Below are 72,089 nucleotides of genomic sequence, written 5' to 3'. Positions count from 1 at the left end.
TATTCCATGCAAATGTTTATAACATATTCCATATTACATTGCAACGTTAAGAAAAGGTTCGAATATTGTCCGAAATAGGTAACGGCATTTATGATAATACCAAAGGTTACTGCAAACGAATGTGGAACGTATTATAGTAAGAGTATACTGGGCAGTCATTCTCTTCCGGGGAGTTACTAAATGTATTGGAGGCAGAGGCGTAGCCAGCTTTGTTGGTCGGGGTGGGGGAACATAACAATTTCGGGGGCATGTAGGAATATAACAATTTCGGGGGCAAAGACGAACACAAATTCCCGGTTGAATCATTGTGACTCGTATTATTAGTGGGATACATACATGTACATATACTATATCTTTAGAGAATTGTGGTTTTTATCTCAAAATCAGATCTTTCGACATATTCCAGGGTTTATAGGAAAGGGACACCCATTTAGTATTTAAAACACAATACTTCGCTATGTGATAAAAAAATATCTTCTCAAAGACCAGTTGCTTGGCAACTAACATCCCATAATTTCTTAGCCAATCCGTCGTCATCAGCCAATTTGTTCCCCTTAGCGACACGACAATTGTCAAAATAACACCCTGAAAGGTGCGTTATAGACTCCTCAAGAGCGCAGTAAATGGTCGTTTGTGCTCCGGCTCTCTCATCACTTCCCATAAGCCTGCAAAATGAAAAGAGTAAAATACGTGTATTTGTCAGCTGTTGTTTGTTTTTTATTTGCTTTGGCCCTCCTTTATATGTGGCTTCAGCATGTTACGAGATTAAAACAAAAGCTCGATATCACTCATTCAAGTTTTCAATCAATATAACTATTTAGACTAAACAATGTATGCTCAAGGATTGGCAGTCTGTAAATCAAGCTCGTCTTGTTGCTAAAACAATTACAAAAACATAGAAGACCTGATATATCAATTCATGTATTTTGTTGTCTCAAGTTGATATCAGATTATAAAGTTCACCTATACTTACCAAAAGAAGACTATGATAAACCAATACATTGGTAGGGACATCTGGGTAGTCTCCTTTATCGTGTCAATAATACTAGTCCTTATAGCACCTGGATGTAACGAATATGTAGTGACACCAGATCCTTCAAGTTGCCGCGCAAGTTCTTTGGTAAATAAGACGTTAGCTAGTTTACTTCTGTCGTACTCTCGTAGACCGGGATATATTCGACCTGCCATAATAGGGTGAAAAAATATGATCTTATTATTCCAAAGTATTGATTGGTTTATTAGTATGCCCATGTTGAAAAGTAGATGCAATATACGACAATGCATAACGATAGTGAAAGTGCAATAAAATGGTCCTTGGGGAAATAATTATTTAAACGTTTGCGTTGCATCATCAAAATCATGGTTCTGAGTCGATGCGTTGGATATACTCTTAAAGTATGAATGAATCTGCTAACATCGCTTCTCTGTGATCCGCGTGATAGGTCTAGAGTAAGCTTTCAGGTCGCTGATTTAATTTCGCACAATAGTGCATACCAACATTCACTCTCACAAATTTACTCGCAATAGTGCTTTGGCAGACTGTATAAAAATCGCATTATTGTTCTTATCTAGAAAGCCGGTGATTTTGATATAATAGAGAGATTGCGATTTTTACGTGAAACCGGAACGGCAACCGCATGTTACAATAGTCCAAAATCAGTTAGTATGCCCCTCTAGAGGGTGATATACATTGTGAATTGGACAATCGTGGAATTCCTGTAAGGCGGTCACGTTGCGGTTGGTAGCAAATCATAACGTTCCAAAATGACAAAAAAAGGCATTGGAAAATGTAGAAAAATCTCCGGTTTATCATGTTCTTAGGCAAGATCGTGTTGTCTTACGGCATAATGCGGTACGAATTGTCTGTTTTGGACAGGCAACAGTAGTTCATGTCACGTCGTTAATCACCATTGCTATTTCGTTGCGTTAAACATCTGTCAAAGTGTTTTGCTTATGGATTCTACCCAGCGAACACCAAAATGTTTTTAGAACATGATAATGCATGTGTTTTGGTTTTAGTTAAAACATTTTGATAACAAATGAGGGGCAAAATTTTTATTCCGATAACACTTTCAAACATGTCAAATTACGCGTCTGGCCCCACGGATCCCAGAAATGTAATGTTTGTGCGTGCACGACCTATCGTTGAAAAGTTATGGGGCAATAAAGGTCACAGGTCGATTTGATTGTTGCGCATGGTCAAAGTCAAAGTTGCTCAAATGTTCGTAAAAGGTGTGGCAAATTGTTCGCCTAGCTAAGAAGTTTCAGAAAAAGAATAGTTTGCACTATCTGCGATGTCTACTTAGCAGTTTACACAGCAAAGATTCCAAATATATGTATAATTTCACAGGATTCAATGGAATTTGTATTTATTTATTTATCTTCTGAACTTGACATCGCAGATAGTAAAAACTATTCTTTTCCTGAATCCCTTGAACATGAGGAACAGTTTGCATCCATTTTTATGAAAATCGGAGCAACTTCAGTTTTTCACCCCTGTATTGACATTGGACCTGTTGGGCCTCATAACTTGGTAACTATATTATGTCCTACGCCCAAATATGTTACATTTTTGTGATCCTTAGACCCAGACAAATAATTTGACATGATTTTAGTGAATTTAGAGCATTTTTATTTTTTGGCCCCTTTGTGGGGTCACGGTTTCAATATAGCTTGGCAGACAAAATTTTTGAATTCAGCATACCCGAATTAACCAATATAATTTGGTTACCAGCTTTTACGCGAACTTGCCGCTTGATGCTTAAATAAGCATTCCAAAATAGAACCAGTCCAATACTCATTTTCCAATAGCCCGCAAAACTCAAAGTATTTGCTAAACTGGAAGCTCCAGCTAGCCGTATTTGCATATCAATACCGAGGAAAGCGGGTTCGATCAGAGAATCTTTGGTTCGATGCACCCAAGGCGAATGAATGGAGCTGAATGGGTAGTTCCTATATCTTTAGATATGTTTGTCAAAGCACCACCATGAACTTTTTGCAGACTTGTTTGGATGTAGTCTCAGGCCAGACTATATGCGGCAATCACAATTATACTAGGAACGACAAGCGTTAGGACCGACATAAACTGTGTAGGAGACTAGTTTGGATGCGAACGACACTATGACGTTCCATCGCACAATGTCGTAATACGTAAACCGCATGGCGTTAGCAGTGAACGCCTCTTCGCAATCTCTCTAGTAAAGGAGCAAACCACATGTCTATTTATACAGTGGCGGCTGAAGCGTTAAAGGTTTTGGAGACAAGCATAATATTTTGTTTTACTAGGACACTGGTTTGCGCGCAAATTCAGGCTACTTTAGCAGTGTTTAGTCCGAAATTTTCCCCACTTTGACCCCAAACACGGTTGTCGGGCTAAAAAGGAAAATGGGCAAAGAGCGCTTATTGCTTTATTTTTTTTCTTCTATTGGGATTTTTAGTGGGCACGTCCCCCATGCATTTTTTGGGAGACCTGTACCTCCCCCTTTCACCGCGCCGTCTATGTATTTGAATGCTCACCTAAAGGCCATATTTATCTTTTTCAGGCTTATTCGGGTCTCACTGCAGCAAACAATGGACCGGTGCAAGGTAACTCAGTGACCAGTCTGGTCAGGGGTAGAGCTCAGGTCATTTTTTTAGTTGACGTCGAGTTCTACGCAGATATGGTCCAGTGTCTTCCTCTCTCCCGACCGCCATATGTCCGTGCACACATTTTAAAGTGATAGATCTCGGGCTTTGCTCTCGCGGGTCCCGTGGATCTGGTAAATCCTGGCCGACATTCTTACCTTCTGCGTCTTTTGGCGTAAAATATAGATCTCCTTCTTTCACTAAAGTATGATTAATGGATGAAACATTAACAATACGACTGGGTGCGCTTTCTTTGAGTCTGTCCATCAATAACATTGTAAGTAGGAAGTGTCCAAAGTGATTCACAGCAAAAACCATATTATAGCCTTCTTTGGTGCGGTGACCCTTGGTTGATTTGCCGATACCTATAAGCGAAAACATTAATATTTTCATTAGAATTCCTAGTTAGACAGTATCGCACGCCTATAGTCAGGGCCGGATTTTACTGGGCCAGGCCAAAATTTGAAGGCCCCAAAGTCACCGTGAGGATGGCATGTGCAGATTGTGCACTCAAGTGGCCATGTTTTGGTTTACGCATACTATCGACAGTGACGGCGGAATTAGATGAAGATGAGCAAATATTGTTCAGATTTTACCATTAACATGCGGGCAGAGCGCGCAAAAAAATCAATTTTAGAATATTTTAACCAAAAATGAACATAAAATTGCTATTATAAAGGGCTAGTACGCGCGAAGCTCGCAAACTTGTGCAATTTTGTCATATTTTGGCCGGGATTTTGGCCCAAAACATGGGTGTTTTTCGGATGCGCAGGGCAAGTTTGGGGGCCCCCAAATTTTGGGGCCCTGGGCCCTGGCCCATCAGGCCCAATAGTAAATCCGGCCCTGCCTACAGTAGCCTCCCACAATCTCCCACAATGAAAATGGAGCAAAATTTATTGCATCTCCAAACTTCACAAAGTAAGTTCCTTTTCTACCACCCGTGTACATTACATATATCGCTATTTTACCTGCATTATTGATTAGATAATCAATTCTTGATTCTTGCTTCAAAATAGTTTCGGCAAATTCGCGTACGGAATCTTGATCGGAGAGTTCTAGTGGAATATATACTACATTGCTGCTTCCAGAGCGTCTTTGAATTACCTGACATCAATAAAAAAGACAAATAAACAAACACAAGAGTAATTATTACAAGACAATGAGAAGAAAGAATAACAGTGTTCAATAACTGTACAATAGTCGAAAAACAATTATTGTTGTGGTTGTAACAGCTCGTAACGGTGTCATTTTTACGTTTGAAAACTTTATTCATATTATTAAGAAAGTACTAAATATCACTTCATAGAACCATAAGCGTAGATCCCGGTGTGTGGGTGGGGTAAATGCTAGCTACAAATCGGCAAATTTACAGCACGTATTTGTTCGAGGAAAGTTATTCTGCACATGGAATTTAATACGCCGCTAGAAGTAATACAACTGAAGACATCACATCTACCAGTGATGCATAATGCCCTTATCAACTTTCATGCCAATCAGCCAAAAACAAGCCTTGATTGTGTTCGTTGGTCTGCAATGCACGTCACACTTTGATTATCCATACCTTGATTGCCTCTGTGGCCTTCTTTGGATTTCTGCAGCCGATAATAACACGTGCTCCACGACGTGCAAAATCAATGGCAGTTTCTTTGCCAATTCCGGCATTTCCACCTGGAAACATAAAATATGCCGGAAGTTTTATTTTTCAATACGTGTACAAAAGAAACAGTATCATCAATATTAGCATATCATTTTCAATTGGAGATAAACACGCTGACATGCTTTACTCCAGGAACATACATACGAGCATATACCCTGTAGTTTTAACCCCGTCCTACGATGGGGGGAAGTACAATCCAAAAGGTCATTCATCTAGAATACTAAGACGCTTGTGTTTAAATCCAAAATGGTTTTTAATAATCATCGATCCATCCTCATTTAGCGATAAAAATTATAACTCACCACCCTACCCAGGGGTATGGCCGTCCATCAAAGTCGAACGAGGGTGAGGTCCACCATGTAGGTTTCTACAGTAAAATCCATGATTTGTATATTGCTCTTGTGAAATTTTACCTGTACTTTGATACATAACTAGACAATCCCATTTCTGCTAGAGTGTGCTCACATTATGAAAATGAAAATCAATATGCACAGAAGCACACACGATAAACCAAACAACTACTGTAGGCAAAAACAGGTAAATCGATGGCCAAAAATGCCAATTACGGACTGAGCCCACAGAAGTGTCAGGAACACAGTACAAAAGTACACTGGAAGTGATGAAGATCACTGTGTACATTTATAAGCAGTTAAATAAACCCAAATAGACAAAAACAGCCGACATTTTGAGCAGATAAACTGCTCTTTAATACTGAACTTATAATTTAAAATTGTAAACCTGTTAACTAAAGCAGGAGACATCATGTAGGAACCAAAATGGCCGCTTATGACGCCTATTGGATACACCATATTAAATTGTGACGTAATTCCAGTCGCCCTTCCCATAATTCAACGTTCCCTGATGAAGAACAGAATCGTATAGAGGAAATAAAGTCTCTTTACGTGTCTCTTCCATTCACGGTAGTCCTAATTAGCCTGTGTTAATATGCACTTTCTGTTTCCCATGCGTTTGAATGGGAATTATTTTGCCTAGTCGCCACAAGTTTAGGTAGCACATTTCTTTAATATTTTGACAAGTTGACATAAAATGTTCTATTCTATATTGTTTGGCAATAATGTATTTTGACAATAGTACATCCAAAGTTGTAAAAGTGTTAAAACCGTTAAGAGTGTATTTTTCATAGATAGACAAAATGGCGTGAGCCAGTTCTTAGGTACGGTATCGTAGGACTGGAGAGCGAGTCTAGTCCTAATCAGAAGCTTAAGGGGGTACTACACCCATTGATTTGTTTTGCATTTTTTTGCATTTTGTGAAGAAATTACACACAAAAAAATTGGACAAAGTGGTATGCAAAATGAAGGGGCAAATCTTCTCGTTTTATTGGTGGCATCGGTATCAATGTAGCTTACATGCTTTAAAAGGTAGAAGCCAAAAGGAGGTACATCACTGATGATTTGAGCTATATTTTGTATTTTTAACTTGCGACATTATTTCACTGAAACTTAATTAAAACTGAAACTTAATTAACAGGTTACCACAACCATACTACAGCAATGTTGAAAAATTGTATTTCTTGTCACCTATACCACCATATTGGGTAGTTTTCCGTAAGCTTAACTTTTGTGATTTTGGTAACTATTTTATATTTATTTGTGAAATCCATCTCAACTAGGCATTCTAAATTGTACTCTTCATTTACATCCCAAGGTATATTAGTATATCCACCTTGCACTTCTCGATATATATCCAGTTAAAGACAGAATATCAAAATTATGCCTCATTATGATATCACAGACTCTCACATGTGTATTCAAAATTGATGCTTAAATATGACCTGAACCAATTGACCTATAACCTGACCTATGACGACCTATAGCCTTTTCTTCTCCTAACAACACATTATAGTATTAAATTGACTAATGACTATGCATCCATTGTGTAAGTGTTTATTTAATTTATTCAGTGTTATATTTTGCATGCACCACTAGATTTTCTATAGAGAGTATAACAAAAGATTTAATGTATTCTATTCATGTATGCTACTTGAACATGTTGAATAGAATAAATTATGGTTTGTTATGAAACACACATCTGAGTTACTAGGATACAGTAAACAAAAAATATATAGGGCTAAAATGACTTACTAAAATGGTTTAAAAGCACTTTGTATGTAGATATATTTTATAAGTTCAGGACATGAGATGATGAACATATTTATGCAAAAAAAAAGAAGAGGGGTACTGATGAAAATCAGGTACGTATTATTCCCCCTTAATGCAATAGATTGCACATGCTTTAATCACCTACCTGTGATAATAGCAGTTTTTCCGTGTAAAGTCGTAGTTATGTGGTCACAATATCGCCGATAAAATCCGCCATTAAAATAGTACCTAGCAAATAAGATATATAGAACAAAAAGGAGCAATAATGCACCTAAGCATGTTAGTATAATGGACCCGAGAGACATTTCAGTGGCTATATAAAATGGTGGTGCTTAGCTGTGTGTGCACTAGCTGACTGATGTCTGTATGTCTTTAGATAACATGACTAATAATAGAAAACCAATATTTGTTTGGTAAACACGAATAATACCTGAACCGTACAGAGAGTAGGGAGTGTCTAAGTGGCGAGTTGTGTATGGCCGAGTTGTACTTTGGCGAGTTGTGGAGCGAGTTGTAGGGCGAGTTGTGGGGCGAGTTGTGAAGCGAGTTGTTGAGCGAGTTGTATCTATTGTACTTGTAAAAAAAACTTCGCCCACTAGTGAGACGAAAAAAAAAATTGCCTCTCTGATGAGTAAAAAAAAATTTTCCCACCCAACTTTGTATAAAGTATATACATTGAAATTGAAAAATAAATACTTCGCCGAAGGCCGCGAAAAAAAAAAAAAGCGGCCTTCGGCGGCGAAAAAAAAGATATTCTGCCTGACCCAAACTCCCATGCCCCCCCCCCCCTGATAATCTAATGGTGCATCCCTAATGATGATGGAGATATCATGGCTATATAGGCTGAGGTAGGGAGTTTTCAAAAACACTTTGGTGGAGCTGGTAAATATAATATGGGGACCAAACAAAATTTTGGAACTTCAAAGAGGGGACAAAAAAGTTTTTGTGTATCAAGGGGGACAAAGGGTTTTCCACTTTTTTTTAAAGGCTAGCCCCTAGCCACATCACCTAGCATTGCAACATTAAGAATATTGACCCATAGGTCTTAAAACAATTACGCCTGTGATTGATCAGATCATTTTAATATGATAGGCCCTATAAAACTATCAACCCATATAAACAAAACAACAAACATGTGGAATTCAACTCAATATATCGCAAGTATACATGTCCTACTCATTATCAAACCAGACTTAAATCATCAGGGACAGTCTGTGTAGCTCAGTGGTTAGAGCCATCGCCCGACAAGCGAAAGGTCTGGGGTTCAAGTCCCCGCACAGGCAGGTATGTCCAGAGGGTTTTTTCTCCGGTTTATCTGCCTATGCATGTTATGTTTTCATTGTAATTTCATATTAAATAATTGTGCTAGTGTGCGATGCTTGGTTCTTCTTTCCCTGTCTATTGATCATTAATTTCATCTCCTTGGCTAGTTGGTGATGTTTGAATGTTTCTATTTGCTAAAAAGTACACAAAATTAAGGCCTGAAAATTACATTTACATTAAATTACATTAGAAGACATAAAAATAATTTTGTCTAACAAATGCTACATCTTGTGAACTGATAGCTACTGTCGACATATTCCGGGTTTATAAGAAAGTGACACACATTTAGCATTTACAATATGTTGCTATGTGATAACAATGTCTTCTCAAAGACCAGTTGCTTGGCAACTAACATCCCATAATTTCTTTGCCAATCCGTCGTCATGAAACAATTTGGACTCCTTTTCTACACGACAATTGTCAAAATAACGCCCTGAAAGGTGCGTTATAGACTCCTCAAGAGCGCAGTAAATGGTCGTTTGTGCTCCGGCTCTCTCATCGCTTCCCACCAAAAAAAAAAAATAAGAGAGCAAAATAAGGGTTCGTTGTCAATTACTCAGTTTCATTATTTGTATTGGCTCTCTTCTAGAAGTGGCTTTCTTGGACTCATTCATAAAAGTTAAGTGGACATAGCAAATGTCACTTCTTTAACACTGTGTGCTCTCTCAGTCATCTGGGAACAGTTTAAATTGTGATTAATTAAATCATATGTCAACCAGATGGGTGGATGAGGTCAATCGGTGAGGAAGTTGCTTGATGACCCGATCCCAACAATATGACATCGATGTTTTTTTTGTTTTTTGTGTGACCCGCTTACCTACCAAAAATTGTTGGTTTTATGGTAGAGGATATCATAAAAATGAAGCAAAATTGTGTTTTGAATGAACCAGGGAGGAAATGAAAAATTCATTTGTACCTTTTAACACATAAAAATAGGAGATTGATTATGGGGTGTGGACCCTGTTATTTCATGACACTGTAAATTCTATACGCTCAAGGACTCGGATACGTTTTCACGTATTTTTGTAGGACCTGAGAGCACGTCAGACATATCGAATTGCATTTTGAATACAATAAATACCAGGAAAGGCATGAAAATCTTTTGGGAAAATGTATATTTTCAATATGAAAAGTCAAAATTTTCAATTGATGGTCGGCTTTTCATCCCAGCTACATACAATTTATGTACATATCATTAAATTTTTAAAGTTTACTTCGAGAACAAAAACTTTAAAAATATCAAATTTTAATAATATATCATTAAACTTGTATTATATCGCGAATTTCAAAATATCAAAAATTATTTGATTTCAGAAGGATATTCCTCGTATTCAGAATGCATTTCGATATACATGTACATGTATGATGTACTCTTATGTCCCACAAAAAATACTGTGCAAACGTTGATATCCGATTCCTTAATATCAGATCGTAAAGTTCACCTATACTTGCCAAAAGAAACCTTTGTAGAACCAGTACTTTATTCGGGAAAGCTGGTTAGTCGCCTTTACCTTCTCAATAATACTAGACTTTATAGCACCTGGATGTAACGAATATGTAGTGACACCAGATCCTTTAAGTTGTCGCGCAAGCTCTTTGGTAAATAATACGTTAGCCAGTTTACTTCTCGCGTATTCTCGTAGACCGGGATATATTCGACCTGCCATAACAGGGTGAAAATATGATCTTGTTATTCCAAATAATTGATAATTTAAACGTTTAAACGTTTAAACAGAATAATTGAAACAGGACAGTGCATTTTGATGTGGGGTCAATTTTAAGATGCTCGTATGAGGTGAAAACTTGACACAAATGGCTACAAGTAGAAAATTGGCACATTTCGAGATTTTGAAGGCTTATTTAGACGCTTGCTTGAAATAGGAGCATTAATTTAAGTATCACAGGTTAAATGCCCTTCTTTCCTGACTTCGTGAAAGAAAACTTAAAAAAATAAATAAAAATTTAATCTATCATTGAATAATTATTATAAATCAAGCAGTTGAATGTGCCACTGAGGTAACTCAGTGACCATTATGGTCAGGGTGGGGCTGAAGTAATTTTTAAGTTGAAGTTAAGTTCTACGAATATAGTTTAGTATCTTCTCTCAATTCAGCCATTTATCCTTGCATGCACACATTTCAAGGTCATAGTTCTCGAGGTTGGATTTGGTAAATCCAGACCGTAGTTCTCGGACTTTACTCCATCATCTGGTCCATCCATGCCGATATTCTTACCTTCTGCGTCTTTTGGCGTAAAATATAGATCTCCTTCTTTCACGAAGGTATAAGCAATGGATGAGACATTAACAATACGACTAGGTGCGCATTTTTTGACTCGGTCCAATAATAACATAGTAAGCAGAAAGTGTCCAAAGTGATTCACAGCAAAAACCATATTATAGCCTTCTTTCGTGCGGTGACCCTTGGCTGATTTGCCGATACCTATAAATAAGCGAAAACATTAATATTTCATTAGAACCCCTCTAAAAGTTAGACAGGATCGCACGCCTAATAGTAGCCTCCCACATTCTCCCTCAGTGAAAATTAAGCAAAGCGTATTGCAATCTTGGTATCTCCAAACTTCACAATTTGAGACCCGTTTTTACCCGCCCGTGTACATTACGTATATCGTTATTTTACCTGCATTATTGATTAGATAATCAATTCGTGATTCTTGTTTCAAAATAGTTTTGGCAAATTCGCGGACGGAATCTTGATCGGAGAGTTCTAGTGGAATATATACTACATTGCTGCTTAAAGAGCGTCTTTGAATTTCCTGGTATCAATAAGAAGACGAATAAACAAACACAAGAGTAATTATTACAAAAAGAAAACAATAGAAAAGAATAACAATGTTTAAGAACAGAACAATAGTCGGAAAACAATTATTGTTGTGGTGTCATTCTTATGTTTGAAACATGTTTGTGCCTTGAAAAAGGATTCGAACATTTTATTCATATTAAAGTAAGTAGTAATATCACTTCGTAAATTCATAAGCGTAGATCGCGGTGGGTGAATGGGGGCAAATGCTTGCTAGCTACAAAGCGGCAAATTTACAGTGGGTATTTGTTCGAAGAAAGTTATTCTGCTCACACGGAATTTATTACGCCACTGGAAGTAATATAATAACCGAAAACATCACATCCACCTGTGATGCAATGCCTTTATCAACTTTCATGTCAATCAGCCAATGACAAGCCTTGATTGTGATCATTTGTCTTCAGTGCACGTCACAATTTGATTCTCCCTACCTTGACTGCCTCTGTGGCCTTCTTTGGATTTCTGCAGCCAATAATAACTCGTGCTCCACGACGTGCAAAATCAATGGCAGTTTCTTTGCCAATTCCAGCATTTCCACCTGGAAGCATTTTTTCCAATACATGCAAAAGAAACCGTATCAAAAGAAACCGTATCATCAACATTAGACTAATAATTAGCACATCACGTTTTCACTATGTAGATAGGAAACGCGTCGACGTACATACATATGTGTATATATTCCATACTCTAAACCCCGTCCTACGAAGGATGGGGCGAGTACAACCCCTGAGGTCATTCATTCATTCATTCATCTGACATGCTAAAACGCTGTCTTGTGTTTACACTCAAATGGCTTAAAATAATCACTATGTAGATAGGAACGCGTCGACGTACATACATATGTGTATATATTCCATACTCTAAACCCCGTCCTACGAAGGATGGGGCGAGTACAACCCCTGAGGTCATTCATTCATTCATTCATTCATTCATCTGACATGCTAAAACGCTGTCTTGTGTTTACACTCAAATGGCTTAAAATAATCGTAAATTAGATCCATCCTTTATTTTAGAGATAAAAATTGTAACCCACATGGCCGCCTATCGATGTCGAAAGGAGTGAAACCCACCATATGTTTCTACAGTAAAATCCATGATTTTTATTTTGGGAAGTTATTTTAAGGGATATGGACTTAAAACACACCACTAATTGCAACAGAATTCATTTAATCACCGGTTCCATTTCAAGAAAGCATATTAAATAATACATATTATATAAAGCATAAGAATTTTCAACAGATTTGCCACATTGAATTGCTTTATCTGTTGACGTAATGAAAAAAAATGTTTTTAAGGGGGAGTGTTAGCTTCCGTTCGATATTTAAAAAAAATTGATTAGATGAAGGGGACACTTGAGGTTTTGACAAATTCCAATCACAGATGCCTATTTTCTACGGGTCAGCTAGAAGCTCGCACAGCTCTTATGATTCTATGCACTCAACCGTGTAGTGTAAACAAAGACTATATATAGACAATTCACAGCTTGCTTGGAAGCTCTTGGACGAAATTGCGTGTTCATGTGTATCGAGGTGGAAACTGTGCATAGATGCGTTTATAAGAGAATCGTTTTGTAACCAAAACTTTCCATATGCCTAAGAAAATCCAAGAACAGTGCCTAATTTGCATCAATCCAAAATGGCCGCTTATGCAGGGTGAAACTTCAAAGTTTGGTCAAACCATGTAAAAACCATGCAATGTATTGCTCTCATCATAAGGATTCAGAATATAAGTATAAATCGATCTAATCAAAATACAGTTGAGTGCACATGCCTTCATAACATACCTGTGATAATAGCAGTTTTTCCGTGTAAAGTCGCAGTTATGTGGTCACAATATCGCCGATAAAATCCGCCATTAAAATAGTACCCCGCATATAAGATAAGTAGAACAAAAAGGAGCAAGAATACACCTAAGCATGTTAGTATAATGGACCCGAGAGACATTTCAGTGGTCATGGTGGTGTTAAGCTGCGTAAGTGTGCACTAGATGACTAATGTCTAAACGACAAGTTCATATCATGATGACATAACAAGTTCATGTATCATGATAACATGACTAATAATAGAAAACCAATATTACGCTGTATTTGACAAACACAAATAATACCTCATATTATGTGGATCATAATGATCATAGGCGCGTCATAGAATTACATTTTGGTATTATTTGCTTGAAAGGCTAGCACTAAAAATAGATTATTATGTCCCATCATGTACCAGTCAATGAGATAGTTATCACTCATTCATTATATTACCCGTCTTGGTCTCTGTCTCGGACCAGTCGGTCTTGGTCTTGGTCTCGGACTGCCTGGTCACTGTCTTGGTATTGGTCTCAGATAGGCCGGTCTCGACTACAACACTGACCACAACCTTTACAACTTTAATATTTTAGACTCAATAATCGTAATATTGGATCATAATGAGTGCATTATTGCAGCTTTTGGGAACAGTATTATCATTTAGATGATGCTAACGGGTCATTTGAATCCTTATTTCTCTTGTTTTGGATCCAAAACAAATTAATTTGGGTATCTTTGCTTGAAAGGCTAGCACTAAAAATAGATTTTATGCCCCATGATATGCAGACACTCCCTCATTTCAAATATATAGTTTTGGTTTCTCTTTTGTTCAGAAACCAAAAATCAAGGGATTAAAAAGTAGAGCTGATCTGATCTGCAATCATAACACTATTATGCTGGGAGGACACAGTATAGGGTATATAACCAGAAGTATACAATAGCCTATTGTGCTAACATAATTATTATCATGATTGATATCGGAAATCTATCCCGCGGACGACAGTTGATGCTCTCTGTCGAAGGTAGGTGGCATAGTACACTCACGAGTTCTAGTCCTAGAAATCATATACATGCGCGTATACTGAAGGGTGGGGAATTTGTTTGTTTGTATGAAACATAAACGATGCATGGAGATGATTTGATTATGAATTAGTTTATTATCCCCGGAAGCACAACCCATATTTTCTTTAAGAGGTGGCTCCCCTCCCTATATAACCACCTCTTTCCTAAATAACCCCTTTTCCCCTCCTCCTCCCCTACATTCGATATCTTCATCTCGAGCGACCCCTTTTGTAATGTCGAATGCAAATATTTCGATGGTCTATATATTTTCACAGTGAAATCAGCTTAGGCTATTTCCTAGTCTCAAGCCAATGCTTTCAAACTAAATCAATGCTTTCAAATGTAGTCTGTTTTGTTCGACTTCTCTGCTCGTGAATATTGCACTGCGAAATTTAAACATTTCTTTTGTATACTTAGATCAGGTAACTCGAAAATCCTGTAATTTTATTCGTCACACCACTTATAAAAACTGAAACCAAAACCGAAACTACCTGTCACAAATGTTTAGTTTTAAACAAAAGGTAGAAACAAAGAGTTCGATATCTTGTGATTCAAGTGGTTAGGCAGGACAATAGGAAACCACGTGACCAAAACCAAAACCAAAACTAAAACTATATATTTGAAATGAGGCACTGAGAAAGTTATCATTCATTCATGATATTATATTCAAGTCCTTTTCAACATCCTATAATCCTATGATTGATTTAATGGTGTTTTGGTTTGTCTTTGATTTTTATGTATACGATAACCCAGTCACCCATGTAATCATCTTCAGTATAAAACAATGATTCATTGTCATGTACGGGGTTTTTCAAGAAGGTTTTGCTGAGCCGGTGTTTCAAAAATGGTAAAATCAATTTAGGAGTTACAAAACACTTCTTTGCATAACTTGACATTCATTTTGATGAGCGCAACTTTTTCTGAAAGCATTAATTTTGCTTATGATTATTTTTGGCCAAAACAAAAAGATTTTGAGAAAGAAGAACTTGGAAGAGTAAGAAAACAATTCTTTATTCGCAGGTTTAAACTTTAAATTAGAGATTATATTTTAAACAGATGTGGATCAATCCATGATGGCTCAGATTTGGAACAATATATAGATGAATACAGGACAATGTTTTTCTTACGCTTTTAAAAGTTTTAGATTTCAAAAGCACACATCAACTTTGAGCCCCTTTTCGGCAAGATCTTTAACAAGACTAGCATATTTGCTCTTTAAATTTGGCATTTTTATTTAATTAATTAATTAACATTTTATTTATACAGAAAAGTAACTAAATTTATATTAATTTGAGATATGGGCGAATGGAAGTTCTATAAATCAAATTATTCGGATGATAGATAACTACTAGGTTTGTTTGTTTGTTTGTTTGTTTGTTTGTTTGTTTAAACGGTCGCTCCGTATGGAGACACGCTTGGGTCCTGATGGGACCAGGCTCAAACAAAAATGCTCAAGCCAGGCTAGGTGTAAAATTTTGATGACATTTTCAAATAAACTGTTGGTCCACACAGTAATATATCCCATGAAATTGCTAAACATTTTTGTAAACCTTGGGTTTCACAGAGCAGTGTTTGTTGTCCGGAGTTTTTGATAATAGCCACAAAAATTGTGTTTGTGCTACTTTGTGCATTGAACTTTGTTTTGTTGTCTGTGTGAACTTGACCAGTTCAAGCGAAGGTCACTGTCCAAGTTCGAGTGACCCCGGGTACGGCATATGCCTACTGTTATGACGCTATTTGCTTGCCATAGCTAATTTAAATATATATCGCTCCGCGGCGTTCTCTCCTCAATTACCCCGGACTATTATTCGGGGCAGTTGTCAGCCAGCCATAGTCGGAGGATGAACTAAGAATGTTTCGCTCATCTATTATATTATTGTGATCACTTTGTTGATGAGAAATTAAAGTTTATTTGTGACTGGCTGTCAGCTGCCCCTGGTGGGAAAAAACCAACCCCCAGGTAAGTTAATTTGGTATTATTATTTATAGCAATATTGAATTGATACCGGGTCTACCTTTGACTCCTGTTACCACAAGTAGTGAGTATGAAGTAGAGAAGATTTTACGTGGTAGGTACAGGGACAACAAGCTTCAGTATCTTATCAAGTGGCGTGATTTCCCAAGTTCTAGAAATACTTGGGAGCCTGTTGATAATTTAAACCCAGCTGCTTTGGAATTTTTGAAAAGTAATCCTGTGAAGATATCTGGCAAAAGCAGATGAATGTGTTGCAATTAAATTTTGTAATACTAATGTTGTGCATAGAGCAGATTGTAATTTATGAATTTTTGAAAACTGTGTTTATGGAATTTTGGATGTATTCATTTTTCAAATTATGTGAAGAATAAAGCAGATTGTAATTTCAATTATGAATTTTTGAATTGAAAATTGCGTGTTTATGGAATTTTGGCTGTGTTAATTTTTCAAAATTTGTGAAAAATTTAAGAAAGGCAGCGTGTGTTATGTTATGATGAAATTTCATGTTATATTATATATGGTATACGGTATTCTTATGATTATGGAATTAAGAAATATGCTAAATTAGATAGTATGTATGTGTTATACTTATACTGTGTATTTTGCTTGAGTTTATATTTCAGAGAATTCGAGTCGTGCTGAATGGAGTATGGAGTTCTTCGGTCATTTTCGTGGTCAATCATCTGAACAATAGGTGCATTTGGATTTGAACTTGACACAGAAGAATTTTGTTCCAGTTGGTATGCAATATGTGTGATTCTGAAATGATTGTGAATTTTCGTCAGTACAATATGTGTGTGATTCCAGAATAAGATTTGATTCAGAAATAAAGAAATATTATACGGGTTTATTAACTGTGACCTGATACATGACGTCATTCTATGCAAAGTATGGTGCGCAACTTTAAAACCCTTTTCCATATGGAACTTTGCATACGATTTTCATGTAAGCCCGTTATGTTCTGAATCAAATATTATCCAGCTATTTGTCTTCAGATCTGAATGTCTAAGTGCAATTTCGTCGTGTGGAATTGTTTCGTCGTGTTCGTCAAGTACTGTATCTACGGGAGGAACTGCGTCTTATTTCACAATGTTGGTGCATTGAAAACTGCAGTTATATGAAGAAATTAATTCTTCTGTTATTTATATTGACATCCGTCATCAGTTATCGTCTAATTGCAAAAAAAACAATTCTTGTAACGTCATGTTTAAAATTTTATGGAAAACATGATCTGAATCACACCGACAAATTGAGTGTCGAGTTCATCACGCAAGTGTCAAGTTCAACGTCAAGATCAGCGTCAAGTACAGCGAATGGGTTCAAATCGACGGCGGTGGATCTACTGGCCATGGATTCAGCGATTCAAGATTATGAACTCTAGGGTTAATTTTAAGGTGTAGTTTAAGGTGTAGAGTAAGATCTTCGCACTTTCTGAAACACATGGAACTTGACATTGTAAATGCCCAGTTTGGGGATTGTGCAAGGTCTTGGTCGATGTCTTGCAGAATTGTGTTAGTTTGTCATCCCTTTCCCCCTTTTTCCTTGTCTGCTGTACGAGATTAAGATTTTTAAAAGATGTTGTTTTTAAAAATAATTTTCTCCCTATCCAATCGTGTTTTGGAGTTACATGTTTCAGATTAAAAAGATGCAGTTAATTATTAGTCATGCAGTTACTTGATGAATGTTATGTCTGATGTTAAAGTTTGTGTTAGAAAGATATATATATTTTTAAATCATAGGTTGATCAATTCAAATTGCTATTTTAAAGTTATATTATTAAATTAGAATTGTCAGGCGCCAATTCAAGAAAGGCAGGGCGTGTGTTATGACGCTATTTGCTTGCCATAGCTAATTTAAATATATATCGCTCCGCGGCGTTCTCTCCTCAATTACCCCGGACTATTATTCGGGGCAGTTGTCAGCCAGCCATAGTCGGAGGATGAACTAAGAATGTTTCGCTCATCTATTATATTATTGTGATCACTTTGTTGATGAGAAATTAAAGTTTATTTGTGAAGTTATATTTTGCTCTCCGTTTGTTTCTGTTGAGTCTTTCCCCGTCTCAGATGGAAGATCCATTGGCCATGTATTTGGTTTAATTTCTAGTAATCAGATAACTGGCGAGTGGATCTTCACATCAATTCTGAGTCATAATACTACTAATTATGTACATGTATATGTACATGTATACCAAAAACAGCAGCCATGTCTATTTTCCTCCTCTTGCTAGGTGCATTTCTTTTCCTTTCCGTTCTTTATATCTTATATTGTCGTTTCAAATATAATGGCGGGTTTTATAGGCGACATTGTGACCACATAATGACAAGTTTACATGGAAAAACTACGATTATTACAGGTAGGTGATCAATTGAATCCATAACTAATGGTAATGATAATAATAATAATAAGCTGGTATATTTCGTATACCGTTTCGTTGTAAAAAAAAAAAGGTCAAATATTAAATGTATCAAGTGTATACACTTTGAGGTTTACATGCCTTTCGTTTTATCGTCTGAAGTGCGGAGCTCCAGCGACTGAAACTACAGCTATATAAAGCTAGTTTGTAGCTGTTGGTGATACAACGGTGACCGCGGGGCGCACCCGGCTGCATCATATATATAGAATCCTACCCCAATATATGGAATTTTATCAAATACATTTGAAGCAAACACGGTTCGTCTACATCAGACATGTTAATTCACGCATTTCCTTCGTATTATTGACAGCAAGTCCTAATTTCGACATTACTATTGCAAAAAGTCATTTTTAAATTAACTTAATAGACTTTCTTTGAAAAACATATCACTGGTGCCTGATGGGAAATACTCGTCCGCCATTTCATAAACCGGATCGTTTTCGAGTGGTTTGTGCCCAGATGTATTGGGGGCGCGCTATACTCTCATTGAACAGACAAAGTTCGTAAAACTAACGGCGTCATTTTCTAGCTAGCAAACCAACGGTATTTGTCATTCGTTTGCGTGCTTGATAGAACAACCGTGAATTTAGTGTCACCCTCTTGGCGCGTCTTTGATGAAGCATGTTGCACAACAAAATAAGAGAAGCCAAATTAATAATAAATTCAATATAATATTGCCCCGGAGACACTTACATAAATTGGCACACGTGTGCCTGTCAATAGACCCCTTAAATTTTGTTAGGAAAAAAACTGGGAAAATTCTAATTTCTGATTTGTAATCATGGTAACGTCATGATATTGTCAATAATTGTTTCAGAGGAATAATAAATATTCCTCTGAAACAATTATTTTGAATTCTGCCATTCCCTGTATAATTCATTCATTCATTCATTCATTCGTTCATTCACACAAATATAAATAAATTAATATTATTGTAGTAAGAGTAAATATTGACCCCTCATCCTAAGTGGAACAGTAGGCTGACATTTTGAGCTTTAAATGATATTGATATTTTAACAAATTAACCTTTTCAACAAGAAAGTGAAAATTTTGGCAACAAATATGGAGAATTTTAGGGATGCGAATTATCAATACATGACATCAACTTTCAAAGCTTTTGTTTGTTTGTTTGTTTATTTATCTGTTTGTTTGTTTGTTTGTTTTGTTATTATAGCCTTCATTATGAGTAGTATATAGTATTTTGTAATTAGCAGTATAAGTATTCTTATATGTCAGGTGGAAATGCTGGAATTGGCAAAGAAACTGCCATTGATTTTGCACGTCGTGGAGCAAGAGTCATTATCGGCTGCAGAAATCCAAAGAAAGCCACAGAGGCAGTCAAGGTAGGGAGAATCGGGATGTGTAATACGGTATTTAACGGCTTGATTATAGGATAATGGACATTTCTGCCATTTTTGTTCCAACTACGGCTCGCATAATGTTCACTTCCACGTAGTGTTTTGATGTTTCAGAAATGCACAGTGGCGTAGATTTCTTTTTGACATTGGGGTGATGGGGTACTAAGAAAAATCCTAACCTGAAATTGCTGCCCTCGAAGCCTCGTATTGCGACGCCTTTTTTGAAAAAAACAAAAAACAAATCTTACCTTTATTAATTTCAGGAAATTCAAAGACGCTCTGGAAGCAGCAACGTAATATTTATTCCACTGGAACTCTCCGATCAAGATTCCGTCCGAAAATTTGCCGAAACTGTCTTGAAACAAGAATCAAGAATTCATTATCTAATTAATAATGCAGGTAAAATTATGCTAAATGCTAAACTTAAAAAGTTTAGAGGACCAGACTTACGTATTGACATATCTTATATTGCTATAACATTGTAAATCATAGAAGAGTAAGTTACGATAGGGGAAACGTTCCAAAATCTTCAAAAAAAAAAAACTATCAAGGGCCACTGCCCGGGCCACTGGCTAATGATCTCCAAAAATGTAATATACATGTGCTCCTGCTATTGCTGTCACAGGGGAAGAAAGGGTTTTCGAAAGAGGGAGTCCACTTATGAAAAAGAAAACAATAGAGGCCGTCAGCCTTTCGCCATCTTGTGGGTACAAATGATCTGAGTGTCCATGCGTCAGACACTACGCGCAGGGCGCAGCTTGCCGCGCAGCTGTTATCGCACATCAACGCAGTGATTTTCCTGTTCACGCATGGAGATCGAACGACCATCACAGTGTGAACCCACAAGATGGCGGCATATGACGTCACGCTGACGGCCTCTATTCCGGTGCCCACACTTTAGAGCAAATACGGCTCTAGTTGCCATTCATAGGGAGCACGAAGGATCCCTCTCTTTTCGAAATCGCCTAAAAATCGTCAGTCATCTTATTTTTGTGTAGGAGGGCTTGTCCCCCTGCATCCACTTTTACTGTTGATATGAAGAGGAGGGAGTGATGAAGATGATGATAGCAATAACATTATTTTACTTTCTTCTTTGATAGGAATCGGTAAAGCAGCTAAGGGTCATCGCACCAAAGAAGGCTATAATATGGTTTTTGCTGTAAACCACTTTGGACACTTTCTGCTTTCCATGTTATTATTAGATAAAATTAAAGATAGTGCTCCAAGTCGTATTGTTAATGTTTCGTCTAATCGTCATAGACTCGTGAAACCAGGAGATTTGTACTTTTCTCAGAAAGACGAAGAAGGTAAGTGCGTTGGCTTCTACACTTTGATCAGCTCGTAATCGGCGGGCCTTGTAGCATCGCGGATTAATATCTAGATATTTTTTCGAGAATTGCCTTGTGACGTCATGCCAGAAGCATCTCAAATTATTCATTCAAGTCCAATGCGTTGTTAATTTTCAAAGCACAATAGAGAACAGATTGGTAAACTATGACACTTTTAATGTGGGTCTACTTTTCGGGGTAGTGATAAAAGCCTAACAATTCCCGCCGATTATGAGCTGATCAAACTGTATGACATGATGGTCGTTGTGTGACCGATAAATTAAAGCAGTACACATTTTACATATGACCCATTAGCGTATCGGGTGAAATTCCCAATGCCCCCTTCAACACAAAAATAGACTGTTATTGGAAAGACCCTAATTTAACTTGATTATACCAAATTAGTGGTATTTATGCACATTCTTGCGAGCCCGTGTCCAATAGTCTTAGGAAGAGGGGTATTTTGTATTCTTGGCCCTGGGCGCCATAATCCCTAGCTACGTCACTGCAGCTAGTGACGAATCTTCAAGATGCAAACATTTTTTATTAACATAAAGTGCATTAAAACAAGAAATAAATTTGATCTGAAACACTATTTGTAAGTTATTCGGTAGGTCTATGGCTTTCAATACCTCTGCACCGTGCACACACTTGGTCAGGGGCACCGATCTACTTTCGCCCCCAATGAACTAGCAAATTAATATAAATACGTTATATTACAGGTCGCATATATCCTGGTCTACGAGAGTACAATAGAAGCAAACTTGCCAACGTTCTATTCTCCAAAGAACTTGCACGACGGCTTGAAGGATCTGGCGTAACTACCTACTGCGTACATCCGGGTATTATTCTATCTAGTATGTTTGCGACGTACAGGGAGGCAACTCGCATACCTATAATACTTTACTGGAAGTTAATCATTCGTTATTGGTAAGTATCCATAAAAGCCAGAATCGTGGTCAGGTTCTCGGATGGGCAGGGGTGCTCGAACTTGTGAATGTCCCGACAAACAAAATTCACCGGCGAGTGTATTTTCTGTCAAACATGTCACTCCCCCCCCGTTCAGTAGTTTTTATTGGCGTCTAGTCCTACTTGACAAAACTGTAGACATTTCAGATTAATGCTGAAATGGGTCAAATGCTGATTTGGACTGAAGCAAGCCAAGAGGAAAAATCACCAGTGGCTTAACGTGAGTCATCCTATCGGGAGGGGCACCGATCATGATGGGGAGCACCGGGTATGATTGGGGACACAAACAGTTTTTTGGCAATTTTCCTACGGGATTTTCTAAACTTTCAAATCGATTGGGGGCCCTGCCTCTAAGACGCTACGTTACTGGGAAACACTTCCCAATTTTATATGACTGTCGATACACACAACCCCGGGACCAACGGTGACCTGTGATGTAGTCCCAACGGACCATGCTGACTGGGTGTGGCTTCATACCTTTAAAATGGGCCGGGCTACCATCAAATTGCATTATTATGGAAATTGTGTTTTACTTACCAGAAGAGCACTGCTAAGGTGAGGTAATTTTCACTTGCGTGCACGCATGTGTAAAGCATTTCCCAATTCGTTCAATTATCAAGCGCACAATGGTCACATTTGTGACGTCGTGCTTTGTATAACAATGCTATTTTGAGCATTTTAAGTGTCGAAAACGTTCTTCAAATGCGACAAATACACAAGGAAACACACGGTACCTTTTATATCCCAGAATACAACGGAAACCGACGAAATCGTCAATGATGGCGCTATTTACTCGTCAATAGGTTGTGACGTATTTCTTCGCGGACCAGGCTGATAATTACAACCTAGAGATTAATTTAGCATATTTCCATTTTCCTTTTCTTGAATAAAATCAAACTGTACTTTTAAACTAATGCAATAAATAACAGACCTTTATTATGTTGTCTTTTTTTGCAGGCTTGTGGGAAGTAATGAGAGAGCCGGAGCACAAACGACCATTTACTGCACTCTTGAGGAGTCTATAACGCACCTTTCAGGGCGTTATTTTGACAATTGTCGTGTAGCTAAGGAGTCCGAATTAGCTCGTGACGACGGATTGGCAAAGAAATTATGGGATGTTAGTTGCCAAGCAACTGGTCTTTGCCTGTAAAACTCATCTAAACATTTTCATTTGAACTACATGTAGATGCATCACTTGTGGAAATAAATGTGGAAATAAGAGTCAGCCCTGGAGCGATATTTTTTACCGATAATCATCTGCATAGGAACCACATAGTCAGAGGCAATGTTCATTTATTATCGGATATTATATAGATATTATTATTAGTAGTAGTGTATCGTGTGTATGCGCTTTAGGGCCCGGGGGTCACTCACTACTTGACTTGCTACCTACCTCGTCCAAGAAAAACGTCTTAAAGGGTATGTTTTTCACCACACAGCATCGTCGACGTCTTTATGAAAAAAGGGGTACATTTTCAGAAGGCATCGCCATTTAGGGGTCCTATTTCAGCCAAATCCTTAGATGTTTAGGGTTAGTATAGTAATATCATAGGCGTAGATCCCCCCCCAAATATTTTGCCAGGGGGATGGTCCATACAATCAACCCCCCCATGTTGACGGCTGTATATTGGTTTCTTACCAAATTAACCCCATATTTGGCCATTTGAGGTCCAAAAGTGCAAATCTATTCCACTCTTGCACCATATTTCAACAGTGTGGCTTCAAAATGGCAAAATTTTTCGAGCGCTTTGGGCGCATTTAGACAGCAAACTTATTCTGCCGCTAAAAGGTGCTGGATTCACTATACTTTTTTTTCCAACCATACCCCCCCATGTCAAAAAGAAATCTACGCCACTGAGTAATATTATTGTTTGAGTGAGTTTGCACTCATTTGATAAAAATCACCACTTTTTAATTGATTCTTGTTACCTTTGTGCATGTTTTCTTTAGTATCTATAGGTATGCTACATCAAAAAGACACCTTGGGTATCAGATTAGCTCATTTTGCTGTTTATTATAGGGTATAAATTTTATGAAGAGCTTATTTCCAAACCGTGTAAGTCCACAAATCCATGTTTCTGATTTACCTGTGCAATATTGCAATGGGTTGTGATCTGCTATAGGTATTATAATTTCAGTTGCATGCACCATTACAAAGTAAACAGTGGATGGATGCACAGGAACAATACTGTGTGAGGCCTTTGTTTCCCAAATGAGAACAATAGTCTGCATATTGTTATGCAGCATTGTTATGGTAATTAATGGCTTGTTGATGGTACAACTCGTTGTTGCTAATGTCAAACTTGTCAAAGTAATTGTAATTGTATCACACAAGTAAATGGGACACATGGGGTTGTTGACTTAACACGGTTTGGAAATAAACTCTTCATATATTTCTCAGTTGACGCCATTTAGGGTATGGTTTTTGCATGTGCTACACCATTTAGGGTAGGATTTTGCATGTGTTTCGCCATTACGGGTTGCAATTCGGTTATGTGAAAATTCGCCATTAAGGGTGCATTTCAGAGATGGTCGGACGCGGGTGGGTAGAAAGTTTGTGTGAGAGTGACCCCCCTGCCCCTCCGGGCTTTAGGGTGAAAATCACTAAAAACAAGCAATTAGGCAAAAAAACCTGCCGCAACCAGTCAACTACAGTAAGCCAAAAAATTAAGGTACCAGTTATGTTCACCCCTTATATGTCCTAAACAAAGACAGATGTCATAATTGGAACCAGCAGCGAATAGCTGCATCTGTTAGCTCGAATTCAAGACCTCATTTGTTGAAAGATATGACGATCCAAAAACCCAAGCAAGATGCCAATTTAAAAGTTGCAGTTTGCTCTTACTGCGTGCCCTATTCATTTACACACAATGCGTTCGCGAACAAGAGAACCAGCGTCGTGCTTCCATTGATTAACACGTTAAAACTAGCGTCGTGCTTTCATTGATGAGAACACAAAAGTGCAGCTTTTGATTTCGTTTCTTTATTAGGTTTTATACCACCATTTCTTTAATTCTCAACCAATTTCAACAAATGAGGTCTTTTAAGAATCAGAGCTAAAGAGCACAGGTATTAGCTGCTTGTTTTAATTTTGACACATTTTTCTTTATTTAGGAAATACAGGGTGAACACAACTGGTACCTTAATTTTGGCTTTGTACATTGTACCAATGTGAATGGTAATGCGAGGAAACGATTATGGAATATCTTTAACATATGACAGACTATACTATCTGAAATGTTGATCATTCAAATCATATTATTTTGGAAGTAGCGATGTTTCGAAATTATCTGAGCGGTCGAATCACGAACTTCACATATTGTGTAATGTGCTTAAAGGAACACAGTGAATATGCCTTGAAAGAGTATTAAATTTATAGTACATTCCTGCAAGTAAAAAAGGAAACAACCATCCCTAAACTGTAAAAGATGATTTATTTTCAATTGAAATTTGTCGAATCACGAACTTCACATATTGTGTAATGTGCTACGAATTATAGTAACGTATGTTACAGCAGTAAATTTCGCTAAGTGTCACAGGATACCAATGGTAAAGGTGAATTAAGTCTTTTGGGTTGAAAGAATCAAGTTCAAACATCCATTTCAAACAGTGAGAATCGATCATTAGCAATGCGCTTTCCTGCCTGACAAACACACTGCCGAGTTTTACGACCCATGGTAAAGTAAACGGATATTGGGCTTTTCCATTTAAAATCCACACTACCACTGTGGAATATTTTGGAAATATCTGCCACAGGGGGAGTATGAATTTCAAATGGAATGAGCACATTAGGCAGCTCCATTTGAATTGCATACACCCTCTGAGAAAGATTCAGCCAGAAACTTCCCCTGAGGGGAAGTTCATATTCCCTCTGTGGGAGATATGTCCACATCTTTCACAGGGGTAATGTGGATTTTAATCGGAAGAACCCATAATATGTTACTTATTCCACAGTTCCTGTATTCAAATTCACACTCACTCCAGAATACCAATGGAAAAGGTGAAATAAGTCTTTTGGGATGAAAGAAACAAATTCAAACATCCAAATAGTGAAAAATGATCATTACCAATGCGCTTCCCTCCCTGACAAAAACATTTGTTTTGCGAACCGTAATTTGTTTGTTTGTTTGTTTTATTTCTTCTTTTGCCTGGGTTACTCATTCAGTGGATGTTTTAAGGTATCCTCTGTTCTTCCATGAGGCCCAGGCTGTAACGTATGTGTCACAAATAAAAAGTTCACAATATTACGTGCTCATATTTGTCTAGGTCAGAGTTCAAAGTGTTATCTTTGCTTCTATATCTGTGTAAATATAGTAAGAATAAGATTTTATTTTGGAAATCCCAATTGCTCCTTTTTATAACGAATTCAGCTCTGTGCCCTTCCATACAAAAACAGTAGGGATGCCTGAGCCAAAGGTGTAGCACCCCGTTGTCACATTTTAGCTCGCTTCGTAGCGTTCAAAAGGTGTTTTTGGGATTCGCTCCGTAGCGTCGATCAGGTACCTGTTTTGCCCGGCGCAGAGCATTAGGACTAGGATTAGGGTTTGGATTAGGATTAGGGTTAGGGTTAGGATTAGGGTTAGGGTTAGGGTTAGGATTAGGTTAGGGTTAGGGTTAGGGTTAGGGTTAGGGTTACTAATAGTAATAGTAATAGTATACCGTGCGCGCGCGCTTTATTCCGTAAACAATAAGTATAATAAATAGACAGCTTTCTAGCACAACTACTTGTAGCATAGCGTGTAGTGCCTCGACTATGGATCGATAGGTTTCTGGTTCGAACCGCGGAGGATCCTTGGTAGAATTTTAAATCTAACTTGTTTCGTTTCTTTTTATTAAGTAAGAGGAAATAATAGTAGCATAAGTAACTCCAACGGAACGCAACGCAACGCTAGTAAGCATTTCGTAAGGTGTGAAGAGGCACGCTTTTGTTTGTGTGAATCTCGGCATTATTTTATCTGATCTTGGCAAAATCATGCCACCACGTAGCCAACTCCAGTGATTTGGTGGATAAGCTTAAAGACATTCAAGTGGAAGATGATGAGACTTTAACATCTTACGACGTATCCGCCCTGTTTACATGCGTCCCACCTGACGGTGCGGTTGAAGTAGTCAGAGAATTTTTACTTGCGGATACTTCACTCAGTCAACGCACAAAGCTTACCACTGAGCAAATTTGCTCCCTTTTGGAACTTTGTTTGAACTACGGTTAGCACTACAGTCCTACAACGGCACACCACCAACGCATTGGTTTCGTTATGTGGACGATACTCTTGTGAAGCTTAAGAAAAGCGAACAAGCCCCCTTCTTTGAACACATCAACGCTGTTGACGAGAACATCAGGTTCACGCAGGAAGGTTTACATGACAACAAACTCCCATTTTTGGATTGTTTGGTCACAGTTGAGAACAATGGCTCGTTAAATACCACAGTGTACAGGAAATCCACTCATACGGACCAATACCTGTTGTTCGATTCGCACCATCCGCTCATTCACAAACTCGGGGTAAATAAAACCCTATTTCATCGTGCATAAAAAATCCCATCTACCATCAATCTGGATCTCCCGGATATTCGCTGTCGTAGTGCACGTTAGTAGCCATTGGTTACTACTCCAAGCCAGGGCTCATACACCTGTTCCGAATTTTGATATGCCATAGGCTCATTTCGATCAGTGGTTCGCAACAAAGAAAGCGTGATCCAGTTGGCCTAGCAACGGTCATATTGTAACGTGCACTACGACAGCGAATTACTGTCTGCTTTGCGAAATCACCTATACACCACTATAGCGCTCCCAATTAAAGTACACATTGATTTCCGCACAAGAGAGGGCTCCCTTTACTGTTACCGTTAAACTGGAGTAAGCTTCCATCTTGTGAGCGCTCCCTCCGAAAAATATGTACTTTCAATTGCGGGCGAGTAATTTGCACCCGGTAGATTCGAATAGTAAGACAAGGGCAGGAAAAGAAGAAGAAGAAACCACAGGATAACAATATACCCTGCATGCTCAGCATGCGGGTATAAACATGATAAAGAGAGGAAAGAAGCGTATAAAGAGATTCAGAGATATAAGGCCCCATGTCACAGGGGAAGTTGCCCAAATTCGTCCAAAATTGTCAAAAATTACCAAAGTTGCGCAAAATTGCTCAAAGTTGTCATTTGACTTTGCAAAATTTTTGACAATTTTGTGCAACTTTGCATTAACATTGAGTAACTTTGTGCAACTTTATGCAACTTTACATTAACATTGAGGAACTTTGCGCAACTTTGTACAATTTTGTGTAGCTTTTGCAAAATTTTACGTAACTTTGAGCAACTTTGCAAAATTTTACGCAACTTTGAGCATCTTTGCAAAATGTTATGTAACTTTGCAAAACTTTGTGCAACTTTGCAAAATTTTTAGGCAACTTTGAGGAACTGTGAGCAACTTTGCAAAATTTTACGTGACTTTGCAGAACTTTGTGCAACTTTGATATAAAATTGGATCGATTGAGCTCACATTTATTGGTCGAGCTATGAGTTTTAATTTTGGACGAGGCGTACTCGAGTTAAAACTCATAGCTCGACCAATAAATATTGGGCATAAAGTATCCAATTTTATCATTATTATGTTTTGGATCCAATATTAGGCCCCACGACAGGGTATTAATTCCGATTTCAGGGTCCGATATTGGGGTTATCGGAATTGCAATATTTATTTGTAGTTATTCCGAGTTATCGATATTATTTGGAACAATCCGCAGTTAGTTGAAATTAGTCAGAACAATTTGGAGTTATCAAAATTAATCTGAACAATCCGGAGATAGGGAGTGTTCATTAATACTTTGGTAGGGGGGCTGGTCTTCCTTAAATTTGTCCTTAAACTTTTTTGCCCCCCCCCCCCCCCAGACCGCTAAACTTTTTGACCCCTCTTTTTACAGACAAACCTTTTTAACATCACCCCCCCCCCTTTATGAAGATTCAAGATTCTTTTATTGTTCAAAACCTTATACTAATACAAGGTACAGAACATAAGCACTTAAAATAGAATTACAAACATACTTAATAGTGTTGTTTCCAGTGGTGTGGTATCTGGGAGGCAAATGTTTGAAACATTCCCGGTGGGACAATTGCGCATGAAATACAAGCACAAGGAAATTTTCATTTTATACGTAATTTAGATTTGTCCCAAATCATGGTGTTTATCTGATTTTACAGGGATAAATGAAATAGATCATTTGGATCCGTGGCTATGATAGTACAAATGCGCGCGAACCGCGCAAAAAATTTGGCCAAATATTGTTAAAATTGGAACTAATTTATGCAAAAAGCTAAAATGGTCAAATATGAGATTAATTTGGTCACGGAAATGTACACAGGTACAATGTGATCAGTTTTGGCTCCCATTACCTGGGCCCGTGCCCACTCTGCCCTATGGTAAATCTACCCATGGGCCTTATATGTGTACAAAATAATTTTGCAATGAGAAATAGTAAACTGAAGTGTGCAGTTTACGTGCAAAGAAATCCAATTTACTTTCAATATTTTCTTGATTTAGTTGTATTTTGATCAGATTGGTACATAATCATATTTGTAGCCTACTTTGAAGAGATCTAAAATTCTATGATAAATAAAAATTCCCTTTAAAAGGGAAGGCCAGCCTCAATGCAGAAGAGGTCTTGTAAATAGTTTGGGTCACCGTGAAAGGCATTTTTTAGGATCACGCTTACATCCATGTCACATGACAGTTCACCAAACCATCAATGGTGAGAACATGCACACTGAAACAGCAAAAAACATTAACTCCTATAACTCCTGTCAACTCTTTAATTCATTACTCCAAATTGTTCTGTATTTTTGTCTTTACTGCTTTTTACCCATAATGCTTATTATTAAAATCAAGAAATACACTGCAGTTGTTAGTTAATTCGATATGTAAACTCAACTTACATGCACATTTTATTTTAAAATGATTTTATATTATTTCGCAATGTATAGTTTACTATAAAGTAGATAGTGGCAAGCACATGATAAAGGACTGATCATTCACTACAATCTTCACTTTTAAACTGTAAAGCTATGGACATGGCATCTTACCTACTCCATTCTGTAATAGTCTGCATTGTGTGTTTTCTCAGTCTTCAATCATTTTGTTGAATGTAATTTTATGAATCAAATAAAACAGATAAAAGTGGCCTCACTTTAGTTATGTGTCATTTTACAGTATTTATAATTTATAAAGTAAGACAATAATTTATTTATTTTCTATAAGTGCATGTCAACATATGGGATATATTGTTCATTACTATAGCTAGCCCCTAAAAACTTTATTTTCCATCGGATTTTTCCTGTTGAAAAGACAAAACTGATGTTAAAGATAGCAATAATATCATCAATAACATTTTGAGTCAATTTTATCCATAAAACGATACAGGATAGGATAGATAATTACTTTGACTTCAATGTGGTCCATATAATGAAGATTTTGATTCTACAACATTATTAGATATGTTATCAACATATCAATTATGCACTCACAGGCAACCAAACATCATGCTATGCTCAGTAGTCCACTGATATTACCTCGTTCCACTGATCATTCCCCGCTAATTACTAATTGTTGACCATGTCATTTTTTTGATATGCTGATTGCTGAACAAGTTTATGTTTATATGTGTAGGCCTAACCTATGATAACTTTTTTAAGTCATAATTAATTCAAACATAACTTAATCGTTTTCGTTCGTTGAAACGGCAAAACATACTTTCGTTTCCTTGCACATCGAATTAGCAGACATCAAAAACATTTCCACCACAAGAAGTAAAAAAAATAATTCATACCAATAGAAGAAGGCTATATTCTTAGCTAATCTTTAATGTACACAAATCCCATCTCAGAATTAGATACCAGCCCTATGGGCTGGCGAAAATGCCAGTATTTCTTAGAGCAACCCAAGCGCGCAAAAATTTTGGGTTTTGAAGAGGCCCATCCCACACCAAAATTTGCCAAAGTGTACAGAAAGTCCCAAAATTTCAGAATTTGCGAGCGTAGCGAGCAAAAAAAGTCAGGTTTTTCGTCAAAAAAAGGTCCAAATTTTTGAAAGAAAGTCCACTTTTCACAAAATTAGCACCCCCAAAAAACAGCTACAGCTGAAGCTAATTGCTACATGTAGTCACAGATATTGATGTAGTGGCCAGGATTCCAGGATCTGTGCTGTGGCATAGGGCTGACCTAATGATGAAACTCCCAATGGGGGTAGGCGCGTGCCTCTCACAGAACAGTAGACCGACTTCAGCTTCATGATCTGTGATAGGGCCTACCCACACAAAGCACTGACCCTTCTTTTATACTGATCTTTGCTAGAGCATATTGTCAGCCTGCTACGCTAATTACCCAAGTCAGTTTTTGTAATTTTGAGAACAAAGTACAAAATACTAATGGTTCAAGCATGCATTTAAACATATTTATTCACCAATATTTGTACAAGTAGGGCCTACAAATGATAATGAAATGAAAGGGAATAATCCCAAATAATTAGGAATATTAGATAACTGATGTATGCTTGAACCACATTTTGTTCTTTGTTCTTAAAATTACAAAAATGACTTTAGGCAATTAGCGTAGCAGGCTGACGATATCACACATTATTACTTTAGGCTTTTTCTGGCTCTCACCCAAAGACCCTATTTTAAAAGAGGTCATATTCTCAGCCAGCCACTGCCCCCCTAATTTGGCTCCAAACGGTTCATCTCTCACCCAATGGTGACAGATGATATATTTTATACATTTTGCTCTCACCGAATGCCAAAAATGATGCTCTCACCCAATGACCCTATATTGTTTTATATTTTGCTCTCAATGCCCCTTTACTGTGTGAGTGCCAGCCCTACACCTATATGGCCATTTCATATTGAAGCCCCCTCCCCGGAGCATACCCCAGCTCTACTGCTCTTCAAATGCTGAGTTCTGAGAGAATCATTTGGGGTTCAGCGTGTGCTGGGTGAGGCTAAGGTTTGGCATAAATATTACAGGATTCAATTCAGACTTCAGTGTAGCTAGGCCTCAAATAATAATGGCATAAATGTGGTCTCATACTCAGATTTGCAACTGGCAGTGGCGGCCCCAGGGGGGGGGGGGCATGGGGGAAAATGCCTCCCATCCAGTCAGAACTCTTGCCCCCCCCCCTGGTGCCCCCAATAAAAACCCAAAATTTTCACTTTTTGCGGTAATTTTGCACAAAATTTGTTGATTTTGCCTCCCACCCTGAAATTCACTTTGCCCCTCAATGCCCCCCCCCCCCCGAAAAAATTAATGGCGCCGCCACTGGCAACTGGCTGTATAACTCTATCACAAACTCTCAGTGTTACAGCTTCTTACCATGCAGCTATATATGCTTATACCCCAGTATCCATTTAAAATTATTCTTCTTTCCCCCTTTAGGGAGTGTTCATAAATACTTCGGTGGGGGGGGGATTGGAAAATATGGTGGGGGATCAAAACATATTTGGGTCCTAAAAAGGGGATAAAAAATCAGTCCTTAATACGGGGGTATCAAAAGAATTTAAGGGTAAAAGTCAGGGGTAAAATGTTCGAGAAGGCATGTAGGCCTACATTCATGACATTCCTAACTTTTAAGTATTCAATTGTGTACTCTCAAGCTTCAAATCAACAAAATGTGTGCACTTTACAATTTGGGTGTAACACTATGACTCCAATGAGTAATAACTCCAAATGGTAATTTTTAGCTTATGAGTTATAGGCGTAGATCCCGGGGATGGGGGATAACTCCCCCCCCGGAATATTATCATAGGGGGATGGTAACGCCTGTATATGGGTTTCTGACCAAAATTAACCCCAACCTTTAATGACAGTGTGCACATACATTCCATTATCATGTTACCTCCGGCCCCTATAATTAATAGCTTGCCCTAATTGATCTTTTGTAGTAAAAAGTGGGAAATTCAAACTGGCTGTGTACTTGCTAGTATTAGCATGTTAGCCATACTATAGGACCTACAGTATAGTGAGTATAGCCTACACATTTACACATGCACTGTAAATAATAAAATTATAATAAATTATCTGATGATGTAAATACAAAATCCGGGTACAAAATCTATATAAAGAACATAGTATGGTGGTTATAATTATTTGACTTTGAAATTGAAATCATACCCTGCTTCTCCTAAAATAGCTTAAAATATATATTAGAGCCCAAACAACAAGTGTAGGTATACTGTTTGGCACGCGAAAATATGTTTTGGACATGCTAAGGATAGGCCTATCAATGTGTATTGGGCAATAATATTTCTTGTTTGCTGACCGACATATTTAATTGAATAAATATTAAAAGCCTTTCAGACTCAATTTCTTAATATAACCGGTAGCTTCATTTTTTTTTCAAATGTTTTATAAATTACAGTATTTATAAGCATGCAGGAAGGGTCACGTAGGCCTATATTGAGCAGTTTTTGAATTTATAGTAGTTACCAGTTACGGGCACCATCTCTTCAAAAGTAGGCTTAACAAAAGAGCTTTTAAGAAATGTATACATGGTATATGGAAAACAAAGATTCAACATAACAATTTGGAAAAATTATTTACTCATGCTATAGGAATAGCTTGTAATAGTGTGTAAATTTGGATAAAAGTGCCAAAAATGGGCTGAATATATATATTAAAAGTACAGACATTTTGACTTCAGACATGAGAAGGAAAGGCGGCATCTCTGATACTGGAAATTATACTGGGAAATACTTGTAAACATTGGAATTATAGTAGTAAATACCTGGACAAATACTGGTTTTGCAATCATTCATGTATAAATTTTAGAAATAGTTTTGTTCATGTTTTAACACATTTTCATTCTCATCAAATAATTTCAATACATTTTAGAAAATGCCATTCATCCAAAACAGGTATAATTAAATTTATCATGTAAGTGACGTTTCTCTAGTGACAAAAAAGTTACAGAGTAAAAGGCAAAACATTTATATTTCACTGCAATACCAAATAAAAACATTACCCTTCCCATCATTTTGAGTCTGCCAGTCTGCATAAAGTAAGAACCAATGTCATAACTTGATTCATCTTGATCTACAGAAGCTTACATAGATGTATAGACGGTTTTGAATTACCCGGCCCTGTGCTGAACCTGGCTAGGGGTCAAAGGCTAATAGCATTTTCAGAGCTAGGGTTACCATAACCGTAACATGTGTAAATACTATAAATGAAATGTAAATTTCCTTTTTGTGTGATGAAAGAAATAACTTTTGAAAACAAAATATCTCACTTGCTCTTCTGGGCCAAGTTTTCAACTTGTTGACCCCCATTTTATTAACTGACTCTCATCAAATGATCCCTTCAATCAATTCATTTCGCGTCCACTCCTCAATTTCTGGGATCAGTCCATATTTTTTTCCTCAATTTTCATATTAAATTTTAAGGGATCTGGTTTGAGCGTTTCGACAGTATTTTTTGTGGGATATGGGAGCACATCAGACATATCGAATCTGAAACTGAATACGAAGAATGTCTTTCTGATATCAAATAATTTACATTTTTTGAAATTCACGATATAATACAAATTTTATGACAAACTATTAAAATTTGATATTTTTCACATTTTTGATTTATAACAGTCCTCGAAGTAAATTTGATAAATCTAATGATATATTATTCTTAAAGTGTATGTACCTGGGAGGAAAAGCCGACGATCAATTGAAAATTTTGACCTTTCATATTGACTCGGAAGATATGGATTTTTCCCCAAAAGACCTATTTTTTTTTGTGTGTGTGTTTTGGGAAAAAATCCATATCTTCAAAACGAAAGGTCAAAATTTTCAATTGATCGTCGGCTTTTCATCCCACATACATACACTTTAAGTATAAATCATCAGGTTTATAAAGTTTACTTCGAGTACTGTTAAATATCAAGAATATCAATTTTTAATCATTTGCCATAAAATGTGTATTACATTGCGAATTTCAAAAAATCCAAAATTTTTGATATCAGAAGAACATTCTTCGATATGTCTGATGTGCTCTAATGTCCCACAATAAATACTGTCCAAACGTTCATACCCCATCCCTTAATACCGCTATATTTTCGAAAAAGCTGTAGATTGTCGGGTACCATTTTTTGTTGAATTTTAGATTGTCCCATGCATCCATTTTATTTAGTACAATGGGCACGATTTGCTTGCAAGTATACGTGTTGCCCTGCAAAATAGCAATAATTGCGAGGAATTTGTATCGAAACATTAATTTAATATTGTAATGCCAGGATGAACTAAGGATTTCAGAAAAATATACTAGGCCTAGTTTAGAAATACATACTGTACATACATTCTTGCTTATTTTTCAATTGATTTATTTGCTTTTTATTCTTGATCTATTATTCTTAACATTTAGGCCCTATTTAGTATATAGTTTATCTATTTATTTATTTATTCATTCATTCATTCATTCATTCATTCATTCATTCATTCATTCATTCATTCATTCATTTATTTATTTATAGTAGGCCTAGTTTATTTATTATTTATTTATTTATTTATTTATTTATTTATTTATCTATAATATTTATTAAAAAAATAAAACTGGTGTTTATAAAATAGGTAGTGTTTAAAAACTGAGGCCTGGTTAATTTTGATTGATATTGTAATTTTTTGGGGAAAATGGCTAATGTATATTATAAATTTAGGCCTACACATTACTCATTAATCGTTATTAATTTCATTTTGCTTGTTGCAAACAAGCTATATCAAATTTTATATTTTGAAACAAAAAGAACTGTTTATGAATGAATGGGTTACAGAAAACAATTTTTGTTACACCAATGTATCTGGAATCACTTTGGAAAAGAATGGTGATATTATCAATGAAAAAATGGAACTAGTAAGGAACCCCATATACGGAATTTTTATACAAAATAAATGCAATTCTTAGAATTGGTAGGGGATTTGGCTATGATTTATTTGGCAAAACAGGATAATGTATTCAAAAGTTATGGTCATATTTTCACTTTCTGGGATAAATAGCCTACAGTGCTAATAAACTACATTTTTAAAGCAATAATGTGCGATTTCAACAAAGAGTAGATTCTTAATATTTGTTTTCCACAAAATGTTAGTTTTCATTGATCACATTATGTCCCCATTTAATTTCAAGCCAAAAATTAACAAATGAGGTAAAGCACTTTTTACAGAGAAAATTGCTATTTCATTCCAGCGCTTATAATTATCGCCAATGCAAATAGAGCCGGGGTATGGTGGCAACAGAAAAAATGGGGACGGCAAAGAGTAATGTGTCATTAAAATGACTAAACATGGGACAAAAATGGACAAACGGGGACAAAAATTTGGCTTTGCTCCTCTACAGTAAAAGGCTGCGCCCCTGATTGAAGGCGTCGCTGTGGTGCAAATCACACATTAAGTTTTAAATTCGTATCTTTGGCCTTCGTCAAGTCCGTACAGGGGAGCAGCAGCAGTAACCGCAGCACCACCCCAAAAGGGTCCGGTTTTGCTATTTTTCCAATAAAAAGGTCCAAATGTGGGAGAACAAATTTTAACAAGAATTTGTCTTTAAAAAAGACAAGTTCACGGATCAGGTGTATAGCACATGTACTTTGAGCTACTTTGGTCTAACATTCAATATTCATATATCTAACCTACTCTGCACTTATTCGACAATAAATAAGTGATATGAGGCTTAATAATGATACATGCGTCTTGACTCTGGAAAACAATATTTTTTAAAAACCTCATTTTGCATTTAGTTTTTTAAGCCACCTCGGGAGCCACCTACAGGATCTCGTTTTGCATTTAGGTTTTTATTGGGTTGCAAAGTAGCAAAACTTTCTTTATATATGGCCCAATTCGTGCCTGGAAAAGGCTATCCCCTCTTACAACCTATTGTCAGGTCTGATTTCTATAATGAGGTGTCACCGGGTTTGCAAGAGATAATAATACCAAATCTAAACACCATGAAATTTACCACATCACGACCAAGCTCACATTGGGCGTCCATTCCTTTTTAACATAGGCGTAGATCCCGGGGGATGGAGGGATAAATCCCCCCAATATTTTGCCGGGGGGATGGTCCATACAATCATCCCCCAATGTTGACGCCTGATAAATCCTAATTTGAATATGTCTGCAAATAAGAAAAGTTTATAGGCCACCAAGATAGCCTACACTCATAATAGGCCTACCAAGATTAATACCAAAAACAACGAAAACTAAACAGCAAATGGCACTTTGCAGGAAGTCAGTCACAACACAACAACAACACTAAAGTATTAAATTAAGGGAAGGGGTATGAACGTTTGGACAGTATTTGCTGTGGGACATTAGAGCACATCAGACATATCGAATTGCATTCCGAATACGAAGAATGGTCATATCTGATATCAAATAATTTTGATTTTTTGAAATTCGCAATGTAATACACATTTTATGGCAAATCATTGAAAATTGATATTTTTGATATTTAACAGTACTCGAAGTAAACTTTATAAATCTGATGATTTCTACCTATAGTGTATGCAGGTGGGATGATAAGCCGACGATCAATTGAAAATTTGAAAAAAAATCCATATCTTCAATATGAAAGGTCAAAATTTTCAATTGATCGTCGGCCTTTCCTCCCAGGCTCCCAGCTACATACACTTTAAGACTATATCATTAAATTTATAAAATTTACTTCGAGGACTGTTATATCTCCAAAATGTGAAATCAAATTTTAATAATTTGTCATAAAATTAGTATTATATCGTGAATTTCATAAACTGAAAATTATTTGATATCAGAAAGACATTCTTCGTATTCCGAATGCAATTCGATAGGTCTGATGTGCTCTCATGTCCCACAAAAATGCTGTCGAAACGCTCATTCCAGTTCCCTTAACATTAATAATTTTCTCATTAAAAAGCAACTCATTACTCATACTTTCATGTGCTAATTTGCTAAAGTGTTTGAAAAGTGTTATTATAATGTACACAAATATTTTATTATAATGATGTACCGGTACGTAACTACTGTCTTAAGCTTAGTTCTAATATTTTAGAAGTACATGCATGTATTTCTAATTCACTGAGTGTACCATATAGTAATTTATAGTATTATATCACTAGGTTCTTTGTAGATTTGTATATTTATAAAATATGAGTATTTGTTATGACACTTTTATTCATGTTTAAGTTTATTTAAAATATTCCATTCAGTAAATACTTATTTTGGTTATACTGTAATACCAGAGCAAATATGGCAAGTAGAGCTATTACCAATTCAAACCACAGTGATTTCAAACCTACCACTATATTATAAAGGTCAAATAGGGCGAGCTAGGGGCAAGAGGTAACATGCTTTATGGCGTTTTGAGCATTCTTGTACTGTGATTAAAGGCTCACTGGCCTGGTTGGAGTACAGCCTGTCTCAAAAAAAATTGTGCAAGTGAAAAGCGCCCTCTATGGCAATATATGAATACCGTTGTGTCATGATGCTTACATTAACGTCAAGGGCACTTTCTTAGCTCTCAAATACCGTTTGTTCTGTTCAATTTGCTCTTTTTAATCTCGAGATATGTTTAGTTAACAACGAAAGGGTAAAATCACAATTGTGCCACTTTTACTAGGGAATAGGGTTGTACAAGTAAATCAATGATAGCTGATGTTGATGCGTCAAATGCACTCCCCCTTCGGGGCTCGTGCATTAGACGCATCAACACCAGCATGCGTGCATTATTTTGTCTTATTTAATTAATTTGTCAAATTTCATGAACTTGTCAAAGTTCATTAACCTATAAGTGTGCAATATTTGTTTGTCTTTTAACATGTCTTTAATGACTAAGAGAACAGTATTTACCATAGTAAAATCATTGACATGCACATGTATTTAATTTTACAGCAGAATGTGAAATATTTATTTATCGCTTAATTTGGCGTAAGTGGAAAAAGAGAATCATTATACCTTTATCATGATAAAACATTAAAAACAATTTTGTATTGTTGTGTAATTGTTGCATTCTTTTGATTTCACGAAGGAACTCTTGATAAACTTGATGCTACAATGATTGACATTTACAGCTCTCTTCCCTAGTAAAAGTGGCACAATTGTGATTTTACCCTTACGTTGTTAAGTAAGCATATCTCGAGATTAAAATAAGCAAATTGAACAGACTAAACGGCATTTGAGAGCTAAGACTATGCCCTTGACGTTGATGTAAGCATTATGTCACAACGGTATTTTCTAATTGCCACAGAGGGCGCTTTTCACTTGCACAATTTTTTTTGAGACAGGCTGTATATTAAACACATTCTTATAGTGTTTTTGATAAGATAATAGCAGTGAATAAACAATGTATTTGAATTATTTACATGATTAAAATACTAGAGTAGTCTTTAATACTGTTAAAATAAATGCAACAAGTGGCAAAATCAATCATTCGCTTACTAGTACCAAAAAATCAGCCATAAGATCTGTTTAAACATGTTTAAAAAGGTTGTGTTCATTTCATCATCTTTTAGTTTTATATTGTTAATATATTATTCAATATTTATAATACTATAGGTGTATATAGCTTATACAATGTGTATACAATTTTCCATAAAACAGTGAAAAATCCTGCTCGTTTTATAAAAGTTGATAGGACACAATTTCAAATAGTATGTTTGATGTATGGATAGCCTATATTTCTGGTTTACGAAATTTGTCAATTTGAACATAACCTATTTCTTATTTGCAAATGTGTTTGTCTCGCAATTGTAGGCCTATATACTAGTATACTTCCCTGATGTGTATTAAAAGGTCCAACCGTGGGCCTTAATGCCTTTTTTGCACAACACATCTTGTCGATGTTTGTGCAATAAACCCGGGTAATAAACATATTAAAATTAAAATTAAAATAAATTACTTTAAAAACTAATTTGGAATTCCAGACTTTTTCCCCCAAAATAAGTTTGCCCTCAATAGGGGTTCTGGTGGAATATGCCCGGAATTCCATACTTTTTGCGGAGATTGGGTCTGAAATTCCAGATATTTTTTCCAAAATGAATTTGGAATTCCAGACTTTTTTTCAAAAAAATAGTTTGCCCTCTATAGGGTTTTGGTGAAATGTGCCGGGAATTCCATACTTTTTGTGGAGATTTGGTCTGGAATTCCAAATATTTTTTGCAAAACAAATTTGGAATTCCAGATTTAAAAAAACCCAAAACATTTGCCCTCTATAAGGGGGGGTCTTTTATTATCTGGAATAGCCCAATTGACATGAGAGTTGAGTCTCCAATAACAGTGATGCAAGTCAGGGGGCCATTTATACATTTCGAGGACGCCATTTGACATATTTATATTGCATAGCCTATGTAGGCAGGTACGGGGGGTGTTTTTGGGTTGGTTTTAGGGTTTAAAATCTTCTGTGGTGAGTCAGCAAAACCAGCAGCAACTTGACGTAATTGTATGAGAAGTTTACACAACTTTGGGCAACTTTGCATAAATATGGGCAGCTTTGCGCAACTTTACTGAATGTTTAGGAAACTTAATGCAACTTTCCGCAACTTTGTAAAATGTTTCGGCAACTTAATGCAACTTTGCAAAATGTTTAGGCAACATAATGCAATTTTGGACAACTTTGCGCAACTTTGCAAAATATTTAGGCAACTTAATGCAACTTTGCAAAATATTTAAGCAACTTAAAGCGACTTTGCGCAACTTTGCAAAATATTTAGGCAACTTAATGCAACTTTGTGCAACTTTGGTCATTTTTGACAATTTTGGACGAAGTTGAGCAACTTCCCCTGTGACATGGGGCCTGATATAGAGAGGCTAGGTTGGGAGAGAATTTAAGGAAAGGAATTAGCAAAGCAGTTAGCAACCTGGACAACCGATTCTTTTGTTATGCAAGGCTCACTCAGTCATTTAATGAGGCAATTTGGTGTTGAAATGAGCTAAATTTTGAGTTACACCTTTTCAATGTAAAATTAATTTTCTCGGCCAAATGAAAAGCAAGTAAATGTCAGGAAAAATTGTAGTGCTTGATACTGTATTTTTTTTCAGATCCGAGTGTTAAACTTAGACGTGAAATTCAGTCATTTCGTGTAAGATTTTCGATTTTGATAGGCTTAAAACCAATCTTTGTAAATTGATTGTTTTTATGTTTGTTTGTAAATTTCATGCTTTGCGCGCTTTGAGTTCCTCATCAAAAGAGATTGTGCCTTATAAGAACCATTCATTATCATTGTTATCTTAAACAGGTTTTTGTTTATTTAAAATTGCTTGCCTAAAAACAGAATAACTTGGATGTTAATACTTGACGTAGTGTTTCAATTGTCATGAAGGTGACTGGGTATGGTGCCTTTTGTTTGTGTTTGTTTGAAACTGCTTTTGGAAACCCACCAAAAGTCATAGGCCCTAATGAAGCAGCCAAAACAATACCAGGTTAAACATGGAAGTTTATAAAAACTTATTAAATAACCTTAAGGAAAAAAAAACATTTGTGGCAACAATAAGCCTTGCATTGAAAGTCATGGTTAAAGTGTGTTGAGTACCACCCCAAAGTTTCCCTACATACACCCCCACTACCCACCTCACACACCTCTGCACCCACCCCACCCCATAGGCCTACATGTACATGATATTACATACGGGTATACATAATAGTATATAGCATAGCTATACATTTAGGTATAGCGCTTAATTATGACAAATATGGTTAGGCCTACTTAAACAAACCCGAACACAAGTCTGAAGGGTGTAATGAAAATGGCAACTCGTGATGGGGGGGGGGGGGGTAGGTCATGCAAAATTCACCTGGAGATAGGAGGGACAGAAGATTAAAATCCCCTATAATAACACGCTAATTTTTCTAGGTTTGGACCGTGGATTTTTCCATGGACCTCAAGCGTGCGTCTCTTAATACAGACTAGCCTAGGTAAACAAACAAACAGACAGACAAAATGGTTTTCATGATCATGGAATCCATATAAATTGAAATTGCAGGCTATCACGGGAGCAAATTTTAAAATTCACCTCATTTACCAGAACACCCAATTGAGGATTTGAGCTACCAAATCGCTGGTCGGGCAATCTTTGCTTTTCAATGGAAAATTGACCTGGATGACAACAATGGAAATGTCGACTATTTCTGCTGGATGCTCTCGAGATAAAAGTACTGAGTTTGACATTTTCGGAGCATGAAGGGAAAAAGGGTAAAATAAAAACGGAAATTCTGACAACACTATAATATATAGACCCACACGATGTGCCTTACAGAGGTGGGAAATATCTTTCTTTAGCAAACTATATTAGTTGGAGGCGCTAAAAAATGAATTCCGTAAAAAGCTCGGGGGCGAACTCAAGGCCTATAAAAATCAAAAATATCACACTATGACACAATTTGATGCATAATTTTAACACCAGGATTTTAAAGCACCAAGTTTTTAACTGACATTGCTGAAGAAAAAAAAAAAATAAAGGAAATCATGGGGCCCTGCATGCACTTGGCAAAACCATCTGTGACTTCAAATATTTGAAAAAATGCTCAGATTTGGAGAAAATATCTTTAAAAAAAGAAAAGAAATATTCACTAAAATTTATTAAACAAATCATAAAAAACATAATTTCATCCACACTTCAACTAGTTTGGTGAAAACAACAATAGCAGGAATGACGTCGTTTACGTCTTTCTTAGAACTGACAGAAACAATAGTTAACAACATCTGGATTAATTGTCAAACAGTAATGTTATGACGATCGGAACAAAGGGATTTTAGATGACATTTAAAGCAAAAATACAAAAATAGATCGTTATTTCAAATCAAATAGAATACTGAGTCCAAACATGGTTCTTGAATCTTAAATTATCGCGTGATATTGAAGCGATTAAAAATTGAAAGAGAGAAAGGAGGAGAGGAGAGAAGGGTTTCGAGCGATTCAGGGACAGAGATAGGCGAGGCTGGGAGAAAAAGGGGAAGGAATGGGCAGCTATACGTTGATCAGTGGGACTCATAACACCCATATTTTTCTTGCTCTCCCCCCCCCCCCGCAATTTTGAGGCACAATAAACAAAATTACGCGTCCCCCGCCCTGAAATTCACCCCCCACCAGCAAAATTCATGGTGCCGGCACTGAGCGCACCACCAACGTGAACCGCGCTTTGCGTAATGATTGACTGACGCGCGCTTTTGTTAATCTACACAGGCGTAAGTTGGGACTTGACTTGCGCAGTAACAAAAACCGAATAATTCTCGCCCATAACGAGCTGATCATAATAATAAGGAAATCATGGGGTCATGGGGATCTATGACGTCAACTTTTTGGTCAAAATGCTAAGATTTGGTGAAAATGGTAAAACAAAAAAAAGGCATGATTTCACCCATACCTCAAAACTAGTTTGGTGAAGGCAACAATAGCATGAATGACGTCTGTTACGTTTACGATTTCTCAGAACTGACAGAAACAATAGCTTATGACATCTGGATTAATTGTCAAACAAAAATGCAATGACGATGAGAACAAAGCAAAATACAAAAATAGAAACATCATTGATATTTGAAATCAAATAGAACATCGAGTCCAAACATGGTTGCGTATAACGTATTAGCGATTTTGAAAATATTAAAAATCACCAGCCACCGACACCCCCTCCCCACCCCCCTATAAGGTCATTTTTGATGGCCGGTCCTATCCCAGGTAAGGTGGTGGGGTAAAAATTTTACCACTAAATTAAACGCAAAGGATGGGTCTACGATTAGCGTAGGTCGTTTGGGCGTAAACACGTGCGTTTTGTTTATAACGGATGCCTTAATAACATGAATATTTCATGTTCCAACATTTTCAAACGCCGTTTACCTAAAAATGCATGTGTATTGTCAACAATTTGACCAAAAACACTCATCCATACCCAGTAAACACAAAAACGTTTTAAAACGTTTTAAATAAGTTATATTTTGGCTTTTGGTTTAGGTAAAAACGTTTTAATAACATTAAAATGTCGGGTTATATAAAGGTCATGATAACGTTTTAAAACGTTTTGTATGAAAACACACCACAACAATATTTTAAATGTTTTCAAAAAATGTTATTGTAAACTATTTTTGCAAACATTTTTGCCAAATATTGTGTCAATATTTAAATAACATTATGTTAAAATATTTCAACCCAGCAAACACAGAAATGTTCTTAAAATGTTTTTTTTTCAAAACCTTTTAATAACATTTAAATGTTGGGTTATATAAAGGTCATGAAAACGTTCTTAAAACGTTATTGGAAATATTTTGGGCAAACATTTTTCGCAAAACATTTTTTCAACCCCAAAATAACATTCTGTTTAGAATGTTTTGTATCAAGTTTTCAAGAATATTTTTCGAATGTTATTAAAACGTTTTTATACCCTTTATATAACCCGACATTTAAACGTTTTCTGTAAAACATTTTTGTTTGCTGAGCAGTAGATTATCAAAAATGATTTTTAAGGTTATGAAAACGTTTTATACTCTTAAAGGAGTATTTCGTGATCCTAGCATCCTCTATTTATGTCATTTTTCATTAGATATCCACAAAAAAAACCTATTCCCAAAATGTCAGTTGATTCCGATTTTGTGTTCGCGAGTTATGCATGATTATGTGTATTACACTGCTCCATAGACAATGCGTTGTAATTTCGTTCTGGTGCACCAGAACGAAATTCAAATTTCACGATATCTTTGCTAAACGAATTTATCTGCAAGAAATATTTTCTACATAAACATTATGCAGCCAGAGGTTTCCAGTGATATAAAAATCTTTTTGATAGGCTTAAAACCAATCCGACAATTATTTTGATCCAATCAAAAACTTTGTTTGAGAAAAGTGGGGGGATGAGGCTGTGGATCACGAAATGCCCCTTTAATATATCCTTTACATAACCCGACATTTAAACGTTTTCTGACAACCTTTTATAACATTTTGCGAATAATGTCGAAAACGTTTTGTGTTTGCTGGGTATAGTATCACCACAACATAACATAACATAACATAACATAACATAACATAACATAACATAACATAACATACAACCGATCGAGATAGTAAGGGGCAAAACGTGACACATACTCGTTTGCATATGTGATGCGATCAATCAAAATTAGGCGGAACTCGGAAATATTAAATTTTCAGTTTCTTCTAGTATAGAGTACCGAAGTGTGACGTCATTTGCATTTTTTGCATTTCAAAATTTTCATGACCAAATTTCAGTAGAACATGATGAAGACTCTTTGGAACCAGGCCAATTTACACTGATTTCAATGGGGCTAATTAGGTATTTATGCGGCCATATCTCGGGCCGGGCCCTCATGATCCGATTCCAACCAAATTTGAACTGTGGATGTTTTTCATCATGCTCCACCGATACATGGTATTCAAAACGCTGAAATGCAAAAAAAAACGTTTTCTGTGACGTCATCACTTCGGTACTCTATAGTAAAAACATTTACAAAGCTGCATGTTGCAGAAAACCCCATTGAAATTGAGCAACCATGAGTGAGATTTAATCTTTCCCTAGAAAAGTCCTTTTCAGAGGGCTGAGCTTTCGAAACTCTACCGAGTGCCATCTTCAGAGCAACTAAATTAATTTAGTTGCTCTGAAGATGGCACTAATTTAGTTGCTCTGAAGATGGCACTCGCTAGAGTTCCGAAAGCTCAGCCCTCTGAAATGGACTTCTCTAAGGAAAGATTAAATCTTACTTATGTTTACCGACCTAGAGTACCAAGTAATTTTAAATCGTTATTGAGTAACCAGTTCTAAAGATATGAGCAATTAAAGAGTTTCCAAAACAAAAGGAAACAAAGGAAATCATACCTTTGTTTGGCTATATCTCAAAGTCAATATTTCCGAGTTCCGACTGACTCCCCCACATGGTTCAAAATTAACAAAAATGGTCCACATTCCTGTTTTTCTGTCTGCATCCTGTCTCGTCATTTTAAAACACCAATTTTTTCAATTTGGTTCACCCCGTCGTATAATTATTTTTCCTCATTCTTGTATCTTACTATAATTTAGCTAATGCTGTGTGTATGTATGTAGGGATGTATAATGGGGAGGGGGTGTATGTGTGTAAAAGGCTCCGTCAATTTTGATCCGAATCTCGCCGAATTCACAAAGGAGATCGAGAAAAATACGAGGAGTGCTCTGAGCTACATTCGGATGAAATCAGAGGTCCAAGGTCAAAGGTCAATTTTTTTAACTTGGTTCGATTGGGCTTAAACTTGGCGAGTGGAATCCTTGATATGAGGGGAATGCGGAGGTAAAGGTCAAATATCAAACTTTGGCAAATTGGCCTTAAACTTGGCCAAATTCACACGGGAGATCGTGAAAAATACGAGGAGTGTTCTAAACTACATTTGGATGAAATCGGAGGTCCAGGGTCAAGGTCAAATTTTTCAACTTTGTCCGATGGGCTTAAACTTGGTGAGTGGAATCCTTGATACGAGGGGAATGTGGAGGTTTTTCAACTTTGTCCGATTGACCTTAAACTTGGCAAAATTCACACGGGAGATCGAGAAAAATATGAGGAGTGTTCTAAGGTAAATTCGGATGAAATCGGAGGTCCAATGTCAAAGGTCAAATTCTTAAAATTTTCCGATTGGGCTTGGTGAGGGGAATCCTTGATATGAGGGGAATGCGGAGGTCAAAGGTCAGAGGTCAACTTTGAAACTTGGCAAATTTCATACGGGAGATCGAGAAAATTACGAGGAGTGTTATTATAAGCTACAGAGAGAGAGAGAGTATGAGAGAGAGAGAGAGAGGGAGAGAGTGAAAGAGAGAGAGAGAGAGAAATGGGAGAGAAACCTATTCATGTATGATAAATGAAATCATACTAAAAATAAGTATAACCAGATTGCACACTATTGTTTCAATTGAATACAGAACAACATATGTCTTGAGAATGATGAGTCAGAATCATATAGTAACAGTGCATTGCTCAGCACATGGTAACAGGCAGATCGTTTTTTCGATAAAAAATTAATTGAAAAATATCAAGGGCGTCCTCCTCACCAAATGTTACAATGTGGCTTTTAGCAGGAATACACTTCTTCTTCTTTCTGTTTAATATAATATTTTGTTTCTTGTTTATTCATAGTTTTATTTAATGCGTATCACTTTTTGCATTTGAAAATGTACGAAATAATGCACGCGTACTGAGATGCGTCTAATGCACGAGCCCGAGAGGGGAGTGCGCATCAAGGGCGATAATTAGACGCATCAACATCTTAGTACAAGCACATTCTGTACAAATTTTGAGCAACAAGTGATACGCATTTATTACCCATTTCATACACGAGAAAAAATCCATTTGCTATTTTTATAACATTGAAATTGTTACGCTTTGTTGCAAAATACAAGCAAATCATGCATCAACCCGTAAGAAAAATGAACGCGTCCGAAGTGTGCCACCTGGATTGCAGTGTACGTCTCTCCAAATTAATGGTAGAGACCTGACCAATAAGGTGATTCGTTCCTTGTAGACTGTTTATTGGGAAAGAACGACCAATCTTATTGGTCAAAAAATGAAGTGCTGCCGAAAATGTGATTATAATTTTCGATTTCACTTCTGCATAAATATCACTGCATATCAGTAACATTAATCACTTGAAGCTATCAGCATAACCAGCTATAACAGATCAGCTAGAACGTGTTTGGTTTCGACGAAGCATTGAATCGGCTCAACACTTGGTTACGGTAAGTGCACATTGCATTATTTTCGTTTTGTTTATACTTTGATCAGCTCGTAATCGGCGGGCCTTATAACATCGCGGATTACTATCAATATATTTTATTTGGAGAATTGTCTTCTGGCATCTCGCCAGAAGTATTACGAATTAATTATTGAAGTCCTATACTTTGTCTACTTTCTTTAACACGCAAAATATTGACCAGACAGATCAACTACATCACTCTTAACGTGGGTCTACTTTTCGGCGTAGTGGTAAAAGTGATTCCCGCCGATTACGAGCTGATCAAAGTATAGTCATTATTATATGTAAGTGTTATTCATATCCATCAATTGTTCGTTTTAAAATTTGTGAGGAAATTTGAACTATGCCATGTGCATTTGCTGCTTTGCACGAATTAAGGTAGCAACTATCTTAAACTGTTGCGATTTGGTAGTTAACAGCATCTTGCGATTGGTAGTGACCTTTGGCCAAAATTGCATTGATCATTTCATAGCGAGTGTGTAGAAGAATTCAAATATCACAGATATACTTTTGTAGGTCCTGTGGTTCTTGAGTTATGTTGTAAAAGAAACAACAACACTTTTGTAAAACGTACACAATTCATTAACAACAATAAATCAAACAAGTTTTCAAAGTATATAATTTGTAGAATGAACTTTTGCAAAACACCAAAGTGTTATTTTTCAATTGATTTAGATAATGAAAATCGAGATTTTTTTCTGCATCGACTAACAATACAGCGTCATTGTGTACCCTTAAAGCCATGTTATAACATTTCCATCAAAAATAGATTAGTATTTCTTTTCCATAAAATGTTAGCTTTTACTGTCAGATATGACCCCTTTTAATTTTAAGCCGGATAACTGAGGTAAAGCAAAGAAAACTGAAATTTATACCAGCGCTGGTGTCGCCAATGCATGACACTCCTTCGGTTGTGCTACTGCCGGTCCTTTGATGTGTGTGTATCATCTGTCGCACGCCGTGTACGTACTGTGTGAACATCGTGTACGCGTTCGACTAATATTTCCATCGTAATAATAAAACGACGGTTCCTTTTTCAAAATCGCGAATTTTGACAAATGAATTGCGGCGAGAGTAGCGAGATCGTGTTTTCTCTCGAAGCTTATCACACCCCCGTTTGATTCAGAATATGTGTTCTTGTGCATTTATAATAGCGATGATGTTTTGCGATGAAATTTCTAAAATCACACAAAAATAGTAGGGGGAAATGGAAACTTTATATTTTGTACAAAATATAAAATAATGAACTGGTTAGGGATTTTGGCACCTCAAACGCGGCCGAAAATCCAAACGCAGGCGGGTTAGGGAAAACATAAAAGTCGACTTTCATTAGCCTGAACTGCTGATTGTAAATTATTTCTAGTTTGTTTTTTCTTGCTCGTACCTTTAACACAAATATTTTTTCTTAATCTAAGATATCTGGATGCTCAGAAACCTCGTAAACTTTATTTTTCATTTCAGTTCTTTTCAGTTGTAAATTTTAAATATGAAACCATTGTGTTTTATAATAATGAAGATACTTTTATGAACTTCTGGCGTAAAGTTGGCTTACTTATAAATCCCGGGGGGGCACTTCCATAGTGGATACGCATCATGTGCCTCGGGAATGACCCCCTTTTTCAAACCGGCTTGTACCCAATGACCCCCTTTTTTGTGTTATGGTCCTACCTATTACCCAATGACCCCCTTTAAAAAAATCCATGTACTCAATGACCCCCTTTTTCTATTTCCTGCTATACCCAATGACCCCCTTTTAATTCCCAAATTTAGGTGGTATTTGTGTTCTCCTCCAGAAATAATGAGATTTTTCACATTTCCAAGGTAGCCAAGTTGTTTTTACGCAGTTTGGCACTTATTTATGTGTACTTAATGATACTCTTTTGGCAATCCTGTACTCAATGACTCCCATTTTACTTTTTGTTACCCCAATGACCATCCTTTTTTCAAAGCTTCATACCGAATGACCCCATTTTTATTCAGGTTGTGTACTGAATGACCCCATATTTTTGTAATTGTACATTTGACCTGAATGCCCCCTACTTTTAACATGGCCGAGGCACATCCCTGCCATTTCAGATAGGGAGTGCCCCCCCGGGTTATAAATTCTACCGTCCATTCTGAATCTAATAAAAGATGATGGTTGGTGATGTTAAAAATATTTGGGGACAGTAAATTTGAATCAATAAATAAACAGCCGATATTACCAGCATGAAACTCCTTTACAGCGATACAGTCATCCGGAAAGAGCAAATTAATTTTAAAAAACAACAGGCATTGTGTGCAAATAAGGTTCAGAATGTTTAAAGAGTTTAACTTCAACACTACACTATTTTTCGCTCACCTGGAACGTTTTCACTAGTTCGACTAACGTCTTCAGCAGATGGTGATGCTGTGATGATATCTTGTCTACAATCGGGATATCTCTCACTGATGACGTCATATGATTGACAGGATGACGTCATATGATGTTACGATGTAGCGCCGCCCCGGGGGCACTCAACTTTGGAGGTGACGCGTATGTAGGGCTGTTAAGACCCCTATTTCAGCATCGCTGTCACCCAAAGACCCCATATTGTTTTACGAACACATGCTCGCTCCGCGCTCTGTCACCCGAAGACCCCCTTTTTTCCATTTGATCTGTCACCCAAAGACCCTTATGAGTTCAATTTGAACAGCAACTTTCATTTATCACTGATTTTGTTACTTATTTTGGAAAAATAAAGAAATTTGAAGCCATTTAGAACTAGAAATTCGATTTTCGAGGTTTTTGTGGCGCTGTTTTGGTTCTCACCCAAAGATTCCATTTAAAAAAAAGGTCATGTTCTCACCCAATGATCCCATATTTTTTACATTTTGCTCTCACCGAATGCCAAAAATCTTGCTCTCACCCAATGACCCCATATTTTTTACATGTTGCTCTCACCGAATGCCCCTTACCCATAGCAAAAAGAAAAGGTATCGGTATAGTTCCGGCCCGGGGTTCCGGCTACTATACGGGATAGTATCCGGTAGGTATTCTGGAGCTATCCGAAAGTATCTGCTAGCAGATACTAGTTGGATACTAGTATCGGTATAGTGGTACTATTCCGATACTATCCCGATACTAGTATCTGATACTATAGTATCGGAATAGTACCCGCTTTCAGCTGGCGCCAATCCATGTCACATGACTAATTAGAATAACTGCCATATCGGCTTGGAGCCAAATTGCTATACAGTCAAGGAATGAGTTCCTCTGATTCAAAGGATGATATACATTGTTGTACAAAGAATTGTACAGTGTGTTCTATTTCTGGGCTTCACAATACAGGTAATGATTGTATTGGGTGACAGTTTTTGAACAGAACTTTTTATTTTATCTAAATTTAGTATAAGCTTAAGAACATCGTGCAATGTAGGCTATATCAAACCACGGAGTATGTTGAATTCTGCACCCAAGACAACATGGTGCTCAATGCATGAGCTGATGCATGCCATAAATGTGAATGTGTATATTATATGTTTTTAGCATGCAATGTAGCATTCATAATGTATATTTTGCCACAAATTACAATGCTGCATGTATGTACAATATAATAAATTGCTACACATTTCACATTTAATATATGTACAACTATAATCATTTGAAATTTTCCAGTGACCTTGTCCATATACCATGTAAATCTCTGGACATATCTCTATGACCATATTTGGGCAAAACAATTTACATGCGAAACAAATAGTATCAGATACTATCCCGATACTAGTATCAGGTACTATCCCGATACTAGTATCGGGCACTATTCCGATACTATTTATCAGTGTCTCCCAGTAACAGTATCGGATACTATCCCGATACTATATGTCCATATATGGACAAAAAATTTGCATGTGAAACATATCCGGATACTATACCGATACTAATATCCCACTAGGTAGCGGGTACTATTCCGGTATTAGTATCAGAGACTATCCCGATACCTATTATATTTTGATATGGGTAGTGCGAAAGCGCCAGCCCTACACCTATATCCATTTCAAATTGAAGTACCCCCCTGGGCATCAGCAAGTTATCCCAGATGGGGTCTATTTAGCCTCTATTTCTAGACCTTTGTCACGATTCAGTCTTGGTTTCTGAGTCCTTATGTGTATTGCTTCCAGAAATCTACGGGAATATTCCTTTTGCTCCCGTTCAAGAACTTTTACATTTTCCCAGTCAATCTGGTGTCCTTTTGATCCTACGACGTGCTCCCTGAATGTTTGAACATCTCAAAATGTGCTAGGGCGTATTATTGAATTATGCGATTGTTGGTTGTTTACATGTTAGTTGGTTACTTGGTTACACGTTAGTCTCGCTTTCCGAGCGACTAACATGCTCACCATACCTCAACAATACACTGATTATTTCTGATAATGGTCTGTTACTCACCCTTGATGATCTAATACATACTTAGTGTGTCCACCGTCACTGTTCACAACGCTGTAATATGCGACGTTGCATGCTTTTAACGAGGTGTGCTATTTCTTCTTTGGTCAATTTTGTCCCACTTTCTCACGCGGATGCGGCGCAAACTCTCCAGAGTGCCCTATAGGTTATCCAGTGGGTTTCAGTCTGGGCTCTTTAAAAGCCAATCAAGAATTTCCATTCTTTCAGTTTCAAGAAAAGTCTGAGTTATTCTTGCTCTCATCCAGAAATCTATGTACACTCAGAGAAATATTCACACGTTATGTAAAAAAACACGATGTAAATTAAATTATACACAATACATGTAAAAGTTTGTCAAAAACTTTTACCATGCCAGTTTGTAAATGCTTCAAGTACATATTTGAACTGCAACGAAGCTAGTTTACCTAGTTTGTGTAATCATTGCATGAAGTGAAGTAAAATGTCAGCCCAAAATACTTCGCTGATTGGAAGCTATTGGAGAAAATCTACCTAACGTGTTATGTAAATCGACACGTATGTAGTTTTTACCTATTTCATACATGTAAGAAAGCAATGGCGGACACGACGTGTGTGTGATGGTGTAGCGCATACCTGCTGAAACTTCATTCAAATAGGTAGGTTTCGGAGTCATTAAGCTTGAACCAAACTGGAGATTCGTTCGATAAGTTATGCATGGATTTCTTTGAGACTTTAAAATGGCTATTTATGGGTTCATTTTGCTAGATTGATCAACATTAGAATTGACATGCACAGCACCGGGACATTGCAGCGATCATGTGTTACGAGCCCGAGTAGGACAATCATTACAGTACAATACTGTACTGTATACACTGTGCCCGGACACTGCCCGGGGACACTGCGTGTATCTAGCAATGTGTGCACGTGTTGAGATAGATTACAAATACCACAGGAGATCTTCTCTGGTAATACGGACAGTGTAGCCGTGATATGCATTGAAATGACTTCGATAATGTAGCCTAGTGTACCAAGTGTGGGACTCGAATTAGGCTTGAAGTAACAATGCATTAGTGTACTATAGCATTGTATCGTACATGCACATGTGAGAGAGAAATGCTACATTGAACATTAACTAGATAGCGGGTGAACTGATAGAAAAGAAAAAAAAAAAACAAAATAAAATACTTCATGCATGAAATTGTATTGTTGAATGAATCTGACAGTTGACCAAGATTTGATGACTTCAAACCTATCATGAATTATGTTTCAGCATAAAATAAAACAAAGAAAGAAATAAAGAAAGCCGCAATCCTATTGACCTGTCTTTTTGCTTAACTGGTATGTATTTTTTACATAATTCAAGGTTGTGTGAAAAATACCTATTTGTTTAGGGTTCATATGCATAAATTTTATGTATTTTTTACATAATTTGTGTAAAATATTACATAACAATTATGTAGTAAAATAATAGCTGAGGTAAAAATCTACATAACATTTATGTAAATATTTTACATAATATGTAAGTATTTTTTTACTTACCTGCTATGTTTTTTTACATAATTCATGGTAATGTAAAAAATACCTATTTGTTTTGGAGTTCTATACGTACATCGAAGTTGTGTAAAATTTTACATAATTTATGTATTTTTTTCTGTGAGTGTAGAATCCATTGTATAAGGACTATTGCAACTTTTGAAATCCGACCTTTACCATTGACATGCTTGTAACTTTTTTCAAGAAGATCGCAGAGCAACAAATGAGGTCGCAAATTCACAGTATAAAATGCTGCATTCGAAGAGTTTATTAATTTGCTTTTTTTTGTATTTTGTATTACACATTTTTGTACCACTGTGTGCTGCGATGAAAATAAATCTGAATCTGAATCTAAATCTTAATCTTTGTGTTAAAACTGTTCATAGGCAAATTTCATTAATATTGCGCTATTGCAATTGAAATTCATACAACCCCTATGGAAAACACAGGGAATGTGAAGTTCAAATTGGGTTACCTGGATGGGCGATTCCATTTGAAATCTACACCCCATGTATGGGTAATTTAGGTTATGACTTCAATAGGGGGTATATGGATTTCAACTGTAATAACCCATTGCTTATTTCAAGTGTTAATTAGTAATTGTTTTCATGTGAGCCTTGTATGCAACAGAACAATCTACTCTCTAACTGTAAAAGAGTGAAAAACTCACTCCCAAAAAGAGTGATTCACTCATAAGACCACTCAAAAAAGAGTGAAATGTGGTTTTTTTTAACTTTAACACCACTCTAAAAAGAGTAAAAACCACTCTAAAAATGTGAATTTTAACTCTTTTAAGGATAACACTGAAAACGTGTTGTCCTTCATTGAGCTCGTTGAACGAGTTGAAATTCACTCTTTTTCAGTGGATTTATTAGTGAATCACTCTTTTGGGGAGTGAGTTTTTCACTCTTTTACATTTAGAGAATAGCTACACAAATGATAAGGTTTTACATTCCAATAATAAGTGGGTGAAGGTGCGAGTTTATTAGCCCCGTACGCAGCGTGACCTAACTGTGTTTATCCGTACCAATCTGGTTAAGGTATTTGCCTTTTGTGCTAGCGATCCCGGGTGCAATTCCCCGTATGACCCCCAAAAAATTTAACCTGCTCTCCGCGTGGCTCATCCGGTAAAGGCAGGGCAGGTGGGTGACTCTAATAAAAAAAACACTGTACACTATGTGCAACTGGAAAGAGTGCAATAATCCTAATATTGTTACATATTTCAGACAATGGTTGAGGGTCAATCATTAACCTTTCCCAACTTTCCAATGTAATATGGATCTATTAAAATATAGTGTGTAAAAGGGAACTAGGGCCTGTTAGTTTGGCGTAGTGCTCTACGGTCAGTCTACCCTGAAGTACAAAGTACCGACGCGGACGCACACATTGTGCCGACTTTGAAGGCACGCATTCCTCAGCTGCAGAGACGCAGCATTGCGCATTGTTTACGCGCGCGTTGTCACTTTGTACTTCAGAGTGGACAAACTGTAAATGAGTAAATCGATTCACTATACTTGGCGCCGGGCAAGTTCTAGTAAACATCTCAAAAAAGTAACTAACACCTCTTAAATAATGGTCATTAATCAAAAACGGGTTATTGTATTACAAATCTGTAACATGCGTTGGAAGCAGAATTTATTTCTGCGCATTTTGACACCTCATTTGTAGCAATTGTCTAAATATTGACGCCGCAACGTACATTTAAATCAATGTAACCCAAGATTTGAAAGTTGCAGTAAAATCTATTCAGTATTCAGTATCATGGAAGGAAATCTGGGTAATGATATCCAAGTGTTTTCGTATTGTTGTAAGTGCAACTTTCAAATCTTCCAACGCATTTTACAGATTTATAATACAACAGCCTGTTTTTGAATAATGGCCCTTATTTAAGGGGGGTTAGTTACTTTTTTGAGATGTTTATTTGAAACCTGTTGTGATAAACCGTATATCCACGTAACACAGTGTCAACACCCTGTATTATAAATATTTTTTCCCATACAGCTCCATACTCCGTTGAAATCAATATTCTATTATTGACACAGATAAAGAAAGTTTACATGTGCATTGTGTTATAGGACTTGCACCTGGATCTTTACTGAATCGGCTAAACGTGTTCCTTTATACCTATAAAGTATAATTAAAATTCTCAAATTATCACAATTTTTACGGCGATTTAAAAAAATTTACGGACAAAATACAGTAAAACATATACACAACAAACAGCAGTCGCCGCTAATTAGTGTATTGCATTTCAAGTTAGTGTACTGGAAACAAAACCTGGGTTTTACCTGAAAACAAATCGATTTTTCTTGTAATAGCAACATCATATGGGATACTGGAGCATGCACAAATCGTAATAATGTGTAGAATATAGAAACTCTGTGGTATCTCATATGATAGTCATGGTATACTTAGCCTGAGTCGCTCGGCCTATCTCGAATAAAATCGCCATGCGTAGCTGTTAAAAAACGAGAGGTTTCGCTGTACTATCACGGCAATTTTTGACACGAAGATATAGGGATGATGACGATGTGCGTAACTCACGTTCACAATTAAGATGTGCTTCATCCATTGATACTTTCAAGAGACTGTTGAAATCATATTTATTCTCATGTATTTTGTATTATGTATTATGTTTGTTTTTATGATATTTGTACACGCTATGTACTTTCGTGTATAGCGTTCTAAATGCAGTATTATTATTATTATTATTATTATTATTATTATTATTATTATTATTATTATTATTATTATTATTATTAATAATATTATTATTATTATTATTATTATTATTATTATCATCATCATTATTATTATTATTATTATTATTATTATTCAATCTAATTTTTCTTTCAGATGAATTTTCTGTCGCTTATATGCATCGTGGGTTTCGCAGGGAGTGCTATCGCTCAAATTGCGCAATCAACGTCAACTGGTAAGTAGCCTTTTATATCAATTTACTGCTCATCAGATTAACAAAAATATTTAAAATATGTTTTATTACTGGTAAGTAGCCTTTTATATCAATTTACTGCTCATCAGATTAACCAAAATATTTAAAATATGTTTTATTACTGCTAGTTTGTAACAATAAATTCTGCTCATATCATATTGAAATGGACTATTTTGAAGAAAAATCTTTTTCGAAATGACCCTCTGGGCCTGTGGGTTCATTCTACTGGAAGTTGAGGGTACTGTTTTAATAGGTATCAGTAGTCAGGTGGTGGTGGATGCGATATCGCCATTTTTGACGTCGCCATTGGATTAACACTAGTAATCATGAAATCTTCAAAAACAATTCTAAATTTGTTATGTGGCGTCAAAGCAAAATTATCTTACTCTAAAACCGTTGGGGTACGACAATGTACCCCACTGTAAGTATGTTGTTTTTCAATTTATAACTGCTAACCGTGTATTTTGAATGGGGCTGTCAGCTTTGTATTTTCACCAGCCTCGAACGTCACGTGTCGCGTGTCCTATACCGCCTGTCATTAATCGAATTAGTTCCGTGCTGCGAAAAAACTGAGGGCGTTCTCCTCAGCAATTATTGCTTTAACTTTGTATCTTTTAGCCGCAGCTTGTCAAGCACCTCTTGGTTTAGAGGATGGTCGTATACTTGACAATCAACTCACGGCTTCCACCGTATGGCCATCGGATGGTAACTACAAACCTAGTAATGCTCGTCTGAATCGCCAAACACAATACCCTTCCGGTGGATCGTGGATTGCCCAATACAATGACGCCGACCAATGGATCCAAGTAGACCTAGGCGTCTTAACACGGGTTACTGGCGTGTTGACTCAAGGAAGACCTTCTAACCTGAATGAGCGCTTTAGTGGAGGTGCCAGTTGTTGTCCACAGTGGGTGGAAAACTTCAAAGTTCAGTACAGTAATGACGGTACTAATTGGCCCTTTGTGCAGTCAGCAAACAATCAGGTAGACTGCGCTGCATTCCTTTTTTTTTTTGATAAACAATTCATACGTTTCCATGCATGAAACCATTTAAAATCTATGACGAAACACATCACATCTCCAGTGACTGCCCTGCCCAGAGAAAAAAGGACTGCGGTAGTTGGATATGACCTGTGTGACCCACCATATCTTAACACATAGACTCAACCTCTTTCATCTCAAATCTGAGATGAATGTTAATGAAGTAAAAATCAATGTGGGTGGTAAATCTTAACCAATAACAGATAGGCAAGCATACATGTTTATGCATTAGCCCAACCCACTGTGTTCACTGAACCCAACCCACGTGGGGTAGCTCTATCTGTGTCATTCAGATTTCCTTTGACAGCTTAACCATCGCGTATACGTGCGCGACGTCAAGCGTATACATTGGACCTTGTGCAAATAATACGCGCCGGACGGCTATTCAAACGGCTTAATTTGTAAAAACCACAGGATATGTGCATAAACAGCCAAGACTGCATTTTTAATGAGGTAACATCATACCCACTATAGAGTGCATAGTTCATTTTATATTCGAAATACAGTAGACCAGTTTTCTCGTGGATATCTGAGCTGTTGAATCAGAACAGGAATGATGAGTTTTCCATGGTCAGGTCAGAGAGATTAGTAATTTAGGGAATGATAAATTAAACTGGTCTACTACAGTAGACTAACAATCAGGACGCTATGGTGAGTTTTTAGTTTCATTTGTAAAACTACGCGCATTTTTCATATCGTGTTTTGTATCTCACATAGAAGCTCATATCAAAGTATTCTGAATTCCAAGTATTGAGTTAAATTGAACTAGTGGTTTAAAACGTGTTTCACAATGTGCCGTAGGCCTACAGTATATAACAGTATGCATGGTAACCACTATGGGGATCACATTGACATTCATAACATCTAAATGGAACACAATTCAGGCCCAAAATTTCACAGGGATTAGGAGAAACATACAGGGTGATTTAAAAAGAACTGCACCCAACTTCACCAATCGTTTTCATATGTTTACGGAAATTGTACATGAAAAAATAAATGGGTGATTCTCTGAAAAGAGTAACTTTTAAGTCCCGCGACTTTCGGCGCTCATAAAAGTTTTAAAAGCGGATTTTTTTTTTTTTTTTTGGCTTAGTCATGGACTTTTGTATGTATAAAAATAGTTAAGAACATCCAAGTGGGGAAAAATTAATTTCTTGGCGTCAAAAAATTCTTCAATATCTGACGACCCCCTGAAAACCCCATGTCCCGATGTCACGCACCGAATTTTAGTGATTTTGTAGTATTTTTGTGAGCAAGTGTGGGAAGTGAAAATTACCACTGACTGGGGTAAATATCATGTCTAAGAAGGTTTAAATGCTTAAAACCACTTCTAAAGTCAATTTTATGGAATAATTCAAAAATTTGTGTCAAAAAATTGCTGTCCCTTGGTTTTGCATCATTGCCGTCACATTGGCATCAAAACGGCTGGAGATGAAGACCAAATATCAGAGGTCAATAATTTGACCCTGTACGCTGCCTTTTACAGACGACGAAAAACATCAACCCGGAATAGGTGCACATTGGCACTCTTTTCCTGCCAATTTTGAGGGTATCTTCAAGTATACACGCGCGTACCTTTATTCAACATCATCTCCAAACGTTTCTGATCAATTTGATATAAGTCTTATTGTTGAATTTTTCCGGAAAATAATGATGGTTGAATATGTCCCACAAGCTGTTGTGGTGATATGTAACACGTGGGTAAGCTTAACCCTGCTATTAATCGTAAGCAATGTCTGAACCATCATCTCCGCTACATCAGTTGGCGTCACAATTTGCCGTGGCGGAGATGATTCTCTATAGGAATTCGTGTAGAAATATCATCTCCGTCACATCACCATCATCTCCATCACATCACCGGATCTTGAGATACAGCGAAGTCCAGTTTAGTTTATCAGAAAATGCTTACCAATTCTAAACCTTCTGATCTGTATGAATTTCATTTTCAAGTAGTGTGAAAACATTACTGAAATCAAATGTCTGTGACGGAGATGATTCTCTATAGGAATTTGTGTAGAAATATCATCTCCGTCACATCACTATCATCTCCATCACAGCATTGTCATCTCCATCACAATTGTTGTTGACCTTTATTTGACCTTTGACCCAGACAACATGGAATTTACTATTTGGAATTGTAATTGATATTGTATGTGTTTACATGTCAATAGAAATTTATTTAGTTATTTCAAGCAAAATTATGAATATACTTAAGTTTGTATAAAAAAAATACTAACAGACATGACATTTTCCATACAGCCTGCCTCTCATTGTCCCAACTAAATGACGAAAGTACAAAATCATATTTTTTTTAAATGAAAAAAAGCAAACATGAATCAAGCAACTTACAAGTTATCCATAAAACTCATAATTAAGAGTTTTAACAATTTTTTGTTCTTTTTCCTTTTTGGCCTAAATGTGACGGAGATGATGCTCACCTGACACAACCTGCAGATTGCGCCCTCTATAATATAGAGGGCGCCCTAAAGATTGCGCCAAATATTGTTTTCATGCACTAGAGACTTACATCCTTACAGATATGTAAAGGAAACATTTTTACAATCATTTTCAAATTCATGTTTGCCTATCTTCCAATAGTACACCTTTTCAGAGAAATACCCAAATATCAAAAAGCAGTGATATTTAGTTACTGTAATAGACATTTTGCAATCAGAAGATATCTTATTTTAAGTTATCATCGCATTATTAGATCAACAACGAGAGCTAATATAAGTTAATCTGTTTTCTCTTAATGTTCTTCTCTGATGTTACACAGTAAAAAGCAAATCAAATGTATTGTTACTTCATATTATTAAATCAATAATATTGATGTTCAATTGCATTGTCAGGTTTGCTAAAAATTGTTCTGCACGGCTGGCCTGTTCTATAAAAATATTACTGTTTGACAATATAGAGGTCAGCCCTATGGACAGTTTTCATGGAAACGGACATTTGCACCCATTTTGTTGTCAATTTTACTGGGAAATTTTGCTAAAACTGCCTTCTCTTTGAACTCTCTTAATAGCTTAAAATTAAAGAAGCCTTGTATATCAATGATATCAAGTGTAATACAAGCTTTTGCAATGCAATACATTGCTAAAAATTAGGAAAAAGGAGACTTCGGAGACAAAATGTAACGAAAATAGTCAAACATGGCCAAATAAGGCCTAAAAGTCTAAAATATAATAGCGACGAGCATGGGTGGTGCAATAGAGGGCAAGTTGTCCCACAACCGATTTGCTGCCTGTTCTTGGCTACGCCACTAGCAGGAATCCATCTAAAATAGGATATACATTTATAGCATTCACTATCTACTTCGAGGGTTGAAAACCAGAAAAAATTAACTCATATATGAACCCCTTGATTTGATAAATTCGACTTGATAAATTTGACAAGTCATGCGTTTTCTTCTTATTGATATTGAATTTCTATTCCTGTCACAGACATTTGTTGGAAATACAGACCAAAATACGGTTGTCACCAATCTTTTCTCTACACCAGTTGAAGCGCGTTTTATCCGAATACTACCAACCGCGTGGCATGAACATATCAGCTTTCGATTTGAAGTCGTTGGTTGTCAAGGTAACGTATAGCACGTTGGAAGGTCAATTGGTGTTGTAGGTCTAGCTTTGAGATGGTTTCAGTCTTATCTTTGTAGCAGATCTCAGGCAGTCAACATAAATGGGATCGTTTCTACGCATGTGCCATTTCACTATAGAGTTCCTCAAGGATCCGTGCTTGGACCTATACTCTTCACCATCTATTCCTCCCCATCGCAAACATTGCTCGGAAACACGGTTTATTTGTTTCTGCTTATGCAGACGATACACAACTGCGCGCAAACAAGCAGAAGCTTGTATCATATATATAAATTCATGGATATCAATGAATAAACTCAAAACTAAATAATGAAAAGACAGAATTTTTAATCATGACTAAAATATCAGCAGCATAAAATTCGAGATCATTCCATTAACGTCATCGATCGTTGTAAACTGCAACTTTAAAATTCGGGTATTTTTCTTTAAAGGCACTACTGTGTTGTTACTATTGAACGACATTGTTCAAATGGGGTATCAAAATGTGCGTAAATAAACCGCCCTTCTTGTTATGTTAACATAATTGTGAATACAATTTTAATTCTGAAGCTATACCCAGTGGCACAGGTTAGGATTTCGACGCTGTATCAACGTTGATACAACGTCGAAATCTAACCTAACCTGATTTCAACCTTATTTCAACCTACAGATTGGTTGAAATCAGGTTGAAATTTCAACGTCGATACAACGTTGAAATTTCAACCTGATTTCAACGTCGAAATCGGACGTTGATACAATGTCGTTACAACGTGGAACTTCAACCTGTGTGCCCACTGGGATAGGCTGAGTTACTTTTTGGGAAGTCTTTATGTTCTACATACAAGACAGCTCAAGAGCAGAGGGTTCTAGGGAATCGTAAGAACCTCAAAATAGTTCTTACCATGCTTACCGGTCTTTACAGAACATCTTTTGTCTATTTTGTTTTGGCCTTTGCAGAACCTTTTTTATTTCTTCGTAAAACTATTTCAGGCTCTACATACAGGACAATTTACCCAGTGGGCACAGGTTAGGATTTCTACGTTGAATCAACGTTGACACAACGTCGAAGTTTCAACCTAACCTGATTGCAACCTAGAGGTTAGTTGAAATCAGGTTGAAATTTCAACGTTGATACAACGGTGAAATTTCAACCTGATTTCAACCAACTTTCAATGCAAAATTAAGGAGGCTGAAATCAGGTTGAAGTCCATTTGCAAATACAACGTGATTTCAACGTCAGGTGTGCCCACTGGGTATACTAAGAGGTCCGTGCAGACAAAACAGATGTTAAAAATGAAGGTCAAACCAGCTATTGTAGTTCTATGCACATACATACCAGCTCTTAGCAGGGTCGCTCCATTGCCATATCTGAAAATGTCCAACATGGGCCTTTACGAACCATTTTTAGCTTTCTAACCTTTTTTCTAATAGTGTAGCTGAATGTTCTCTTGATGATCTATCCTCACAGTTTGTACTCTACCCAAGGTTCTCTGCTCAGATGATTCAGCATGTTATGATCCATCAACTCAATCTTGTGATGGCTCCAACGACTGTACGGATGGCAGTGATGAAGCCACATGCGGTAAGTAAGGGCAGTAAAGGAAAGGTAGTTAATGTACGTAGAAATGACGTCATTGCTCCGTCGGAGAGCTTACACATTAGTTTTGCATATTTAAATACATTCTCTTTAGCATCCGTTTTAAATACCTTTCTTTTACCGCCTATTTACTCGCCATGTTTATGCATTCAGAAAGCTTTTCTTCCAGAAACGTACTTTGTTTTGTTAGAAGGTAATGCATTTTGTTCTGATCAAATGGCCACATTTATTTCTTAAATCCGTTTGTAGCATCATGCAAAACAAGAGAAAAAAATCGCTCGATGTGATTTTTTAGAGGGTACAGGATCTGAGGTGTAATAAACAGACTGGTGAATCTAGACTGGACGGGTCATTTGAAAATTGGCTAGATTAGAAGAAAAAACATTTATTTGTATGCAAATATTAATTCAAATGTTGCTTTTCGACGGTCCCAATTCTGATATTACCTGCACCTTAATATAGGAACGGGGGGGGGGGGTCGTCGGATGCGATATAGCCATTTGACGTGGCCATTGATTAACATGTAATCATTAAATTTTCACAAACAATTCTATCATATCAAAGCAAAATTATGTTATTATAAAACCGTTGGGGTGGGACAAAGTACCCCACTGTAAGTATGTGGTTATTTAATCTGTAACTGCTAACCGTCTATTTTGAACGGGCTGTCAGCTTTGTAGTTTGAAGTCCGAATCAGAAAGACTAGTTTGCGTATGACGTCAGACGCAAACTAGTCTTTTTAATTCGGTCTTTGATTATAATTTTATTAATTTTATTATGTTAGTGTGCACAGCGTAACCCATTGTGTTAGCGTAACCCATTTTACTTTTCAAACGAAACGCCCTAAACGGTTTTTTCACCATGCAAGCAAAAGCCAAAAAATGTTACCCGAAGAAAGCGGTTGATCATGATCAGACACAAACTGCCCTTTTCTTAAATATTGTTTTATCCGTAAACGCATAACGCATTAACGCATTTGTGCAGTGCATTTTGCATTTTGTGTGCCTCCCCCTCATTACGTTTAACAATACTTAACTTTGTTGTATGTTCTTCTACATTTATGTTTGCAGGTCAGCTACGTCAAATGGTCGCATTTATGGCTGTAAAAACTGAGACGCAGACAGGCGCTGGTGGCGATGTTGTTACATTTCAAACCAATATCGGCAACGCTTTCGACACCGCAACGAGCACATTCACAAGTCCCGTGTCGGGTTTTTACTTATTTAATTTCCGTATCAGCATCAAACCAGAGGAGTACCCTGTTATCTCATTGATGAAAAACGGGATTGTGGTTATTTCCACGTACGAATCTCCTGAGATCGAGAGTAACTACCATATTTCAAGTAATTCTGCTTTGGTGCAGTTGGTTGCCGGCGATGAAGTGAAGTTGCAGTTTCAATCACCGTCGGGTACTATTGATCACAGTACTTATGGTAATAGTGACAAGTATGAGTATTCCAGCTTCTCAGGTGTCATGTTGTATTAAATCCAGAAAGTCCGAAACCAGATAAATTTTTGGTAATACCCGAAAGCCTTTGCAAAACACGACTAAGCCATCATCGATGCGCACATCATTATTGCGCAATTCAACGTGCGCAGTGACACTCTGCGCATCCAAGATGACGTATTTTGCAAAGGAATTTTGGGAAATACCAAAATGGTTAACTGAAAGAGAAATTAATTTTATGTAATTGCCATATTTGTTCTCTCTTAATCAAAATATAGCCTTTCAAAAACATAGTGCAGTTATGGCAATCTTTACTTTGCTTCGACGCGTTAGGTTATTGTACAGTGACTGTGGAGTATTTCCGCTTATTTTGAGGGCTCGGTACATCGTAAAGTTCAAAAATAAGCATTTTCAGAATAGGGTAAAGTCTGGTAAAAGCAATCGTATCTGAGATAAGCATTGTCAGAATAGGGGGAGGGGAGTCTGGTAGAAGCAATGATGTCAGAAGAGATTGTCTGGTGCCAAACACTATAACAGTTTTTGCCCTGCTATTACATTAGGCTATTTCATGTGGTGAATTTGAATGCTCATAAATATACAATATTTTTTTTCTTTTAAGCGTTCATACATTAAGATACATTTAGCCATACTCATAATAACTTTTCAAATTAAAAACATGTAGATGGCACGCCTCGGCAACATTCCGAGATTATCTCTTTCAGCCGTAGTAGATGTTAGGATAAATATTTACGCCGTAGAGGTGACGTAGTTATATCGGATTAACTACCATAACAATGGATGAATACAATTTTGACTATAGACGAATCCAACGAGCCAAGTCATGGTCAGGATTTGGTCGGCCATATTTGGGTACCTGCATGCACCAAACAGGTGTTGTGAGTACCCAATAGGGTGGATTAAACCCGCTTAAAATTCGATTTTAGATTCTTTTGTGTTGTAAACTGTCATCATTCTTTTGTCTACATGATACACGGGTGATAGAATGCAGTTTATAATACCCTTCAAGGCCGCATCATCCCACATTTTAGGTGGGATAGTCGGGTACCCATCGCGGCTAATGGCTGCCATTGAGGAGCAGGAATGCGTGAAATTGGATTCGTCTATACCGCCCTGCACTACAACGTTCACGTGGTACCGATGCATTGAACCATAGATGTCAAAGAAGGGCTGATCACTCGCACCTGTAAAATAAGTAAAAGAAAAGAGCGGTATTGTATTCAATCTATGTTTGCTGACATACACAGGTGATTAGTGCAATCTGCTTGTAGTGCAGGGCGGTCTATTCAAAAATTGTATTCACCCATTGCTATGGTAGTTAATCCGATTATGACGTCCCTTCTACGGCGTATTCGCTGTCGTGGTGCACGTTAGTAAACATTGGTTACTGCTCCAAGCCTGGGCTCATACACCTGTTCCAAATTTTGATATGCCATAGGCTTTGTGTTGTGATCATTTCGATCAGTGGTTCGTAACAAAGAAAGCGTGATCCAGTTGACCTAGCAATGGTCATATTCTAACGTGCACTGCGACAGCGAATTGAGGACCACTTCAGATGTATTAGATTTACTCAACCGTGCCTTATCGTATCCTTTACTTGGAGCCAAAAGAGGCAACAGCAGTTCGAAGGTGCCTTGGCGCTGGCATGAAAAATAACACAAACCATGAAAACTAGGACTAAAGTCAGTTATTGAGGAATGGCGACTTGTATGGCCCTCGAAACTTATGTTTATTCTTATCTCTTAAGTCCGTATGCACAAAACAAGTTAGACCAGGTCTAACGTTAGACCTGATCTAACCATGTACATGTAGGTTAGAATTAGGGAGGAATCATTCTACTTTTTTCTTTTCCTCCTTTACTTCTAGAAAAGTCCAAAGGTGAAACTGCAGCCATCTAACATAGAGTTACATGTACAAGATCCACAATAACATAGAATAATGTCTGTAAATACCAAAAAGTTCCTTCTCCTTAGGACTAATCTCCATAGTTGGACCAGGTCTGACGTTAGACTTGATCTAACTTGTTTTGTGCATACCGGCCTTATAATTTTGTTAAATGTCGACATTGTAACATGGTAATGGGCTTTATTAAATTTCCAGTTTCAGCATGCAATGTTTGCAGTTATGTGTTAGTTTTTCATGAAATGGCCGCAGCCTCCCGGGGGGGGGGCACTCCCATTGCGGCCTGTACACCATCCGCGATAATAAAAACGCGTAAAAAGGGTAGTTTTTCGTGAGTAGGCACGATACGCGCGTATCGTGTTTAGGGTGTCAAAAACATGAAAAATCGGAAAAAAGGGTAGCAAAATTGCAATGTCTAATACGCGGAAATCAAATTTAGGGTATGAAATTGAATAAAATCCCTGTTTAGGGTGTAAAAATAGGCACATGTTACCTCAAAGGTATATTTTAAAACTGGTCAACAACACTCACTTTTTGACCCGAATATTTCAGAGAAACCATTCTCCGTCCTCAGCGGTGTAATGCTGTTGGTAGACTGACTGATGATTCTCCAGTGACAGTGTTTCTAGATGTTATTGACAATGTCCTTTTTGTCCTTTGTGATGGTGTTTCTAGAAGAGAATCATATATTATATTATGAGTTATTGAGTGATAAAAAGACCTACTCAAAGCTTAATAAAGATCCCACCACCACGTACAAGAACAAACTGCTGAAGCTTCTTAAGGAACTGAAAGAGAAAAAGTCAATTGACCAGAACTTGTATGATAAGCTTCGGCCATCCGCATGTGTAGTCCCTTGCATCTACGGTCTACCCAAAGTCCATAAAGCCAGCGTACCTGTCAGACCAATTGTGTCCAGCATCGGCTCGGTATGTTATAGCCTTGCCCGTTTCCTGGCAGACCTTTTATCACCCTTGGTTGGGAATTCCCCTCACCATATCCAGAATTCCCAGGACTTTGTTTCCAAGTTACAAACTCTTAAACTTGATGAAGCGGAAGTCTTAACATCTTATGATGTGACCGCTCTGTTCACCAGTGTTCCGGTCGATGGTGCTTTGGATATAGTAAAAGAATTGCTTGATAAAGACAAGAGCTGGACAAAAAGAACATATCTCAATGAAAAAGAAATAATCAAGCTCCTTGAATTCTGCTTAACCACCACTTATTTCAAGTTTAGAGGACAATTATACCAACAAGATCATGGATGCGCAATGGGCCTCCCGGTCAGCCCGATTATCGCCAACTTATACATGGAATGGTTTGAAAACAAAGCGCTAACATCCACCGCTGACCCCCCAAGAATTTGGCTTCGTTATGTGGACGATACCTTCGTGGTAATCAATAAGGATAAAGTCCAACAGTTCACTGACCATATTAACAGTCAAAATGAACATATCAAATTTACCAACGATCCAGAGAAGGACGGTCAATTACCATTCCTAGATACTTTGGTAAAAAGACAAACAGACGGTACGGTAAAGGTCAGTATTTACCGGAAACCTACACATACTGACCAGTATTTGGCTTTTGATTCCCACCACCCACTTGAACACAAACTCAGTGTAATCAGAACCCTTTTCCATCGGGCAGATACTTTAGTTACTGATACGGAAGATCGAGAAAAAGAAATAAATCACGTCAAAGGGGCCCTTAGACGCTGCGGCTACGAGGAGTGGAGTTTTAAACGTGCTCAAACCAAAAAAACAACCGGTTGAAAAACAGTGCGATTCGGAATCCTCTTCCAAAAATAAGACATTTGCTGTAGTTCCGTACGTCCAGGGCCTATCAGAAAAGGTCAAAAGAATACTCGGCAGTTACGGTGTATCGGTGGTATTCAAACCGCACCAAACGCTTCGCCAATTACTTGTTGCCCCGAAAGACAAACCTCGCGAGGAAGACAAGTCAGGAGTTGTGTACCGTGTACCCTGTGAAGGCTGCGAGAAAGTGTATGTGGGTGAAACCAAGCGAACCATCGGTGAGCGCCTGAAAGAACACACTGCCAAGACAACCTCAAATCAGTCGGCATTAGCAGAGCACAGCAAGGACACCGGACATAAACCGGACATTGAAATGTTAAAGTCCTCTGCAGAGAAGACAAGTGTTTGCCGAGGAAAGTGAGGGAAGCCATTAAAATCAAACAAGAGACAAGCCCCACCCTAAATAGGGACGGGGGCCGAGAACTTTCTAGAATATATGATTCTCTTCTAGAAACACCATCACAAAGGACAAAAAGGACATTGTCAATAACATCTAGAAACACTGTCACTGGAGAATCATCAGTCAGTCTACCAACAGCATTACACCGCTGAGGACGGAGAATGGTTTCTCTGAAATATTCGGTTTCAAAAAGTGAGTGTTGTTGACCAGTTTTAAAATATACCTTTGATGTCTATTCCCAACACGTAAATCTCTTCATTCGCCACATGTTACCTGTTTAGGGTATCGTTTTAGCAAAGAGTTAAATCCTTGTTTACGGTGCTTTTCAAAAGTTGAGTATCGCGGATGGTGTACAGGCCACAATGGGAGTGACGCCCCCCCCCCTCAATTATAACGAAATGTTTCCCCACCAGGGTGTGACACTCATTATAAGACCCGGATCAATATTCATAAGGGTCCTTGTCATATCCCGAAATGCCAAGAAGATATGACCCACCGAGTGGTGTCAAATGAAAGAGAAACAAGCAAAGCATAATATAAAATATTTCCTCACCCGGGGTGAGACTCCTCACAAGAGACCCGGGCCATTATTCATATTTTGGCTCCTTTTAATATCTTGAAATGCCAAGAAGTTATGACCCCCGAATGTTATCAAATGAAAGAGAAAAAAGTAAAGAATATAAATTATAAAAAATACTCCTCATATAAAACCGGGTCAATATTCATATTCTGGGTCCTTTCTGCATTGAATATCTCAACAAAACAAAAGTGTACCCCCCGGAGGTGTCACATAAAAGAGAAAAAGTCTGAAACGTGTTACAGTACAATATACTGCCGAAGCCCCATGGTTCAGCTATCATGCGGTAACCGCTCCAGTTCTTTGTTGTAAATTTTACCTTTTAGTCGGATAGAAAGGGCTTATGAGTGTTGCTTTCATATTGACATCTGAGGTATATATATTGAATATGAATATAGTGGGTGCCCAGTGGGCAACATTGAACATTCCGAGAAATTCAGAATCACTGTTTAGTTTACACTGGGGTCAAAACTCAAAATATTCCCCAGGTCACAAACATTCAGAAAATATATAATTTGGCCCACCTACGACCAATTAGTCTGGAGTTATTTGCGAAGAGGTCAAAGGCTGAAATTTGGGCTCTTTAGGGGTCAAACACAGAAAATTAGTTGACGAATTAAGATGTAGGGCAAAGTGTGGCATTAGGGACTACCATTTTTAGTTTACATCATACCTGACTTTTATTTAATACTTGTTTCTGTTTTTAATGGTTTTACTTGATATACCTGTTATTCAACTATGTGCCGCAGGAAAAGAAATCTGCCAAAAATGCGTTCATTTTCAAACACCATGCATTTATTTACAGCGATGTCAAGTGGTCCTTATTGCCCAATGGTGGGGCATTAGGTACCACCAACTAGTACCATGTTTGTTGACCATTTTGAGACCTTTAATCTTTCTTAAGAGTTTCTTTTTAAAAGTCTAATATCAGTATGGTGTTTATTTTATGTGAGGATTAACTGACAACACATGCAGTCCTTGTCTTTCTAGTCCTCTTCCGAGTTCACAACTTCTCCATATGCAAAATGCCAGAAAGTTTTCAAAACATGCGCTGGAGTCAACCACCACCAACATGACCAATCAGGACATTATTTTGTTAGGAGCAGCTTCATTATCCACTTTTTGCTTCTTTGTCTTCTTTTACTGGCTTGGTTTTAGTGATCTTATTATTTTGCAGGTTGGTTTTGACTTCTTGTTCAGCTGCTGCTTTTTCTTCTGGAGTGCAGCAGCATATTGTACAATACATACGGGGCATTGAGGACCACTTCTAACTTCATTACATGGCTATGCCTTGACCCGTCCCTAAAATGTCATAGTTGGGTAATTTAACTTACTAATCCCATTATGACATAAAATAAGCACAAACTTAAAAAGTTGTTGTTGAACAACCGATACATATTTCACTGAAAACTGGGCATTAGGGTATATATCGCTTAAATCATAAAGTTGCACAATTTTCTTTAAACTTAAATATAGGGCCTATTTTCTGTTATTTTCTATTTTTACACTTACTACTAATAAGCAAAACTAATGTAAAGTGTAAAATCTTCGAGCTCCCAATAGGGCTTGCTTAATTGGGACAATGTGCGCGCGTCATGATCGGGATGAAATTTGGTGGGAAACAGGCTCCTTGTCCCTTTTCTTTTTGTTTGCCTTCCCGATTTTTTCTTTCGTTTTTTTGTTAGACATGCATTTTCTTCTTTCATTCTTTTTTGTGATGTTATTTTCCTCAAAACAGATTCATGTAAAGATTTCTGACCAAAAAAAAAATATATACCCAGATTCATCCCCACATATTGCTCCCATCAGTGATGTGGCATATATTTCTTTTTGAAATTGAGGTGGACTTTGGTGAAAATCTGTGTAAAGTAGAGTGAACTTGATGAATCAAATTTTTTTGCTCACAGAATAACTGAACAAATGCGCACAAAATACTTACCTATTCGAAACTTATAATAAATATAGGACGAAAAAAGGAAAAAAATATTAAAAGCAATATGAGATTATTAAAGTAAATTTTCTGAAACATATCCAGTACTCACATTTTATGGAGCTACGACGTTTCGAGACCCTCTCTTGATCACGTATGAGTGATTCCAGATGCACTGCTGGTGTTCTAGATGAGAGTGTTTCTAGATGTGCTCTGGATAATGTGGTCATAGGCAAATGACCATATGGAAGCTCGTTGTTGCATAGGCAAAAGCATCTTGTTTTCCATGTCCTTACCCATGACTCACACCCATACAGAAAGACAGTAACACAAGTTGTCTCAAACAGCTTGATTTTTGTTTCGATTGGCAGGGATAGGCTTCTCCAAAGGCGTTCCAGTTTCCAGAAATCTGCCCAGGCTAGTGCTTTTCTTCTTTTTAGGTCTCCAGCACTAGAGCCCATCTTGAAACCCAAGTACTTGAAGTCTGTGACATGGTTGATGGTACTACCATAGACTTCAAGTGCTGGTTGGGCGTTACAGTTTACAGTCATATATTCTGTCTTAGGTGCGCTGATAACAAGGCCTAGATCTGCTGCAGTTGCAGTCCTAGTAAGCTGCGACTGGGCCCGGGCTGTGGAAGATTCCAACAGGGCAATATCATCAGCAAAATCCAGGTCATTTAGCATGATAGCAGGATACTTGCTTGACCGACGTGGGTAGGTCACAATTCCAGCGTCAATTCCAGAAGTTGATTT

General features: G+C 37.1%; 5 protein-coding genes across 6 annotated transcripts in view; 3 read left to right on the top strand and 2 right to left on the bottom strand.

The window, feature by feature from the left end:
• The window catches only part of LOC140149694 (retinol dehydrogenase 11-like), an 8,165-nt gene extending 218 nt beyond the window's left edge, over positions 1 to 7,947 (bottom strand). Inside the window, exons 1-6 of the mRNA XM_072171766.1 lie at positions 7,550 to 7,947; positions 5,186 to 5,292; positions 4,593 to 4,728; positions 3,783 to 3,989; positions 974 to 1,181; positions 1 to 665 (exon numbers count right to left, since the gene is read on the bottom strand). The exon at positions 1 to 665 is cut by the window's left edge and continues 218 nt beyond it. Of these exons, the coding sequence (XP_072027867.1) occupies positions 479 to 665; positions 974 to 1,181; positions 3,783 to 3,989; positions 4,593 to 4,728; positions 5,186 to 5,292; positions 7,550 to 7,709 (1,005 nt within the window). The 5' untranslated portion in view covers positions 7,710 to 7,947 and the 3' untranslated portion in view covers positions 1 to 478. The remainder of the gene's footprint in view (positions 666 to 973; positions 1,182 to 3,782; positions 3,990 to 4,592; positions 4,729 to 5,185; positions 5,293 to 7,549) is intronic.
• Positions 7,948 to 10,169: 2,222 nt separating this feature from the next.
• On the bottom strand, positions 10,170 to 13,501 carry LOC140150005 (retinol dehydrogenase 11-like). The gene is made up of 5 exons (XM_072172008.1): positions 13,330 to 13,501; positions 11,978 to 12,084; positions 11,367 to 11,502; positions 10,962 to 11,168; positions 10,170 to 10,387 (listed from the first exon to the last, which is right to left on the bottom strand). The coding sequence occupies exons 1-5, from the start codon at positions 13,499 to 13,501 to the stop codon at positions 10,170 to 10,172; spliced, it is 840 nt and encodes a 279-aa protein (XP_072028109.1).
• Positions 13,502 to 18,700: 5,199 nt separating this feature from the next.
• Positions 18,701 to 23,602, top strand: LOC140150004 (retinol dehydrogenase 11-like). The gene is made up of 6 exons (XM_072172006.1): positions 18,701 to 18,737; positions 20,034 to 20,140; positions 20,419 to 20,554; positions 21,256 to 21,462; positions 22,206 to 22,413; positions 23,410 to 23,602. The coding sequence occupies exons 1-6, from the start codon at positions 18,701 to 18,703 to the stop codon at positions 23,600 to 23,602; spliced, it is 888 nt and encodes a 295-aa protein (XP_072028107.1).
• Positions 23,603 to 48,055: 24,453 nt separating this feature from the next.
• On the top strand, positions 48,056 to 66,813 carry LOC140150595 (uncharacterized). 2 transcript variants are annotated; one of them, XM_072172643.1, is made up of 7 exons: positions 48,056 to 48,141; positions 56,932 to 57,010; positions 57,647 to 58,011; positions 58,711 to 58,719; positions 61,512 to 61,650; positions 63,115 to 63,228; positions 64,314 to 66,813. In XM_072172643.1, exons 2-7 carry the CDS (start codon positions 56,932 to 56,934, stop codon positions 64,727 to 64,729), a joined length of 1,122 nt encoding a protein of 373 aa, XP_072028744.1. In that variant the 5' UTR covers positions 48,056 to 48,141; the 3' UTR covers positions 64,730 to 66,813. The 2 variants fall into 2 exon arrangements, with proteins under 2 accessions (XP_072028744.1, XP_072028746.1); XM_072172645.1 differs by lacking the exon at positions 58,711 to 58,719.
• On the top strand, positions 66,038 to 68,788 carry LOC140150003 (uncharacterized). The gene is made up of 3 exons (XM_072172005.1): positions 66,038 to 66,077; positions 67,286 to 68,140; positions 68,550 to 68,788. The coding sequence occupies exons 1-3, from the start codon at positions 66,038 to 66,040 to the stop codon at positions 68,786 to 68,788; spliced, it is 1,134 nt and encodes a 377-aa protein (XP_072028106.1).
• The last annotated feature ends 3,301 nt before the right edge of the window (positions 68,789 to 72,089 follow it).

This window comes from Amphiura filiformis, chromosome 4, assembly GCF_039555335.1.
Source record: "Amphiura filiformis chromosome 4, Afil_fr2py, whole genome shotgun sequence".
NCBI classification, from domain to species: Eukaryota; Metazoa; Echinodermata; class Ophiuroidea; order Amphilepidida; family Amphiuridae; genus Amphiura; species Amphiura filiformis.
Note: the sequence above shows the minus strand (reverse complement) of the source record. Positions and strands in the feature narration are given on the sequence as shown.

What these genes read in the sequence shown, in the direction of transcription:
- LOC140150005 (XM_072172008.1), bottom strand. Translation starts at nt 13,501, where the DNA reads ATGACCACTGAAATGTCTCTCGGGTCCATTATACTAACATGCTTAGGT. An exon ending in AGGCCACAGAGGCAGTCAAG is followed by an intron (nt 11,503 to 11,977) that starts GTAGGGAGAATC and finishes TATTGATACCAG; the next exon opens with GAAATTCAAAGACGCTCTTT. An exon ending in TACGCCAAAAGACGCAGAAG is followed by an intron (nt 10,388 to 10,961) that starts GTAAGAATATCG and finishes CTGTTATGGCAG; the next exon opens with GTCGAATATATCCCGGTCTA.
- LOC140150595 (XM_072172643.1), top strand. Translation starts at nt 56,932, where the DNA reads ATGAATTTTCTGTCGCTTATATGCATCGTGGGTTTCGCAGGGAGTGCT. An exon ending in TGAAGTCGTTGGTTGTCAAG is followed by an intron (nt 61,651 to 63,114) that starts GTAACGTATAGC and finishes CTATCCTCACAG; the next exon opens with TTTGTACTCTACCCAAGGTT. An exon ending in CAGTGATGAAGCCACATGCG is followed by an intron (nt 63,229 to 64,313) that starts GTAAGTAAGGGC and finishes TTATGTTTGCAG; the next exon opens with GTCAGCTACGTCAAATGGTC.
- LOC140150003 (XM_072172005.1), top strand. Translation starts at nt 66,038, where the DNA reads ATGACGTCCCTTCTACGGCGTATTCGCTGTCGTGGTGCAC. An exon ending in TATTCGCTGTCGTGGTGCAC is followed by an intron (nt 66,078 to 67,285) that starts GTTAGTAAACAT and finishes TGGTGTTTCTAG; the next exon opens with AAGAGAATCATATATTATAT. An exon ending in GGTAAAAAGACAAACAGACG is followed by an intron (nt 68,141 to 68,549) that starts GTACGGTAAAGG and finishes TTGCCCCGAAAG; the next exon opens with ACAAACCTCGCGAGGAAGAC.
- LOC140150004 (XM_072172006.1), top strand. Translation starts at nt 18,701, where the DNA reads ATGACAAGTTTACATGGAAAAACTACGATTATTACAG. An exon ending in AAAAACTACGATTATTACAG is followed by an intron (nt 18,738 to 20,033) that starts GTAGGTGATCAA and finishes CTTATATGTCAG; the next exon opens with GTGGAAATGCTGGAATTGGC. An exon ending in TTATCTAATTAATAATGCAG is followed by an intron (nt 20,555 to 21,255) that starts GTAAAATTATGC and finishes CTTCTTTGATAG; the next exon opens with GAATCGGTAAAGCAGCTAAG.